The 72,089-nt window shown below is 42.9% G+C and overlaps 1 long non-coding RNA gene across 1 annotated transcript; it reads left to right on the top strand.

The window, feature by feature from the left end:
- The first annotated feature begins 22,069 nt into the window (after window positions 1-22,069).
- Window positions 22,070-69,264, top strand: LOC143682950 (uncharacterized). The gene is made up of 3 exons (XR_013175387.1): window positions 22,070-22,275; window positions 68,840-68,986; window positions 69,073-69,264. It is a non-coding gene; the product is annotated as an uncharacterized LOC143682950 (long non-coding RNA).
- Window positions 69,265-72,089: the final 2,825 nt, after the last annotated feature.

Raw genomic sequence — 72,089 nt, 5'->3', positions numbered from 1 at the left:
TTTTTTTTTTTAAATATTTTTATTGATAAATCTTTACATACAAACATCCCACACAGAGGCTCACAATATCATCACACAGTTGTGCACTCATCACCATAATCATTCCCGAGAATATTTGCATCACTCCAGAAAAAGAAACAAAAAGAAAAAAGAAAAAACTCATACATACCATACCCCTCACCCCTCCCTCCCATTAGCCACCAGTATTTCCATCTACACAATTTATCTTAACCTTTGTGCCCCTATTATTTGTCTATCTTTTATCCTCAATTTCTACTCATCTGTCCACACCCTAGAAGAAAGCATCAGACACAAGGCTTTCACAATCAGACAGTCACCGTCAAAGCTGTATCATTACACAGTTGTCTTCAAGAATCAAGGCTACTGGAACAAAGCGCAACAGTTTCAGGTGCTTCCCTCCAGCTACTCCACTACACCACAGACCAAAAAATGGACATCCACACAATGCATAAGAGTGACCTCCAGGATAACCCCCCTACTCTGCTGGAAATCTCTCAGCCACCAAAACTCCCCTTGTCTCATTTTTCTCCTCCTCCCTTTGCTCAAAGAAGGCTCTCTGAATTCCTTGATGCTGGGTCCCAGCTCATCCCAGGATTTTTGTTCTGTGTTCCCAGAGAAATTAACAGCCCTGGGGGTCATGTCTCACGTGGGATGGTGGTGGTGGTGGAGGACATTGAATCCACCTGCCGCATTGGCTTAGAGAGAGGGGCTGGGCAGGATCTTTTTGATTAAGCTGTTTCCATGGCAAAGTGACCAACCCAATTGTGGGGGAGGGGCACCTTTTGATTATGTGTTTCCATGGAGATGTGTCTCTGTGCATTCAAGGTGGATCTTAATCCACTTACTGGAAAAAGGGAACCGTTTTAGAAAAAGCTCTGAGCTGACACGAATAGAGACATTTGGAGATGCAGAAAGAAAATGCCCCGGGGGAAGCTGTTTGAAACCAGAAGCCAAAGGACCAGCAGAGGCCAGCCACAGGCCTCCCAGTTGACAGAGGCAATCCGGATGCCATTAGCTTATCTTAAGTCAAGGCATCTTTCTCTGGATGCCTCCGTTTGGACATTTTTATGGCCTTAGAACTGTCAACTTGTAACTTAATAGCTCCCCTTTATAGAGGTCAACTCATTATATTGCATTCCAGCAGCAGTAACAAACAAAACACCGCTTTTATATAGAATAAACGGGTGCACTTGTTTTAGTCTTCGAGGTTCAGCATCAGGATTGCAGAATTACATTCTCAAAGGTATCTCATGGTTGACACATTTACCAAATTATTTTGCCTCATGAAGAGTAGCTTCAGCCTTTCTTTGATATTTTGGCATCCATCAATATCCAAGCCATCAGGACTTTATGTACCCTAAATAGGTATTATTTTAGATGTTAATTCACCACCTGAATGGAATTCTTATGAAAGACTGTTTAAACCATAAGTGCTTAGAATTGAAAAGGAACTTAGAAGTCATTAGAATTCATCCTCCCCATCTAATAAGATGCCACTCAGAATGGTTATTTGAATCTGCTTAGAATTTTCCAAAGAAATTGAACTCACAACTTTTAGAGGCAGTCTATTCCCCTGCAGTAACTGGAAAATTCATCCTTATACTGAACCAGAATATAGCGCCCTACAACCTTGACATACTGGTTCTGTCTAGCTGGGTCATGCCACCTCAACTCTGTTCCTCACTGAGTTTTCCAAAGGCTCTGTGCTTCACCAAGGCCTCTGACAATGTTCTCAGGATCAAGCAAAATGAGTTAGGATCTGGTTAGCAGTGACTATAGATAAATCACTATCTCTCTTGGTCAGAACAATATCTTCTTTTCAAATGCAGACTTAGTTTGCTTTTCTTGTTAGGTAGCAGCCGTATCAGACATGTTTGGAAGAGATCAAGTAAAACCGCAAGCCTTTTTGCAGGTGAGCTGCTGTCAACACTCCCTGTCCTACATTCCACGACGGCAGGAGTGTCCATCTGCTTTGCCCGTCCTGTGCCCGAGGCAGTCCCTGGGACATTGGTGCTCAGCGGCTGCTTGTTGAGAGAATGAGGGTACTTGCATGGTGTGGTTTTTAGTGGACCGAAGACTTTTATATTTTACATATGAATTCCATCAGGTTGACTTTTTCAAAGTCTAGAAATGGGCCCTGGAAGCAGGTTCTTTTTCTCTAAAAGTAAATATCTTTATAGAGAAACATAGACTCCAAAATATGGATAAATGTCTAATACCTGCCCTCGACCTCCCAAACCCAGCGGGTAAGACAGGGGAGGGTCCCTGGCTAAAGAAGACAGAAGAACGTTCTCTCCATGCCGAGCAGGGCATGCTGCACACTGATGGTGGAGAGGTTTAGGGAAGAGTCCTACCAAAGCCTGCAGGTCTTAAGGGAACGGGTTCTTCCCTGCAAGGTGAGGGAAGGGTGGCACTTTGGTTAGTAAATGTTAGCAGATGCTCTGGTGGAAGCTCCGTCAGGCATGCGTGTGAGCTCCCTCTTCTGTGAGCCGGCTGGTTGTGTCCTGATTCCCTTGGACACTGGGCATTTGGGGGCCAAGTAGCTCGGGCACAAATGGCCCAGCAGTCCTTTTGCATATACAGTTAAAAGTCAACCAACCCTTTCATTTCAGGCACAGCATTGGCACCTAAACCTAGAGGGGTCTGTGCCTTGTTCTCTTCGTGGCTGCTTTTGTTCAGCTGACATCTCGTAATTATCTTTAGGACTCCTTTGGCACTCAAAGTTCAATAAATGAAATAATTGCTCTACTTGGAGGCAAACTGCTGCATTCTAATCACATTGCATCGGCCAGCTGTTACCTAGAGGCATCTTTAGGAGAGAGTCGGGTGAGAAGAAAGTTTGTCACAAAGAGGCACTTGCACCCAGAGCTCAGGAGTAAGAGAAGGGATGATCCTGTGGCTCCCTATAAAACAGGACCTGTCATTCCAGCTGTTCAAATCTTTTTGAATTCTGAAAGCATCATTCAACAAATTAATTTTTGCCCTTGTAAAAATTAAGGAAAAAAATTTTTAAAGAAGGGATTGTTTCCTTAGAAGCAGAGGTGCAGCACTCCCTCCTCTGAGAAGGCGTGGAAGTCAGGAGGTGCGCCTGGGGCGCGGAGCTGGGCATGAGAAGCAGTGGAGAGTACTCAGCGTGCTTGCTGGCTGCTCCGCCCTTCCCCTCGCTGCCTGGCTGGAGGCTGTACACGCCCCAGCCTCCTCGGGGGTGGGCACTGTTCCCGATGGCCACGCGGGTGGTGCTGAGGACGGAAGCGGCAGCTGTTCATGATGTGGGGGCTCAGCAGACACAACAGGGGGCTGCTCTGGGAAACCAGGGCTGTGCCGACGCCAGGCAGTCTAGCTGCTGGGCTCCCATCCTAAGACGCTGCTCCCAGGGGGTGGCTCGGCCCGCCGTCCTGGGGGTGGGCAGGGACTGGCGACCCCCGCGACCCTTGGCCCTGCTGGCCTGTAAGCCGGGCTGTGTTTGGGTACATTCTAGATGCGACTCGTACCCGAGCTAGCCTGTTGCTCTCCGGCAGCTGTGGAAGGCCTGGGCTCTACAGCCTGTCAGGTCTCCTGCATCTCACCACCCGCACAGCGACACCCGCCTCGCCACCGTGCTGGTTTGAAGGGATGTGTGTCCCCTAGAAAAGCCATGTTTTAATCCTAATTCCATTTTGTAAAGGCAGCCGTTTCTTCTAATCCCTATTCAGTATTGAATATTTGAAACTGCAATTAGATCATCTCCCTGGAGATGTGACTTAATCTAGAGTGGTTGTTAAACTGGATTAGGTGATGACATGTCTCCACCCATTTGGGTGGGTCTTGATTAGTTTCTGGAGTCCTGTAAAAGAGGGAGCATTTTGGAGAATGAGAGATTCGGAGAGAGCAGAGCAGAACGACATAGCCACGAGAAGCAGAGTCCACCAGCCAGTGACCTTTGGAGATGAAGAAGGAAACACCTCCCAGAAAGCTTCATGGAACAGGAAGCCAGGAGAGAAAGCTAGCAGATGACAGTGTGTTCGCCATGTGCCCTTCCAGATGAGAGAGGAACCCTGAACTCCATCGGCCTTCTTGAACCAAGGTATCTTTCCCTGGATGCCTTTGATTGGACATTTCTATAGACTTGTTTTAATTGGGACATTTTCTTAGCCTTGAAACTGTAAACTAGCAACTTATCAAATTCCCCTTTTTAAAAGCCGTTCTGTTTCTGGTATGTTACATTCCGGCAGCGAGCAAACTAGAATACCCGCCTCCGAAAACCCCGTGTTCTCAAACCCGTTCTCGGTTCCCACGGCCTACCCTGGCATAGCTCCTCACCCTCTCCCCACCTGCCGCCACACCGATCCTCACGGAGGACGGCTTGGAGAGTTGGTCTAATTATGAGATTTGACAACTTCAATTTTGGCAAAATGGTTTTGAGCCATGGCGGTCAGCCGTGAGGCTTCCAGAAGGGGACGCCCTGGTCCTGGCCACCGGGCCGGAGGTGCTGCCTGTGCAGCTCGAAGTGGCAGCCAAGGCAATAGAAGGCTTATTTCTTATGCCATGGACATTTCAGTCATTCTTACCTTGCTTTAAATTGTTCAGATCTCAGTTTTAGATCGATTCTCCTTTCCCTCCTCCGTGAGCAAAGGAGTTGTTTGGGGAGCAGGGCAGGATAAGGAGGTGTTATGAGTAGGCTGGGAGAATGGAGAATGAATTTGAAAATCTAGGGCTGCTTGGCCAGGCTTTGTGAGCTCCAAGAACACTGGCCTGGTTATGTTCCTACGGGCAGAAATAATAAGTCTTAGGTAAAAATGTTCGCTTTACTATTAGCGTTTTCCTCTGGATGGTGGTAAACCATGGACTGATTATGGTTGAGCAATTAGAAACCTCAAGTTTATCTGCTGATTTGTTAAAGGGAGGTAAAGCTGAGTTTGCCAGATTTATAACTGTTTTGCACAAGAGGGTAAGAGTGTGTTAAAAAGGAGAGCAACATGGAAAATAAAGCAACTTAGCCTTTTAAAAAATGTGTTAAAATAGAATTGTTTCTCTAGTGAAGCAAACGACACAGCTCTTTTGTGTGTGTGACGCTGGAAAACCACAGGCAGCTTTCTGCCCTGACTTAGACTGGAATCTTTTCAATTCATACTAAGCTATTTCCGAGATGCTTAACAAAGGGAATTTTTTTGAAGCAGTTTTTTTTATCAAGTAGCATTAGTTTTGTTCAGCTTCAACTAGGTCATGGTTTCTCTTCTGTCTCAGCAGAAACATACTTTATCAAAAGCCAAAACAGACCAAGTGTGGGACACACTTTAAAACTGTGTTTGGGGTGTTCACAAATTAATTGTGTAATGCTAAATGGATCAGGCTTAAATACCAAAGTGCTTGAATACTTGGGGTTTTGCTTGGATCACCAGCCCTTCATGATTCATATTTCTTCGGAACACCTGGGCATACGGGGTTTGTCATATAAATTTGACAATTACAATTTTATGCTTTATTTTGGCAGCTTATCATTGCTTTCTGTTGCCATTTATCTTTCCATGTTTTTGTTTGCTTCATCTCCACAACTGAAAGAGAGACCTTTTAGACAGGAACTATAAATTCCGCTTCTTTGTGCTCCCCAGCTCGGGTACCAAGTGGGCACATACTGAATTGAAGCTATGCTAATTGAATGAATATTGATGGTAAATGTAACTTTACTTTGTCATCTGAAAATTACATACTTTACTTCACATATAAACACCCCAGATGTATGTAGTGCAGATATAAATTTTTTTTTCCTGCATGGGCAGGCACCGGAATCGGCATGGCAGGAGAGAGCTCTGCCTGCTGAGCCACGGTGGTGGCCCAAATGATTTTTAAATATTGAGAATTAGCGAGTCTTAAAAGATTTAGCCTTGTCTAGGCTCAATGGGAAGAACCCCCCTTAGGAGTTGCGAACACCTGGAGCAGCTGGCCTGGGGGGCACCGAGGGTGCTGTCTGAAGGCTGAGGTGCCTGCGGGACGCTCCAAGTGCGTCCAGAAGAAGGAAATGCGCACCTGGAGGCCCCTGGAGACAGATGGAGACGTTTCACTTAAATGCCACCGAAGTCGTGAAGCAAGGGTGTGACATGAGGACAACATCTGTTTTAGGAGACCCACGTCTCACGAGGAGTGTAAGGCGTCTCCCGATGACTTTCAAAGCAGTAATTATAGTTGAAGGCAGCTCTAGGTGAGATGAAAGGAGTCCTGGAGTGCGTGCCCATGTGATGCAGGTGACTCCCCGCGTCTGCTTTCCACGCGCCCCCGGGAGCCGGAGGTGCCGTGAGCGGCCCCATGTTCCCGCAGAGCCCCGCGCCGCGCTGGCTCCGGGCAGGCCCAAGACGGCCCCGAGGCCCTGCCGGACTCGGGATGGGGCCGCGGCCCCCCCCTCAGCCTGCTCAGCACCGCCGGGACGCGGGAGGGAGGCCGGGGGACGGCCCGGAGGCGGCGCGCAGTGCTGGGCGCAGCGGCTGGAGGCCCCCAGGAGCGCGGTCCCTGCCGCAGAGCCTGGAAAACCCGAAGCGCAGCCCCGCGGGCCTCCACGGGGAGTGAAAGGAGGGAAATTCAGGTCTGAAGCTGCCGGTGTGTTTTGCCGTCGCTGTTGACTGTATTTGTTAGTTTAGTCTAGCTTTATTATCAGTTATTGTTACTTTCTGTGTCTTCTGAACGCAGCTTTGAGGTGCTGGGTGGAAGCCCATCGGTGCCCCTTCCTGAGCAGCTCATCCCGTCCTCACCCAGCCGCTCCCGGGTTGGCCCGTTTGCGGCCCGGGCCCTGCGCGCCCACCCGCAGCATCCCTGCTCGGCCTGTGCCCCGGACCTCTGAGTGACTTTATGATATGCTCGCCGGCCAAGAACCTACAACCATACCCGATAATCACAGAGCAACCCGGTGCCATCCCTCCTCGGCCTCGGCGCCTGACCCAGCCGGGTTCGGGTGGAGTGGGCACACCCGCGCGGTAAGGCCCGGGCTCAGCTGCTCTGCGCCTTCTCCCCGCAGGCTGGCTCCCCAGGGCCTGTGCCGAGAAAGCCGTCAACTTTGCCCAGCGAATGCGCTTGTCTGTAAGTGGCTGCTGCTCCGGAGCCCTGACTTGGATGAAAGTGGAACTGCTGACCCCTGTGCGTCTGCCTTGCTCCAAGTTCAGTAAAAGGCACCTGGGAGCTGAGCGCGTGGTAGAACTCACTATTTACATCCCAATTCTCCATTTCGGAGATTATTGCCATAAAATGTATGCAGCCTTTAAAATTGATAAACTAATTCTCTGCTGGTAGTTCAGAGCTAATGAGAAATGGCTGTGCCTGCGACCAGAGGGCAGCAGACCAGGTTCACGTGCAGGGCAGGGGGACTTTCTCGGAGGCTCAGCACTGAGTGATGATAAAGAGGCGAGATTTAAACTCTGTGTTGTGTTTTATGTACAGTTTATTGAAATATGTCACAAACAATTTAATTCATCCATCTGAAGTGTAAAATTCAGTGTTATTTTTGTATATTCAGAATTGTGCAACCATCACCACAATCTAATTTTAGAACATTGTTACTTCAAAAAGATACCTCCTGACCCATTAGCAGCCACTCACATCCCCCTCCTCTCACACTCACGGCATGCAGCTGGTAATCTATTCTCTGTCTCTATAAACTTGCTTATTCTGAGCATTTTGTATAAATGGAGTCAAACAATACGTGTTCTTGTGCCTGGCTTCTTTCGCCTAGCAAAATATTTTAGACCCTGTGTATTTTGATGAAATGATCGATCCCATTGATTGACAACACAGGAGAAAAAAAAGGATCCTTTAGAATATAACAGTAAGCATTCTCAGGTGGTTCCTGGACTGTCCTTTCTGTCTGGGTTGATTTTTTTTTTTGCATGGGCAGGCAATGGAACCCAGGTCTCCGGCGTGGCAGGTGAGAACCCTGCCACCGTTGCAATGCCCTGTCTGGGTTGATTTTAATCTGCAAAAAAGGAATTTGTACCACAGAAAAGAACCCCCCCCCCCAAGTGAATCCTCTTCAACAAAGTCAGCAGTTATTCTGGAATATCCCAAGGGTACTTTCCGGGGCATGAAAATATTTTAAATAATAACGGACATGGTGAGTTTTGAACCTTGTTCGGTCTAATGAACAGTAAGACTTCCCTACATTTTTCACAGATATTAGACCTGTCAACATCGTTTCATTATATAAAGAAGACATACAGTTTAGTGGGTAATTAGGAGGGTAGACTTTGGAAATCTGCCAGGCTCTGTCACTTTCACCCATCAGTGTGCACGTGGGTAAGCGACTTACACTTTCCCGAGTCCCACTTTCTTCAGCCGTAAATCGGAATGTTTGCAGAGCCAGCCCATAAAGTTTGTTGTAAGAATTAGTTAACTTAATGAATGTAAGCATGGTACCTAACACATACTAAGCGCTCAAAAATAGTTATCATTTGAAGAGATGGAAATGAGCTACACTATTGGGCAAGCAAGAAGTGTCACATTTCTTGTTTTTCTAACTCCAATGTAAGTCCCCACTTGCCAAGTTAGCAAAAAATGTCCAATATAAATGAAATTTGAAGTTCCTCTCCTTCCCCTGTATTCTAAGAACTAGAGCTTACACTGTCAGGAAAATGTCCATGCGCCTTACTGCTTTGGAAAACAGCGGCTCTGTAGAATCTCCCCTCTCCCCAAAAAGGCTTTAGATACTTGAGTGCCCGATCACCCCCCTGGCACCCTTGCTTTAGCACTCAGAACTGTGTACCTTGGGGACCCCTAGTCCCGAGCCCTCCACAGGGACCCAAGCCCGCGTTGTTCCCACCTGTCGGGAACAGCAGAACCTGCCGTGGAAAAGGTTCTGTGCGCCTTGAAGTCCTGTCCCTGCACCGACCCTCGAAGCCAACCTGTTCAGCACGACTGGGCCACACCCCCCTTCAGTCCGTCCCCCCCTTCTCTGAAAATCCTGCTTGTGTCTCAGAGACCTTGGCTAGGAACACAACAATTCATTAAAGTGCTGCCTTCCTAGCAGCTGCATAATTTCTCAACAGATTTTTCTGCCTCACCGACTTGTCACCCTGTTACACCCCCACCACTTCCGGCGCCATTATCTAAATTGGCCTCACCTGTATATTTCAGTCTAGCTCATTAGCCCAAATCCTTCCTAATCATTTCTGTAAACTTGACTGCTCTTTGATTTCCTAATAAAAACTCTAGTATTGTTTGCTGCAAATGCAGTTTCTTCTGAGATGGCCTCCTGTAAAAGCCCAAGAAGGAAGCAAGAGGGAAATGAAGGGTTTTGATATTCTCCTGAATCGTTCTCTGCTTCCAATATTCTCCTGAGTGTTTCCTTGCCTCTGGCTCTTTCTTCAGTCCATGTGCAGGAATATCAGATTAAGTTGCAGTTGTGAAACATTGCTGTAATTAAGGTTGTGAGTCTGCCTCCCATTTATTTTTTAAGTTTATAGGTTTAAATTTAAATCTTAGCTTGGCAACCAGGGTCTCCGCACACTGGCCTTAACCCTCCATGTACACTTCCTCTCTCATTATTATCACGATGAAACCTGAAGACAGAAGACAAGTCCTCCTCGCCTGGCCGTGCTCGTCCTTATTGCAGTGGCTCTGGACTGGCCTCCTCCTTTCCTGCTTGTGCTAAATTGCCCCAAACCCTGAAAGCCATCACTGATCTCTCTGTCCAAGAGGTAGCTCTCTCCTCTGGAGCTGCTGAGAGGACAAGCAGGGACTCCTGACCTGGAAAATAGATCAGATATGGCGAGGAGATAACATCAGGCAAAGTTAAGCAAGTTGGTATGTGTTGGTTAGAAACTTATTTACCCCAGAAAATTACATGATTTTTTAATCCAGTCTTGTGAGGGCAAACCTATTGTTGGGTGGGGACCCTTTGATTAGGTTATTTCCAAGGAGATGCGACCCCACCCTTTCAATATTGGTCTTAATCTGCTTACTGGAGTCGCATGAGAGTAGGACTTTTTGGACAAAGCAGATATTTGGAGATGGAAAATGCCCTGGGAGATGCTAAGCTAAGAGATGAAATCCAGAATTTGCTCCAGAGAAGCTAAGAAAGGACCCACAGATGCTTGAAGAAAGAAAACACCCCAGCAGAAGCCAGAAGGACCCACAGGAGCTGAGGGAGTCATTTTGAAACAAGCTCAGAAGAGAAGGGCCAGGAGACGTTGCCGTATGCCTTGCCAGTGACAGAGGATCCTGCACACAGTTGGCCTTTCTTCAGTGAAGGTTTCCTTTTGTTAATGCCTTAATTTGGACAGTTCCATGGCCTTAGAACTGTAGCTTTAACTTAATAAATCCCTTGTAAAAGCAAATCCTTTTCTGGTTTATTGCATACTGACAGATTTAGCGAACTGAAACATGATGTAATACTTCTATCTCTTTGAGACTCTCTGTTGATGAAAAGTGTATTACTTGACACTTGAAATAGTCAGAAAAGCCAAAAGTCTTTGGCACTTGAACCTCAGACTAATCAGGGGAAACTTGACGTTGGTCGCATGTTGTAATACTGGTGGATGCTGATTTTGTGGTCCTAGTGTTGCCTCATGAACTTGACACTTGTCATCTTTGGGCTTCCCCAAATCGAACCTCCCTTTCCCAACAGCACACCACCTACCTTTGGGGAGTCCACCATTTGTGTAGTTGTGGTGGCAGTTAGTGACCAGGAGACCTGTGACACAGACTTAGCCAAATGGGTGCTTTCTTGAAGTCCAGTCTGGGCAGAAGGACTGGGGATGGGTGGGATTTGTCTTCCGTGGCAGCAGTGGTCGTGTGTGGACCAGGCAGTGTGGTGGCGACAGCTGCCCAGCCCTCAGGTCCTCTCATGGCCCTTTTTGTGTTTCCCAGGCTGGTCCTCCAGCCTCTTGTCCATTATGGAGACTCAGTATTTTTCCAGTAATTCCTTTTTTTTTTCTTACGATGTTCAGGTTTGATTTCTTTTACCTATGTTAAAAACTTTGACTGCTGCTGCTACTATTACTACTACTACATTCTGATAAAAACACAGCCAACAACTGCTGAGCATATTTAGTATGCAAGCAGTGTTCTGAGTGTTTCACTGGTATTACCCCTCAGTCCTCATAACCACCTGTGTTGGTTTGAAGCAGTATCTACCCAAAAAAGCATGTTCTTAAATCTAATCCACTCCTACGGGTGTAGACCTGTTGTAAGGAAGACCTTTGGATGAGGTTATTTCAGTTAAGGTGGGACCCACCTCATGCAGGATGGGTCTTAATCCTATTACTGGAGCTCTTTGTAAACAGAATGGAGTAGGGGAGGGATTGAGAGAGAGAGAGAGAAGCTGAAATCAACAAAACCCAGAAGAGACCCACAGACGCCATGTGCCGTACCACGCTTCAGAGGAGCCAACGGCTCCTGTCAGCCAGTTGATGATGCCGTGATTTGGACCTTTTCACAGCCTCAAACTGTAAGCTAAGACCTTCCCATTGTTTAATCCAATCCCAAGGTATTTTCTTTCAGCAGCCTAGGAAACTAAAATACTGCCATTGAGGTCTCCAGTATTATCCTGATTACCAAATGAGAGAAATTGAAGTGCTGTGAGGTTGCTTAACTCCACAGAGCTAATGTATAGCACAACCAGGATTTGAATCTAAACTATCTGTTAACCCTATTTAGAAATTTGCATCAGGAAGTGGGCTTTTAGGTAACAGGCCTTCAAGGAAATGTGAGATATTGGAGACTGGTTATCAATCTGAGATAGGGTGGAGGGAATTGAATGTCCTGTTATTGGAGGAGGAGTGGGTTCTAGAGGCCATGATATGGGGTGATGAAAACACTAATTAAATGATTGCCAACAGGCATCTGTCATCAGGGATCCACTGAGAAGAAGGTTCTGGTGGAACATGTCACCACCATAAAAACATCATGAAAGGTAGGAGAAATCAACACGCAGTGGGTGCAAGGGTAGTTCAGTGGTAGAATTCTCACCTGCCATGCGGGAGACCCAGGTTCAATTCCCAGCTCATGCACTTCCCAAACAAACAAGGAAACAAACGAAAACCAACCAAACAAAAAAATTCAACAAATGGTGCTGCAATGAGGGGATACTCACATGGAAAAAGAATGAAATGTGACCCCACCATATAGAATACAAAAAAAGAAAGAAAGAAATCCACACACAGCTGCTTCTGATAACATGGAATGGCTTAAAACCAGAGTGATACTCTCTGATCCCTAAATTGTCCGTTTAAGACATGCAGAGAAATTCTAGATGTTCTATAACCATGATGAGATGATTTATTATCTCTTCTGGCTGCAGTAGCCAAAATTCAAACTCAGATTTGGATCGTAAAGGGTGGCAAATTACAACCTTACCTAGTTCCTCACTATGCATGTCACTTCCATGGAAATGGAGGCTACTTTGAAAAAGAGCAGCCCCTCGGTGGTGGAAGAGCACAGCTGGTCTATGGAACCCGAATTCCTACCCTATGCTGAGTTTCTGTTTCCCAGGGGATCAATCTCCCTTCCCTGGTCTGACAGAGTTGTTCTTTTCTTGCTTGAAGTCTCTTTTGCTCTCTTGTCCAAGAAATTTTTCTTGGAAGATGAAACCTGTTCTCCAAGTTCCTCAGCATCCTTACACTTGGCTTTGCTCAGAGGGACAGAAGAGTTAAATCCCAGCATGACCTGGGGACAAATTACAGAGTTACTCCTTGGATGGGAAGGCTTACCCACCATGAGGATCCCAGGACTTTGTTACTTTTATGGGACATATCTGAAATGTGTGTGGGAATGACCAATAGAGAAGAATGCAATCGTATATCTGGTTCTATTTTTTGTATGGATGCACTTAGCAGGTATTTTGCCTTCAGAGCAAACCTGGGTAGCTATATTTAATTCTAACAATTTGGCTGATTAACACAGACTGCATCTCAAGTCTGGGCCAGAGGAAAACATTTCTTGGCATAGAGTGAAAGAATGTAGTAAATCTTCAAGCATTGGGAAATGTGGAGTGCGTGGATTTGGTGTGAGCAAACACCTCCTAGGCATAACCACCAGGGAATCCCACAAGCCTCTGCCTTCATCAGGGTCTTAAGACATACTTAGTAATGGTACACTGATTCTGGAATGGGCTACTTGATTTCGTTGTGGATGGGAGGATGCAGGGACGGCAGAGGCCAGGGAAAGCCACTTTATCAACGAAGGAAAAAGTGGCATTATTTCCACAATCATCTGTAGGGCCAATGTGATAATATGAGTGGTTTGACCCAGAGGTTGTTCATTGGGATTGATGTTAGGGTTTCTGGGACCAAAATACCCAGACTGCAGAGATCTGAGAACTGAGAGGTCATCCCTGCATACTTGGATGAGCTGGTTCAAAAGCATTAGCCTCCAAAGTAAAAATGCGTCCAAACTGGAGACAATAATGATATTAGCAAATTGGCCGTTTCAACCTCACTATGTTCCTGGGCCATCAGGAAAAAAGAAATCAGTGTGTTGTCGAATTGAGAACAAGATCTCTGCTACTAGAGGAAATGTTGTCAGGAAGGATCAAAGCACCTGGTCCCTGGGGCTCCCATTCCACTGTGCCCTTCGCCAGTGGGTGGTGACTTAAGCCTCGTGTGTGAAGTTCTACTGCAGACTCAGCTGCCTCAGCTGTTACATCTTGGATCGGTCTACAAAGCAAAGAATCCAGACTGAAGCAAAGGGAGCATGGAATGCACAAAGAAAAAAGAAAGTAAAAAACAACAACAATGATGTATTAGTTAGGGTCCTCTAGAGAAACAGAATCAACAGGGAACACTCGCAAATATAAAATTTATAAAGGTGTCTCACGTGACCGCAGGAACACAGGGTCCAAAATCTGCAGGGCAGGCTGTGAAGATGATGATTCCGATGGAGGGTCTGGATGAACTCCACAGGAGAGGCTCGCCAGCCAAAGCAGGAAGAAAGCCTGTCTCTTCTGAATCCTCCTTCTAGTGATCAGATTGAGCATCACTCATTGCAGAAGACACTCCCCTTGGCTGATTACAAATGGAGTCAGCTGTGGATGCAGCTAACATGATCATGATTTAATTCTATGAAAAGTCCTCATTGCAACAGACAGGCCAGCACTTGCCCAACCAGCAAACAGGTACCACCACTTGGCCAAGTTGACACATGAACCTGACTGTGACAGTCCACCCCTTATGAACTTGGCAGCTATGCATATCACCTTAAACCATACCTAATTTCTAAATAAAAAATGTTAAAACACATTTATTTTTCTTTCACCTAACAATACTCAACTGTTCTGCATATAAATAGAAATACATTAACTCTCTCCAGAATAGGGTGCAAGTTTTTGGTTAATATTCATTCATAAACTTGATATCTTACAACTTAAATAGTATAACATGAACAAAACAGCGTTGCAGTCCTTGTTTCTGTAACTGATCACATGGTCGTAGTTCATATTTATCACTACCTTCTTCCACTGTCTATTCCATGTTCCCTTTACCCTCAGCAAGCACTTCGGCTGGCCATGGTTCTTTGCCTGGTGGAGTCTCCCAAACCTTCCTTCCTGAAGTTTCAGACCCATTGGTAGTCCCGCCTGGATTGGGTTGTTGCAGTTTTCCATTGATTTTAATCACAGGGCATGGTGGTACTAAAAGACGCCCTAGGGGATCTCCTATATTCCAAGAAAATACTTCTTTATCTCCATTGTGTAGTTGCAGTTCTATTTTCCCCTGATAGTCAGGGTCAATCACTTGACAATAAAGTAATCCCTTTCTTGGCTTGTTGATCCAGGGGCATGAGAAGCCCAAAGTGACCAGGTGGCAGTCTTAGATTCCTGTTCAATGGAATCATTGTTGTTTCTCCTGATGGAAGCATTCCCCTTTTGGAACTTGTGGTAGTTAGATTCAGTTGTCAACTTGGCCAGGTGAAAGCACCTAGTTCTGTTGCTGTGGACATGAGCCAATGGTAGGTGAATCTCATCTGTTGCTAATTACATCCGCAGTCGGCTAGGAGGCGTGTCTGCTGCAATGAGTGACGTTTAACTTAATTGGCTTGTGCTTAAATGAGAGAACGCAATGTAGCACAGTCTAGCAGCTCAGCATTCCTCATCACAGCACTTGCAGCTCAGCCCAGGCCTTTGGAGAAGTCACCCCGGGGAAAGTTGTTGGAACCCAGGGGCCTGGAGAGAAGACCAGCAGAGACCATCCTGTGCCTTCCACGTAAGAAAAGAGCCTCAGTGGAAAGTTAGCTGCCTTTCCTCTGAAGAACCAACAAAATAAATCCCCTTTTATTAAAAGCCAATCCGTCTCTGATGTGTTGCATCCCAGCAGCTAGCAAACCAGAACAGAACTAAAACCTGTAAACCAGCAGAGCTCAGGATCGCAGGGACAGGAAGCAAAAATTTTCCTAGTGGATCAGTAGGTGTAATAGTGAGTGGTGCCAGTCCCATTTACACCCCTTGGTACCTGGACCCATGGATCCTGGCTATGGGAGAAACAGCACCATGCAGAAGACGCTGACTCAGAGCATACACAGCTTCCTGGAGAACATTACCCCAGCCTTTCAAGGTATTGCCACCTAGTGGCACCGTAATTGAGTTTTCAAAAGGCCATTCCACCATTCTGTCAATCCAGCAGCTTCTGGATGATGGGGAACATGGTAAGACCAGAGAATTCCATGAGCATGTGCCCATTCCCGCACTTCATTTGCTGTGAAGTGTGTTCCTTGATCCGAAGCAATGCTATGTGGAACACCATGACGATGGATAAGGCATTCTGTAAGCCCATGGATGGTAGTTTTGGCAGAAGCATTGCGTGCAGGGAAAGCAAACCCATATCCAGAGTATGTGTCTGTTCCAGTTAGAACAAATCGCTGCCCCTTCCATGAAGGGGGTAGTCCAATGTAATCAACCTGCCACCATGTAGCTGGCTGATCACCTCAGGGAATGGTGCCATATCAGGGGCTGAGTGTGGGTCTCTGTTGCTGGCAGATTGAGCACTCAGCAGTGGCCGTAGCCAGGTCAGCCTTGGTGAGTGGAAGTCCATGTTGCTGAGCCCATGCATAACCTCCATCCCTACCACCATGACCACTTTGTTCATGAGCCCATTGGGCAATAACAGGAGTTGCAGGGGAAAGAGGCTGACTGGCATCCACAGAACGGGTCATCTCATCCACTTGATTATTAAAACATTCCTCTGCTGAAGTCACCCTCTGGTGTGCATTCACATGGTACACAAATATCTTCATGTTTTTAGCCCACTCAGAAAGGTCTACCCACATACTTCTTCCCCAGACCTCTTAGTCACCAATTTTCCAATTATGGTCTTTCCAAGCCCCTGACCATCCAGTCAAACCATTAGCAACAACCCATGAGTCAGTATACAAACGTACCTCTGGCCAGTTTTGGTTCCAAGCAAAATGAACAACCAAGTGCACTATTCGAAGTTCTGCCAACTGGGAGGATTTTCTCTCATCACTCTCTTTCAAGGACATCCCAGAAAGGGGTTGTAGTGCTGTAGCTGTCAACTTTTGGGTAGTACCTGTGTATCATGCTGAACCATCTGTAAATCAGGCCCGAGTTTTCTCTTCCTCAGTCAATTCACTGTAAGGAACTCCCCAAGAGGCCATAGCTCTGGTCTGGAAAGAGAAGGTAATGTGGCAGGAGTGGAGACCATGGGCATTTTGGCCACTTCTTTATGTAACTTAACTGTGCCTTCAGGACCTGCTCTGGCCGTATCTCGTGTATACCATTTCCATTTACAATAGAATGCTGCTGCATACACCCAACTTTATGGCTTGGTGGGTCAGACAACACCCAGCTTATGATATGCAACTCAGGTCTCATGGTAACTTGGTGGTCCATGGTTAACCGTTCAGTCTCTACTAAGGCCCAGGAGCAGGCCAAAAGCTGTTTCTCAAAAGAAGAGTAGTTATCTGCAGCAGATGGTAAGGCTTTGCTCCAAACTCCTAAGGGTTTGCATTGTGATTCTCCCATATAGGCCTACCAGAGGCTCCAGACAGCATCTCTATTTGCTGCTGACACTTCCAGCACCATTGCATCTGCTGGATCATATGCCCCAAGTGGCAGAGCAACTTGTACAGCAGCCTGGACCTGTCACAGAGCCTCCTCTTGTTCAGGTCCCCACTCAAAATTAGCAGCTTTTCTGGTCACTCGATAAATGGGCCGGAGTAGCACACCCAAATGAGGACTATGTTATCGCCCAAATCCAAAGAGATCAACTAGGCATTGTGCCTCTTTTTTGGTTGTAGGAGGGGCCAGATGCAGCAACTTATCCTTCACCTTAGAAGGGATATCTCGACATGCCCCACACCACTGGACACCTAGAAATTTTACTGAGGTGGAAGGCCCCTGTATTTTTGTTGTATTATCTCCCATCCTCTGACATGCAAATGCCTTACTAGTAAGTCTAGAGTAGTTGCTACTTCTTGCTCACTAGGTCCAATCAACATGATATCATCTATATAATGGACCAGTGTGATATCTTTTGGAGGGAGAAACGATGAAGGTCCCTGAGGACAAGATTATGACATAGGGCTGGAGAGTTGATATACCCCTGAGGTAGGACAGTGAAAGTATATTGCTGACCTTGTGAAAGCAAACTGTTTCTGGTGGTCCTTACTAACAACTACTGAGAAAAAAGCATTTGCCAGAGCAGTAGCTGTATACCAGGTACCATGGGATGTGTTGATTTGCTCAAGCAATGATACCACCTTTGGAACAGCAGCTGCAATTGGAGGTACCACCTGGTTGAGCTTACAATATTCCACTGTCATCCTCTAAGACCCATCTGTTTCCTTTACATGCCGAATAGGAGAGTTATCCTTCAAGTCCTTAAGAGTGGCAGTAATCTCTGCAGTTCCTCCAGGAATGCAGTATTGCTTCTGATTTACTAGTTTGCTAGGTAGGGGCAGTTCTAGTGGCTTCCATTTGGCCTTTTTCACCATAATAGCCCTCACTGCACGAGTTAGAGAGCCAACGTGGGGATTCTGCCAGTTGCTCAGTATGTCTATACCAATTCTACATTCTGGAACTGGGGAAATAACTACAGGATGGGTCCGGGGGCCCACTGGACCCACTGTGAGATGGACCTGAGCTAAAACTCCATTGATCACCTGGTCTCCATAAGCCCCCACTCTGACTGGTGGACCAGAGTGACGTGTTGGGTCCCCTGGAATTAATGTCACTTCTGAACCAGTGTCTAATAATCCCCAAAATATCTGATCATTTCCTTTTCCCCAATGCACAATTACCCTGGTAAAAGGCTGTTTTTGGGCAGGAAAATAATCATGGACAGAAGGTTTAGATTGTAGTGGACATGTCATTTTTTTCACTGTCCAATATAGAATATTCCTCCCTATTTGTATACCAATCTCCATTTTTAAGACTTCCCAACTGTGTGTAGACTGGTTAATTACTAAAAAGTTATTTTAGTTCTTAAGCTTATAAAACTATATATATTGTATTAGAAAGGAATACTTTGTCAAAGTTGAAAAGTTTATTTTCTGCTAAGAGGTCTTAAAATACCACAAAGAATAGAATTATCAGAACTCAGTTGAATACTGATTTATAATCTCTGATATTTTGTGTATTTTTCCTAATTTCACTTTTTCTCTTTCTTGGTACAGTATTTCACTCATCAGAAAATCAGAAGGGCATAATATCAGCATTTCTAAATTATTATGCTCTTGACAAAATTCTTTCCCGGAAGTATTCAAAAGTTAAGACAAGTATTATTTACTTTGAGTTTTGGGACCAGTATGTATGAGTGGATTGATCATTTGGGATTTATAACCACAAATCTAATAATCATTAGTTCACAAATTCAGAGTGCTAAGATCATGAAATTGAAGAGGTTCAGAGATTGTATTCTTATCCCAAACATGTCCCTTGCAATTAATTTTTTGAAATTTTAAAGAATCTAAAGGTTTGCTTGTGAATTTAATCAATATTTCTCTACCCAAATGAATTGTATTAATTAGACCAAAGAGATTGGGCTTGAATTGGTGCTTTCATGAGTCTTTTCAGGCATCTTTACAGTAGTGAAATGTTTCTCTTCTTTCCTCCCTGCTTAAGGATAAATGACAAAGAATTTATTTTCCTAGTCTTACACTCAGTCATTTCTGAGAAGAAAATAATAGGAAGTTCTGTAGCATTGAGAAGTATGATATTCAATGTTTTTCTAAATAATTGACTTTCTGGGTTCAGTCAGAAATCTATGGACAAAAAGTGATAGTTTTGTGTGTTTGTTTATTCTTTCTTCTTTTTCCCAGCATCCCCTTCTCCTTTTTTAATCGTAAACTCTGTACTAGCTTGAACCAGAAGATGACTGGTTTTGCTGAGTATAGCACTATGAAATCCACTTGAAAGTGAGCAGTATGACATTTTTTGGGGCTAGTCACAGCATCAGATAGAGATCATGGTTTGGATGCAGTGATGTGCTGACTTAGTAAGTACCTGGCAGAATCTTCTCACTTTCACTGTTGCAACCCCTGGGGGCAACCGTGGCCCCAAGATTTATCTCAATGAGTAGTCTTCGGTGGGCAGGCGGGGACAAGGCTGAGCCTGTAAGGACTGTGCCCTGATGTGCGGAAGCCAGGACGGCGTGAAGGCAAGCGCGCGTGTGTGCTAACCAGCCCTTCGAAGAAGCCTGGGAGGTGTCTGTCTGGCAGGATGGAGTCAAGACCCAGCGACAAAAAGAAGGAGGCGAAGGCTAGGGGAGGCCATGAAAAGAAAGAAGATCAGGAATCCTCATCAGCATGGGCAGGCAGGGTAGAGGGGACAAAGCAGGGTGGGGGCTGGGGGAGAAGTGCCAGTGGCTCCATCTGGTGCAGTATTAGAGCAGGGAAGGTGCTGTCAGCAATCCTGTGGCCGAAACCCCCAAGCTGGGAAGATGGAGAGGTCGAGGGCAGACATGGTTGTGTCGACTGGTCTCTCTTTTCTCTTCCAGGTGTGTTGCTTTCAGCTTCTTGCTTCCATGGCTTTCTCTCTCTCTGTATTCATTCTGTTTACAAAGGGCTCCTGTAATAGGATTAACGCCCATCCTGAAGGAGGTGGGTCCCACCTTAATTGGAATAGCTTCATCAAAAGCTCCTACTTGCAGTGGGTTCCCACCCACAGGAATGGATTAACTTTAAGAACCTGTTTTTTCTGGGGTAGACATAGCTTCATACCAACACGCATATCCTGGCAAGTTTTTCTACTTCTCCATCTTGAGAAGATCTTGCTACATAAGATGCAGTTCAAATGCTGTCTGTGCGATGACGCTTCTCTTTGACCTCACTAGTCAGAACTGAGGCTCCTTCCCTGATTAACGGAATGCATTCTGCATTCTGGTTGGGAGAAGCCACGTTCCCCCGCCGTGCCTCTCTCCTCTCCCCCTTGTTGCTATGACTTGTCCCCTACTCCTACAATCTCAACTTTGTCCTGCTCTCCGGGACTGATTCTGACCAGAATTGTGGTTGATAATTACGTTCAGATGTCAATTTGCCCAGGTGATGGTGCCCAGTTATTCTGTTGCTGTATACTTAGTTGTCAGTATGTGAAATTCATCTATGTTTAATCACACTTGCAGCTGGCTAAGGGGAGTCCCTTCCACAATAAGTGAGGTTTAATTTAATTAGCGGGAGACTTAAAAGAGAGAGGTCAGAAGAGAGCTCAGCAGTTCAGCATGCCTCATCTCAGCACTTGCAGCTCAGCTCAGATGTTTGGCGATGCAGAAAGGGATCCTCCGGGGAAAGCTGATGGAACCTGGAAGCCGAAAGGGAAGGTCAGCAGGCATGGGTCCTGTGCCTTCCCGTGTGAAGAACCTCAAACGAAAGCCGGCTTGCCTCTCCTCTGAAGAACTACAATTTTTTAACTAAATAAATCCCCTTATGAAAAGCCGATCCATCTCTAGTGTGTTGCATTCTGGCAGCTTTCACAGATTGAAACAAGGTGTTAAATAACGCTAGTTCTCTGTCCAGCTTTGAATGTCCGTGACTTGTGCCGACTCTGGCCACTGATTCTGTTAACTGGCTTTATCCCGCAGTTCCTAATCGCATTCTCAGACGTGTAGCCCAGTTTTGGTGTCAGATGCATCCTTGTTCTCCGTGCCTCGTGAGCTGCCTTGCTAACCTGACCAGTTTTGGTGTCAGGTGCATCCTTGTTCTCCGTGCCTCGTGAGCTGCCTTGCTAACCTGACCAGTTTTGGTGTCAGGTGCATCCTTGTTCTCCGTGCCTCGTGAGCTGCCTTGCTAACCTGACCAGTTTTGGTGTCAGGTGCATCCTTGTTCTCCGTGCCTCGCGAGCTGCCTTGCTAACCTGACCAGTTTTGGTGTCAGGTGCATCCTTGTTCTCCGTGCCTCGCGAGCTGCCTTGCTAACCTGACCAGTTTTGGTGTCAGGTGCATCCTTGTTCTCCGTGCCTCGCGAGCTGCCTTGCTAACCTGACCAGTTTTGGTGTCAGGTGCATCCTTGTTCTCCGTGCCTCGTGAGCTGCCTTGCTAACCTGACCAGTTTTGGTGTCAGGTGCATCCTTGTTCTCCGTGCCTCGCGAGCTGCCTTGCTAACCTGACCAGTTTTGGTGTCAGGTGCATCCTTGTTCTCCGTGCCTCGCGAGCTGCCTTGCTAACCTGACCAGTTTTGGTGTCAGGTGCATCCTTGTTCTCCGTGCCTCGCGAGCTGCCTTGCTAACCTGACCAGTTTTGGTGTCAGGTGCATCCTTGTTCTCCGTGCCTCGCGAGCTGCCTTGCTAACCTGACCAGTTTTGGTGTCAGGTGCATCCTTGTTCTCCGTGCCTCGTGAGCTGCCTTGCTAACCTGACCAGTTTTGGTGTCAGGTGCATCCTTGTTCTCCGTGCCTCGCGAGCTGCCTTGCTAACCTGACCAGTTTTGGTGTCAGGTGCATCCTTGTTCTCCGTGCCTCGCGAGCTGCCTTGCTCACCTGACCAGTTTTGGTGTCAGGTGCATCCTTGTTCTCCGTGCCTCGTGAGCTGCCTTGCTAACCTGACCAGTTTTGGTGTCAGGTGCATCCTTGTTCTCCGTGCCTCGTGAGCTGCCTTGCTAACCTGACCAGTTTTGGTGTCAGATGCATCCTTGTTCTCACTGCCTCGTGAGCTGCCTTGCTAACCTGACCAGTCTAGGCTCTTTGAGGTCTCACGTTACTGTCATCTGTTGCCCTCTTCCCGTATGGGGTCCTGGGCCTGGACCTAAGCCTGTTGGAAGGACACTTCTGGGTGCTGACGGCAGGTGCTGGTGCTGACCATGGCCTGCTGCTTTGCCTGTACCCCAGTTTCTGGATTTCCCTGCCTCTTTTCTGGATGAGGTAGGGACACAGTGTGACTGGGTGTTGGATCCCCTGACCCTGATGTGAGATGTTTTATCTACTTTCTTCCCGTAGTTGGTGATGTACTTTCTGGATTCTGCGTTCTGCCTGCCAACATGGGCTTCCTCCTGCCCCCGAGGCTGAGCCTGCGCTCTCAGTACTGCTTTGTCCCTGAGGACATCTCTATTTTGAAGTTCTAGCTGCTTCTAGCCCACCCTACTTGATTGCAGTTGGCCGGGCTTGCTGGGCCATGTCCTGAAAGGTGGAAAGCTTCTCTATGGCATCTGTTTCGTTCTCGTTCACATTTTGCCAATTTGGTTGCACTGAGCCTCACGCTTTTGATAATCAGGTGCCGCTCATTTTCCACTACCGCACTGAGATGTTGGGTGTGTGGCGTTAGCTGGCGTGGGAGTCCCTTGGCAGGGTCTGATTAGGAATTACCAGTGGATTCTGCTCCAGTGTCATCCTCGTTTAGTAGCTGGTATGCTGTGCTCCTTCAGCGCGCAGGATTTAAAGAAAATTTTTATTGTGATAACGTATCTATCACAAAATTTCCCATTTCAACCATTTTTCAGTGTACAGTTTGGTGGTATTGATAACACTGATGATGTACATCCATCAGCAAGACCCATTACCCAGACATTTTCACCCCCCAAGCAGAAGCTCTGTTCCCACGGGGCAGTAACTCCCCGTTTTCTCGTCCCCCAGAACCTAGCAGCTTCTGATCTATTTTTGTGTCTCTGAGTTTGTGAGCAGGATGTTTCTATAGTGATGATTATAGCCTCTCTTGCCTCTAGCCCATCTGTCTGACTCATCTCTCCCGAGAATATAGTTTGGTCGTGACGAACCCTATGGAAAATGGCCTTCTAGATCCTACAGAATGAAGTCCCAAGGCCGTGGGGGATCTCTGCATCCCTTCATCGTATGCCCAGCTTACCTGTGTGAGTTTATTTCTGACAGCTCCCCCGCTGGTCCCGTGGTGGAGACACTGAGTGGCTGTCCCTCCTGCCCACGCCAGCGTGTCCCACTTTGGTGCCTCTGCGAGAATTATTTCAGCCGCACATCGTCCGCTGAGAAAATCCTAATCATCCTTCGCCATCCCTCTCAGATGCCATAGAGGTTTTCTTAGTCTCTGCAACTAGAGGTGATTTATTCTCTTCTAAGATTGATAATTTTCGCTTTTTATGATTCTGTCTTAAATGTTAGTTACTTTGTGTTTTGCCTCATTTCCCTTATTATAGAAGGAGATTTTCTTGAAGTCTAAACAGTTTATCATCTCTGCACTTAGCTCTATCCCTGGTAGCTATGACTGACATTCATTAACTGTTTGCTAGTTTCATTATTACAAAACCACAAAAATTGCCAGTTTTTCAGAGTAGTTTCTCCACAGAAAGTTGTGGTCTCTAATCCAATTGTGCATACTTCTTTTTAAAATGGTCAATGTTAAATTTGTCCTGCATTATAAGACTGGAAATGGGGAAAAGTACAATTATAATCAAATTTGAAAGCTTGGGGTATTTTTTCCTAAACCTTTCAGACAGATACTTCATTCTGATTTATTCTGAATCTTTTCTAAATAAGTAAGAGAGAGAATGACTTGGAAAACCTTGACTAACTTAGAGAAAAAAATATTTTTCTGTTGAAAATATTTATGTCCTCACAATTTTATTATGTTTTCAAGTGAGTTGTGTGGTTTTTAAACTTTCACATAATGTTTCTTAAGTAGTTTTAATGGAAATACTGTTAAATTGAAGTAGTAGCTAATTGTGGAGAAATAATTTGGGGGGTTATTATGGTATGCATCCTTAACTTTTCACAGTCTAATTGAATTAATATTGTGTCACTTAATGTGTAATGCAACAGTTTCACAATAATACAATCCCAGTAACACCTCCTACTTTTTTGTACTCATATATTTTATATAATAACCCACACAATACATTTTCAGTTTTTGCTTTAAACAGTCATTTGACATTTAACAAATGTAAGAAGAGGAAGAAAAATGGCTTACTTAGATATATGCCACTTCCAGTGTTCTATTTCCCTAACTGTGGGTTCAAATTGTCTCTAATATGACTTCTTTTCAGACAGAAGAACTTCCTTTATTATTTCTGGTAGTCATGCCTTCTAACAACATATCCTATCAGCTTTTGTTTATTTATAAATAACTTTATTTCACCTACATTTTTTGAAAGGTATTTTTGCTAGATACTATATCTAGCAATGCTAGAGTGACAGGGTCTGTTTTTGTTCTTTCAGTGTTTTATAGATGTTGTTTTGTTGCCTTCTGGCTTTTATTATTTCTGATTTTTATTGTATTTCCTTTATGGGATGAATCTTTTTATACTCAGGATGCTTTCGAGATTTTTCTCTTTCTGTTTTCTTTTTCTGTACTTAAGCTCAGATGATTCCCTAGACCTGTCTTCAAATCATTAATTCTTTTCTTTTCTGTTATAGCCAGTCTCCTTTTAATCCATCCAATGAATTTTTTATTTCAACTATTATAATTTTTAGTCCTAGTATTTCCGTTTATTTTTTTTTCCTTTTTACAAAATCCACATCTTCTAAAATTCTCCTCTTCCTCACCCGACCCACCACCTTTCCCTATAGATTTGTTAAATAGTTCAGTTATTTCAAAGTCCTTTGCTGCTGATTCCATCATCTGTGGGTCTGTTTCTATCAACTTTTCTCTTGACTATGGGTCACATTTTTTAATTTCTTCACATGTGCAGTATATTTATTATATACTTGGCATATTAAGTACACATTATATATCATTGGATTCTGTTAGCTTACTTTGAAGAATGTGGACTTTGTCCTGGTAGGGAGCTGAATTACTGAAATGCCACTTTGAGCCTGAGGAATCTCGGATTTAGACTTTCTTTAAGTGAGTCTATTTTAGTTTTTTCCTTAGTCCTAGGGAAAATCTATTAGTCTGTGGATAAGATCTTTTCTTTCCAGTCTTTTAAAAATAGCTCAATTGAAGTGTAATTTACATACCATAACATTTACGCATTATAAGTGGACAATTCAGCAATTTTTTTTGGTAAATTTATAGATTTGCGCAAACATCACCACCATCCATTTCCAGAACATTTCCATCACCCTTAAAGGTCCCTGTGACTGCTCACCCTGAGTCACCGCCCCTGCCCCAGCCCTGGGTAACCACAGGTCTGCTTCCCATCTCTATAAACCCACCTTCTCGGAACGTCCATATAAATAGATCCTTACTATGTGTCGTCTTATACACCTGACTTCTTTCACTTGGCTGATATTTTAGAAGTTGGACAGGAGGTCTTACTCCTAAGGTATGGTCTTTCTAGAGTTTAGGGGAAGACTAAGACCTTCACCAAACTCTTCCAATTTGGCGGGTTTTGAGCTCCACCTCTTCTTCCCTGTGGCGGGCGGCTGCTGAGCGCTATCCCAGCTGTCAGTGTCTCTCAGGGTTCTTTTGAAGTTGACCCTGCACAATAGAGTTTAAAAGACAGCTAAGAATTTCTGGGTATCTATGCACAGATTTGGGGCCTCCATTACCAGGACCTGTCCTTTCTGAGACCACTCCTTCCGATGTGGAGGCAGTCTAACGGTGCGCTGGTCCCCGGGCTGGGAGGACTCAGCCTCCCACCGGTTACTACCCTCCAGGCCGGGCACTGCAGGCGCCTCGGCGAGAAGCTGAATCACGTGGGCTTTTCCTCTGCAGCTCCTTCTAAGTGTTCATGCTTTCCCATCTGTGCCTCCTTTTGGTCACGCTCCATGGACTTTAAATTGTTGTTTTAATGGTTTTCTAGAATACATGATTGCAGCTGGTGGGAAGGTTAGCTGAAACAAGACCCTCCACACTGCCAGAACAAGAAGAATTCAGGACACGGTGTTTTTCTATTACTGTGAAAATCAAGAATTAAGGCAGACGTTCAGGCTCAGTAACCAGGTGATCTTACTTCATAAGCTGGGATAATTCAGAAAGAACTTTAGCCATAGTTTCTCTAAGGAAGTGAATGTATAAACAAGATTACAAGAAAAGTTTTTAAACTACCAAGGGGGTGGATATCCCATATCCTTTGAGTCATTTTATATATTTTTAAGTTTTAAAACATTTAATTATTTACAATAGATACTTCTGAGCACTTAGCTATCATACTGACAGTTGCTGGGTAAATAAATGATTATGAGCACAGCTAAAATCGACTTGAGCACTTATTTTGTGGTCAAGGACCATTACTAAAGCTTTCATGTACTGACTCTGAATTTACAATACTGAGAGTTTATCCAGGGAGTGGCAGCTGCGGGGATTTGAATCGGGGACCCAGCTCTCGAGCTTGTCCTTTTAACCATTTTGCTACCAGGTGATCCATCATGAGGATGCCGTGCGTGGGGAAGGTGTCTGCTCTCCGTGTGGGCAGTGGGCCTGGCCTGAGTCGGGTGCAGCCGCTCCTGCCCTCGGTACCTTGGAGCCCGAGGAGGGTCCAGGCAAACTGGCCTCACAAATCCACTCACTCCAAAGTGGGAGGGAAACGCTTGTGATACAGTGAGTGGTGGTGTTCCCAGGTAGATATGGACAAGATTGGGGAACTTTAACTTTGACGAGAGATCTAATGGGTCAGTTTCTGATGGAATTAATTTGCAAGCAGATGAACTGGTCAGTTGATTTTGTTTGTGTGCGGGGATTGGAACCTGGAGGTCTTGCTAAACCTCAAACGTAGATGTTCCCGGTTTCTGCTGCCTCCTCTGGCCTATTTGGATGGACAGTTTCTCTCCAGGAGTCACCAGTCCATGCTTCCGTGCTCTAGCAGCAGCTGGTGGCGGCTTTTCTAATTGTCTCCTGCAGCCAACCGACCACCACTGTTGCCAGATGGGCAGAACTTTTGTCCCTAATGAGAAGGCACAACTGAATGCTGCTCTGGTCATCCTGTTGAAGCGTCTTTGTTATACCCTAAACAGCTATAATTCATTTGTGACTCAAAAAGGAAAAAAAAGAATAGCATGTCTTCATGGGTCAAAAGAATCCCAGCATACAGACCCATGAATCTGCTCACCAAATGCGGTCTTGCTGGGAGCAGACCTAACCACACATTCACGAAGTTTGCTTCCTGGCGGTGGTTCTTCAGACAGCTTTTATTTTCTTACTTGTGGTTTTCTGTATCCTAAAAAAAATAGCACCCATCACTTTTTAAAGAATTTTTATTATTTATTTATTTATTTTTCATGGGCAGGCACTGAGAATTGAACCTGGGTCTCTCTCTGCCTCTGTTGCACCACCCAATACCCACCATTTTGGGCTTACTTTTTAAAAATGAAGTATAGGGTGTGTATGGCTCTCAGTTCCTACTTTCAACATAGGGCTGAGGCCGAGTCCTGCCTCATTCTCAGACATCTCTACAATGTAAGACCATGAAAAAAGAAAAACTCAGGCAGACCCCAAATTGCAATTTTCCTCTAAAACCTCTTCAGATTCTCTCAGTTTTTTTGGAATAAATATCAAGAACAGGACATATCATTATCCATTTAAACCTGTCACATGGTAGACATTTAATAAACATGAGTCTAATAGATGCATGAAAAAATGAGTAAATGAATGAAGAAGGCATAACCTATTTGGTCAGGAGGTTTTCAATTGCAAATGATTGAAAACTGACTTCTAAATGGGAAATCAGTGACCACTGCTCCTGGAAGGACAAGGGTCAAGCTGGATTCAGGTCCTTTTTTCCTTTCCTTGGCTGCCCATGATTTGGCTTCGGATTCTCTCTGTTCCTTCAGATGCATGCCCCACGATGGGACACTTGACAGCTTTGGAGTTGTATTTAGGAGCTTTTAAGTCAGAAGAATAAAAGAAGCCCCTTCTCCTCCAATCTGGGAACTCCAGGGAAGTCTCTGACTGGACCACCCAGGGTGGTAAGGCCACCCTGCCATGGGGGGAGGTGGGCATCATGACTGACAGCTCCTCCGTTGTCCAGGAAACCAGGGTGGGGCCCCAGAGGAAGGAAGCAGGAGGGGCAGTTACCAGAAGTGGGGAGGGAGGCAGACTGTCGATAAAACCAATCCATCTTCCACAGAGAGGCCATATTGGTAATGAAAATGGTATTTGTAATAACTGGAACTTGTTATTTTGTGCATGCAGGTACTATATAAGCCTTTCACATCCAGTATCTAAGGCCACTGTCCTACCTTGCAGGTCCTAGGGGTCAGAGATACTAAATGATGGACCAAGGCCAAAGTAAGTGATGGACAATAGAATTGTTAATGCATAATGGAATTTATGCATTGAAATTCTTAAATTTATACATGCCGACTAATAATATACTTGCCTTTAAAAAGAAGTCAGAAACTCATCCACAAACAAAAAATAAGGATTATTTTGTTGACACAAATCTTAAATTAAGAATTTATGTGACTCTGGCAATGAGATATTCTGAATGTTCATGTGACTTGATTCTTTTCCAGTTAACATGATTCATTAATCATATAACTGAATAACTTAGTCTTTGTCATTTAAAAATAAATAAACTAATTTTTATTTAAGAAAATCTAGAAATCAAGAAACATCATTTCAAGTCTTTTGCCCACTTTTTAAATGGGTTGCCTTTTTATTGTTGAATTGTAGAATTTATATATTTTAGATATTAAACCCTTATTGATATGTGGTTTCCAAATATTTTCTCCCATTGAGTAGGTTGTCTTTTCACTTTCATGATAAAGTTCTTAAATGTACAAAAGATTTAAATTTTGATGAGATCCCATTTATCTATTTTTTTCTTTTGTTGCTTGTGCTTTGGGTGTAAAGTCTGAGAAACCACTGCCTAATATAAATACAATGTCCTGAAGATGCTTCCCTATGTTTTCTTCTAGAAGTTTTATAGTTCTGGTTCTTACATTTAGGTCTTTTATCCATTTTGAGGTGTTTTTTGGTATGTAGTGTGAGGTAGGGGTCCACCTTCATTCTATTGCATATGGACATCCAGTTTTCCTGGCACCATTTGTTGAAGAGACTATTCATTCTTCATTGCACAGACCTGGCACTTTTGTCAAAAATCAGTTGACCAAAAACATGAGGGTTCATTTTTTAAATCTCAATTTGATACCATTTGTCTATGTGTTTATTTGCCTGTCCTTGTGTCAGTACTGTGCTGTTTTGATTACTGTGTGTGTTTTGTTTTTCTGCATAGGCAGGCACCAGAAAATGAACCCAGGTCTCCAGCATGGCAGGCAAGAATTCTGCCACTCACTGAGCCACTGTTGCACTGCCCAATTACTGTGGTTTTGTAATAAGTTTTAAGATCAGGAAGTGTGATTCCTCAAACTTCATTCTTCCTTTTCAAGAAAGCTTTGGCTATTTGGGGCTCCTTACCCTGTCATATACATTTGATGATTGGATTTTCTGTTATTGCATAGGAGGCTATTGGAATTTTTATTGTGATTACCTAGAATCTGATCATCACTTTGGATAGAATTGACATCGTAACGATATTTAGTCTTCCAATCCATGAACATGAAATGTCCTTCCATTCATTTAAGTCTTCTTAGATTTCTCTTAGCAATGTCTTGTAGTTTTCTGCCTGTGAGTCCTTTATATCCATTGTCAGATGAAGCACATGAAAAGATGCTCAGCAACATTAGCTGTTAGGGAAATGCAAGTCCAAACTACAATGAGATATCATTTCACACAACTGGAATGGCTAATATTTAAAAAATGGAGAATTACAAGTGTTGGAGAGGAGGTGGAGAAATATTCCTTCCTTGGTGGAGAATAAAATGGTGCAGCCAGTGTGAAAAACAGTTTAGTGGTTAAGTGTAAAATTATAATCTGACCTGGCAATCCTATTTCTTTCAATTTCAAAAGAATTGAAAACAGGGACTTAAACAGATATTTCCACACTGTAGTTCATTATTCCCAACTGCCAAGAGATGGAAACAACTCAAATGTCTCTCAACCAATGAACAAATAATAAAATGTGGTTCCTTCAAAAAATGGAATATTATTCAACCATAAAAATAGAATGAGATTCTGAAACATACAACATGGATGAATCCTGAAGACATCATGTTGAATGCAATAAGCCAGACACAAAATGACAGATATGTATGGTATCACTGATATGAAATAATTAGAATAAACAAATTCATATAGTCAGAAACTAGAACTTAGGTTACCAGGGGCTGGATTAGGGGTAGGGAATGGGAAATTGATGCTTAAGTTGTACAGAATTTCTGTTTGGATTGATGTTAGAACAAATTGTGAATGTAATTAGCAGAACTGAATCATATTTGAACGTGGTTAATAGAGAAAATTTTAGGTTGTATATATATATTGCTAGAATAAAGATTAAACAAACCATCAAACATCAAACTGTACAACACTGTGAATTCTATTGTAAACTATGGACAATGGTCTAATTATAAAAATATTCTTTCATGAATTGTAACAAATGTAACCATGCTAATGCAAGGTGTTAATAATAGGAGGTATATAGAAACTCTGTATTTTATGCATGATTTTTCTGTAAACCTACAACTTCTTTAATTAAAAAAAAAAAAGGAGAAGAAAGAAAAATCACTCAACTAGGCGTATGTCCTGATTTTGAGTTTGGAAACTGTGTTAGTTTGCAAGCTGCCAGAATGTGAGATACCAGAATAGGAACGGCTTTTATAAAAGGAAATTTAATAAGTTACAAGTTTACAGTTCTAAGGAAGTGAAAGTGTCCAAATCAAGCCACCAACAAGAGGTTACCTTCACTCAAGAAAGGCTGATGGGTCCGAACCCTCTGTCACCAGGGAAGTCACATGGCTGCATCTGCTGGTCCCCTGCTCCTGGGCTCCGTTGCTTTCAGCCTCTGTTCCTGTGGGGTCCCTCACTTTGCTTCTCCAGGGCTGGCGTTCCTCTCTGGGCTTCCCTTGGCTCTCTCCAGGTTCTCGCTTGCTTAGCATCTCATGGTGACGTCTACTGGGCTCCAAGCATCTGTAAACACCCGTGTCTCTCACTTCTGTGTCAGCTCGGGGCTCTGTTGGCTCTGAGGCTTCTGTCTTTTCTGACTTTCTCCAAAATGTTTCCTTTTTTAAAGGACTCCAGTAAACTGATCAAGACCCACTTGGAATGTGGGTCCTCTAATGAAGTTTACATACACAATTAGGTGTGTCGCATCTCCATGGAGATAACTAACCAAAAGATTCCAACCTGTATTATTAAATCAGGATTAAAGAAATGGCTGTCCCCCGAAGACGGAGTCAGGAATAAAGCATGGCTTTTCTGGGGTACATAATCCTTTCAAACCAGCACAGAAAATACTGATACTATATAACTTAGGTTTGTAAGAGCGTGTGTTTGTATCGCGGCAGTGCCAGCCGGGGGTGTAGCACTGTTGTCTCGGGCACGAGCTGTAATTGGAAGCCCACCCGTCAGCCTTGTCCTGCGCGTGGCCCTGGATGCTCCCCACACCCTGGCTGTGGCTTCAGGAGGCGCGCGGTGGGGCCGGGTGGGTCGTCTCTCCGGCTGTTGGAGGGCTTGGAGCACGGCCGGCTTCATAAATGGCAGCTGTTGATTCCATCATTGCTCAGTTTGAATTGCGGGGCCTCCAGCAGCCGCCTCAGACGGCTGCTTTGTTTCCGTGTGTGTTCTAACCACGGGCCCCCAGCGGAGGGGAAAGGAGGCTGCTGTCCGCATTTCTCCCCGTCACTGCTGCTGCATGACACGGGGAGATAATTAGAGATGATTCCCCAGCCCTGGGTGCCCACTGAAGGGGAGCGTCCAGGTGGCCGCGGGCGACGCGCGTGCACTGCAGCGCCTCACTCCTCTGGGGACCCCTGAGGCTCTGGAGACCAGGTGAGAAGGCGCCTCACCACGAGGGCACTGACAGCCTCAGGAGTTGGAGGAAGGGGAGGGGGGTCTTCCCCCAGGTCCGGATGCTGATCGAACAGTGAGGCAGCGATGGGAGAACCAGCTCTACAAAACCAAGACGCTAGAACACCGAAGTCAAGAAGTAAAATACAGACAAAGCCATCCTTAGGCCTGCCACGAATCTCAAAGCTGGCAGATTTGAATTTAAACTTTGCCTGTGTCAGTACTTCCTGTGTCAAGTTACACCTGTGAGTACTGCTGTCTCAGTGAAAAGTTAGGCAATTGCTTCTCTGCTTGCTTTTTGGTTACTAAAAAGAAGACAAACGCCAACACTTTCTACTGCCTTGCCTCTGTGTTAGCTGCACGACCGCTGACGTCAGGGATCCAGAAGACGTCTGAGCAGATGTAATAACCTATGCGTGTCGCCTGCTGTGTGTGAGCAGCTCTGCCCCGTTGTCGATTTGGAATAATGCAGACAATTAACTACAGAAGATGTGCCTAGGACCCAGCATGATGCAGGAGAAAACATTCTCGCCAGAGCCAGTCCTTGTTACAACATGGATTAAGGCATGGAAGGAAAGCTTCCCCTGGTCTTAGGTTTAATGGGTTGATTTCCTTATGATCCAAAAGTTTTGAAATGGAAATATGGCTTTCCTTTACTACTTACTTTTATCAGGCTAGGAAACTGTACTTCATTGGCTTTAAAAAAAGATTTTCCTACTAAGATGCAACGACCACCCAAGGACTAGTAATAGGTAGGAAAAAAGATGATTTTGCATTTTGAAAAAGAAAATCTAAAATGTCCTTTGCTTTCATTTTTTCCCCTTTGAGATGAATATCCATGCCTGATAAATATTCACTCAAGGTCTTGATGACATTTGGCCTGTGGGAAGCTCCCAAAGTACGTCCTGGAAGTGTTGAATGTCTTCAGTGAATGAAAAGCTTCCTTGTTATTTCTGGAAGCAGATACACTCTGAAGTAAACGGTTCATTTTTGTTTTATTTTCCTTTCACTTCCTGGCCTCTGCTTCTGCCCTGTGCCTGAGAAATGAAGTTTGTTCAGCATTCCAGATGCTCCCGGGGCTGACTGGGCCTGGATAGGGGTGAAATGGAGAAAATGAGATTTCTAGTGTTTGGGGAGTTTGCATTCTAACATTAGAAGCCTAATTTTTAAATAAACTATATACCACTCAAGATATTTGTAAGAGAATTATGGAAGGTTTTTGGACAGGGTGAGTATAGTAGCATTTGTCTTATAATAATACAACAAAACGTAAAAATATTCTAATGATAAAATTTTGTGTGAAAAAAGCTGCAAAAGTCATTGTTGGACAATGTTAGATTTTTTTTTAAATTAATTTTTCCCCTGGTACCATTTTTCCCCAACACATTAGCAATCATTGGGCTTCAGATGGGTTAGAATATTCTGACTACTACCCCGCCCTGAATTCCACCACAGGTACTTATGGAAGCATGGAAAATTTGCAATTCCTCAAAGGATTGTAAATGAGCCCATTGTAAAGCTGCCAAAGTAAATTAACAAGATTTAAATTTTGCCACAATGTCTATCAGAAATTCAAATGACTGGTAATTAACACAGTCCTTACTCTCTTGTGACACAGCAGCATGGCGAAACTATTCATAGTCACCTCCCTGCTTCTGCCTGTTCTGTTATATCTGCTTGGGCTCCAGGGGTTGCTCTGTAGACTGAATAGTGTTCTATTGAATTCTAAGCGTGAAAGAGAAGTAAAAGACAATAAATATTTATGGTGAGGGTAAATGTATTTTCCTAAAAGCCATTCTGTTCCCTTGAGTTTAGAAGAATACATTTTTCTCTAATAAATTAATCATTACAGAATTTTTAAAAAAATACACAAGAGGGGGAATATCCATATTCCATCACCCAGAGATAATCACTATTAACATTTTAAATGTATTTACCTCCAGACAGTCTGCTTTAGATTTTAAATTGTGATTGTGACATATAAAATTGCATTAACTTATCTTTTTTGGTTTTATTGAGATACACTCACACACCACACAAACAATTCAAAGTGTACAATCATTGGTTCATAGTATCATCATATAGTTTTGCATGTATCCCTGAGATCAATTTTAGAAAAGTTTCATTACTCCAGAACAGAAATAAGAATAAAAAAAATAAAACTCAATCTTCCCCTACTCTTATCCTCACTCTTTTGTTGACCCGTAGTATTGGTGTAGGACATTTGTTACTGCTGATGAAAGAATACTAAAATATTACCATTTCCTTTGTCCATAGTTTGTAATAGCTATGTTTTTCCCTATATACCATTCTATTTCTTTTTTTTTTACATTTGTAGTGATTCATAGAAGAACTTATTTACATACATAACTTTAGTTTAGTTTTAGTTTTTTTTTTGCATGGGCAGGCACCAGGAATCGAACCCGGGTCTCCAGCATGGCAGGTGAGAACTCTGCCACTGAACCACCATCGCATCGCCCTTACATACATAACTTTAAAGAATCACTTTCACCTCAATATGTTATTATTTCTCATAATTCCAAGAATGAGCTACCGTCTCCTCTGTCCATTCCCAAACATTTAAGTTCAGCCCCGTTAACAATTCTGTACCTAATAGGTAACCACTCCCTCTTCTCTAGCTTCTGTCTCTCTACGTACCCTAGATCTACATTTTTCCTAGTGCATATCTTTATTATATTACTCATCTAATCATAGACTGGATAAAGGGGTGTCAGTCACAAGATTTTTATAATCAAACAGCCACAAAATAAAAGCCATATAGCTATACAAACATTCTACTTCACTAGAAACTAAACAGAGATATCTTCATAACAATTCAGTAGTGATAATCATTGTTAAATCCTAACTTCCCTGTTAGAGCTCTTCCCTCTCTTTTGATCAGTCTCTCAGTCTTTAGAGATATTTGGGCAATGACCATTCTAACTCCTTCATGCTGAAAATGGGTGTCAACATTATGAGGTAGAAGAATGGTTCTTGGAGAGACTTACATGGTATATTAATTTCCAGAAATGGAATGGCTTTTAAAAAAGGAATTTATTAAGTTGCACGTTTACAATTCCAAGGCCATAAAAATGTCCAAACTAAGGCATCCAGATAAAGAAACCTCGGCTCACGGAAGGGTGATGTGGGAAGGCATGTAGCTGGCATCTGCTGATCCTTATTCCCAGTTTTGTTGCTTCCAGCTTCTCATGCTAGTGGCTTCCTCTCTAAGTGTCTTGGGCCTTCACTTAGCTGCTCTGGGACAAAACTTTGGGCTTCATCTCTTAGCTTAGCATCTGCCAGGGTGGGAGATTTCTTCTTATCAAGTTCTGGCTATTTCCATGAGTCCTTGCTTACCACCTGGCTATTTCTGTCTCAATCTCCAAACGTCTACATCAGCTTTGTTCTCCAAATGCTGGGGTGAGAGGCAACACTGGGATGCGTTGGGGGAGGCTCCACCCTCTCCAAGCTTTGGGGCAGCACCCAAGCTCTCGGCCATCTCTGGGGTATGTGCTTAACCCCTCCAGAACAATGGGTGGCAGCCAGGCTCCCCTAGTCCCTAGTTTACACTCGTCACTCTCTCCAAGGCCTCAGGTGGCACAACTCTTCCTGAGCAACAAAGAGAAGGTCCACCCTCTGCTTCTGGGACAAACTCACCCTCTCCACGTGTGTGGGTTGGTCTGCTCTCCTGGCCTGAGATTTCCTGGCTCCAGACCTTAGCCTCTATGGTTCTGCTTCTGAAGCCATTTTTTCTTCATTCTGTCCCTTTTCTGTCCTTTTTTTTTGTCCAAACTTGCAGTGGGTCTATTCATACAGATCTCACAAAAATTGTGTTGATTTTCCATGTAGTACATAAGGATCAAAACCATCAGATGATAGGACTTTCCACAGATCCTTTCTGGATAACTTCAACTCCAGTCCTCACTCATCATGAAATGGCTGGCTGCTTCCATGTTTGGTTAAATCCTTCCCTGGGACCAGATTCACTGAGGTCTCACTTTCTGAAAGTGCAGAATTTTCCAGACCATTAATTTCTGTTTTCTTTGTACCCAAGAATTCAGTTCTCAGCTTATCTGAGGCCAGGCTGCATTTTCCACACGTAGTTTGGAAATTTCTTCTGCTAGACATGCAAGTTCATCACTTTCAAATTCTGTCTTCCATCCACAAAGATCACCTTCCTTCCAGTTTGCAATGACATGGTCCTCATTTCTGTCCAAGACCTCGTCAGAGATATCTTTAGAGTCCACATTTCTACCAACAGTCTCTTCAAAGCCTTCTAGACCTTTCCTATTAAACTGTTCACAATTCTTCCAGAATTTTCCCCTTATCCATTTAAAAAGCCATTCCAACATGTTTGGTATTTGCAGACCACAGCACCTCACTTTTATGGTATCAAAATCTGTATTGGTTTGCTAATGGTGCTAGGAAGCAATGCACAAGAAATGGAATGCTTTTAAAAAAGGAATTTAGTAAGTTAAGAGTTTACAGTTTTAAGCCCATAAATACCTCCTAACTAAGGCACCCAGAGAAGGTACCTTGGCTCAAGGAAGGGTGATCAGGGAAGGCATGAGGTTGACATCTGTTGGTCCTTGTTCCTGGTTTCATTGCTTCCAGCTTCTGATGCCAGTGGTTTCCCATCTAAGTGTCTGTGGGCCTTCGCTTACCTGCTCCAGGACAAAACTTTGGGTTTCATCTCTTAGTGTAGCATCTGCTGGGGCAGGAGATTTCTTTTCTTCGGGTTCTGACTATTTCTGTGAGTCCTTACTTAGTGTCCAGCCTTGATTCCCAATGTCTGCAGTGGCTGTGAGCTCTCTCCAAAGTGTTTCCTCTTTTAAAGGCCTCCATTAAACTAATCAAGACCCACCTTGAGTGGCTGGAGTCACATGTCACCCTGCCCAGAGGCCACACCCACATCTGAGCACACCACATCTTCTTGGAGATAATCTTGTCAAAAGGGTCACACCCACAACTGGGAGTGTCGCAACTCTGTGGGGACAATCTAATAAAAAATGCATCTACCCTACAGCACTGAATCAGGGTTAAAAGAAATGGCTGCCCCCACAATATTGGATGAGGGTGAAAACATGGCTTTTCTGGGATACATAATACCTTCAAACCAGCCCATCTGGGATAGGATCAATCTGGAGATTTTAAGTTTCTGAAAGTAAACTTAAGTAAAACTTTTGTAAATTCTTACCTAGACCCCAGGGTATTCTTTAAAGGAATATTGTTGGAGCTTGGCATACTGTAGCATACCATGGCAATTTGCAATATCTGGCTGAAGCTTGTATAAAAGTAACCTCTAGAAGGACCTCTTCTCTTGCTCAGATATGGCCTGTCTCTCTAAGTCCAACACTGCAAGTGAGATCATTGCCCTCCGCACTACGTGAGACATGACATCCAGAGGTGAAAGTTCCCTTGGTGATGTGGGAGATGACTTCCAGGTGTGAATCCAGACCTGGCACCATGGGGTCAACAATTCCATCCTGACCAAAAGAGGGAAAAGAAGTATAATTAATAAAGTATCAGTGACTGAGGAGACATAACTACTGACCTCACAGAAATAAAGGAGGTAATAACAGGATACTATGAACAACTTTACGCTAATAAATACAACAATTTAGAGGAAATGGACGGGTTCCTGGAAAGACATGAACAACCAACTTTGACTCAAGAAGACATAGATGACCTCAACAAACCAATCACAAGTAAAGAAATTGAATCAGTCATTCAAAAGCTTCCTAAAAAGAAAAGTCCAGGACCAGATGGCTTCACATGTGAATTCTACCAAACGTTCCAGAAAGAATTAATACCAATTCTCTTCAAACTCTTCAAAAAAATCGAAGTGGAGGGAAAACTACCTAATTCATTCTATGAAGCCAACATCACCCTCATACCAAAACCAGGCAAAGATATTACAAAAAAAGAAAACTACAGACCAATCTCTCTAATGAATACAGATGCAAAAATCCTCAATAAAATTCTAGCAAATCGTATCCAACAACACATTAAAAGAATTATACATCATGACCAAGTAGGATTCATCCCAGGTATGCAAGGATGGTTCAACATAAGAAAATCAATTAATGTAATACACCATATCAACAAATCAAAGCAGAAAAATCACATGATCATCTCAATTGATGCAGAGAAGGCATTCGACAAGATTCAACATCCTTTCCTGTTGAAAACACTTCAAAGGATAGGAATACAAGGGAACTTCCTTAAAATGATAGAGGGAATATATGAAAAACCCACAGCTAATATCATCCTTAATGGGGAAAAATTGAAAACTTTCCCCCTAAGATCAGGAACAAGACAAGGATGTCCACTATCACCACTATTATTCAACATTGTGTTGGAGGTTCTAGCCAGAGCAATTAGACAAGAAAAAGAAATACAAGGCATCAGAATTGGAAAGGAAGAAGTAAAACTATCACTGTTTGCAGACGATATGATACTATACGTTGAAAACCCGGAAAAATCCACAACAAAACTACTAGAGCTAATAAATGAGTACAGCAAAGTAGCAGGTTACAAGATCAACATTCAAAAATCTGTAGCATTTCTATACACTAGCAATGAACAAGCGGAGGGGGAAATCAAGAAACGAATCCCATTTACAATTGCAACTAAAAGAATAAAATACCTAGGAATAAATTTAACTAAAGAGACAAAAAACCTATATAAAGAAAACTACAAAAAACTGCTAAAAGAAATCACAGAAGACCTAAACAGATGGAAGGGCATACCGTGTTCATGGATTGGAAGACTAAATATAGTTAAGATGTCAATCCTACCTAAATTGATTTACAGATTCAATGCAATACCAATCAAAATCCCAACAAATTATTTTTCAGAAATAGAAAAACCAATAAGCAAATTTATCTGGAAGGGCAGGGTGCCCCGAATTGCTAAAAACATCTTGAGGAAAAAAAACGAAGCTGGAGGTCTTGCACTGCCTGACTTTAAGGCATATTATGAAGCCACAGTGGTCAAAACAGCATGGTATTGGCATAAAGATAGATATATCGACCAATGGAATCGAATAGAGTGCTCAGATATAGGCCCTCTCATCTATGGACATTTGATCTTTGATAAGGCAGTCAAGCCAACTCACCTGGGACAGAACAGTCTCTTCAATAAATGGTGCCTAGAGAACTGGATATCCATATGCAAAAGAATGAAAGAAGACCCATCTCTCACACCCTATACAAAAGTTAACTCAAAATGGATCAAAGATCTAAACATTAGGTCTAAGACCATAGAACAGTTAGAGGAAAATGTAGGGAGATATCTTATGAATCTTACAATTAGAGGCGGTTTTATGGTCCTTAAACCTAAAGCAAGAGCACTGAAGAAGGAAATAAATAAATGGGAGCTCCTCAAAATTAAACACTTTTGTGCCTCAAGAACTTCATCAAGAAAGTAGAAAGACAGCCTACACAATGGAAATCAATATTTGGAAACGACATATCAGATAAAGGTCTAGTATCCAGAATTTATAATGAGATTGTTCAACTCAACAACAAAAAGACAGCCAACCCAATTACAAAATGGGAAAAAGACTTGAATAGACACCTCTCAGAGGAGGAAATACAAATGGCCAAAAGACACATGAAGAGATGCTCAATGTCCCTGGCCATTAGAGAAATGCAAATCAAAACCACAATGAGATATCATCTCACGCCCACCAGAATGGCCATTATCAACAAAACAGAAAATGACAAGTGCTGGAGAGGATGCAGTGAAAGAGGCACACTTATCCACTGTTGGTGGGAATGTCAAATGGTGCAACCACTGTGGAATGCAGTTTGGCGGTTCCTCAAAAAGCTGAATATAGAATTGCCATATGACCCAGCAATACCATTGCTGGGAATCTACTCAAAGGACTTAAGGGCAAAGACACAAACGGACATTTGCACACCAATGTTTATAGCAGCGTTATTTACAATTGCAAAGAGATGGAAACAGCCAAAATGTCCATCAACAGACGAGTGGCTAAACAAACTGTGGTATATACATACGATGGAATATTATGCAGCTTTAAGGCAGGATAAACTTATGAAGCATGTAATAACATGGATGGACCTAGAGAACATTATGCTGAGTGAGTCTAGCCAAAAACTAAAAGACAAATACTGTACGGTCCCACTGATGTGAACCGACATTCGAGAATAAACTTGGAATATGTCATTGGTAACAGAGTCCAGCAGGAGTTAGAAACAGGGTAAGATAATGGGCAATTGGAGTTGAAGGGATACAGACTGTGCAACAGGACTAGATACAAAAACTCAAAAATGGACAGCACAATAATACCTAATTGTAATGTAATTATGTTAAAACACTGAATGAAGCTGCATCCGAGCTATAGGTTTTGTTTTGTTTTGTTTTGTTTTGTTCTTATTATTATTACTTTTATTTTTTTTCTCTATATTAACATTCTATATCTTTTTCTGTTATACTGCTAGTTCTTCTAAACCGATGCAAATGTACTAAGAAACGATGATCATGCATCTATGTGATGATGTTAAGAATTAATGATTGCATATGTAGAATGGTATGATTTCTAAAAAAAAAAAAGAAAAAAAAATGGTCAGCACAATACTGCCTAATTGTAATGTAATTATGTTGGAACGCTGAATGAAGCTGCATCTGAGCTATAGTTTTTTTTTTTTTTCTCTTATATATTTTTGTACTTTTTATTTTTATTTTTGTTTTCTCTCTGTGTTATCACTTTATTTCTTTTTCTGTTGTCTTGCTATTTCTTTCTCTAAATCGATGCATATGTACTGAGAAATGCTGACCATACACCTATGTGATGATATTAAGAATTACTGATTACATATGTAGAATGGAATGATTTCTAAATGTTGTGTTAGTTAATTTTTTTAATTAATAAAAAAAATTAAAAAAAATAAAGTATCAGTGACTGAGAGTTCAAATAGAGTCACAAGACTACTCTGGAAGTTGCTCTTATGCAAGCTTCAGTTAGACCTTGCTACCTATCATAACCTGCCAGCCCCCAGCCAGGACCATTCCAGCCAATCCTAAAGAACACCTAGGGCAATATATTAGATACTGCAGGGGTTCCATGCACTAGAGTAACTTTCCAGAAACTTACAGCCACCAGATGGGCCCCTGGTCCAGATAAGTCCTGAAACCTAGCCCAGCCTCTCCAAAACATCAGATAGTTCCATCTCCCTAACCCATATTAGTGACAGACCCTTCCAATATCAAAAATTTAGAATTGCTATAGCCCAAACACCCCTAAAGGGAGGGATAGAAAAATCAAAGGTGATGGTGGAGTTATACAGAGAAGATAGGATTTAACAAATGAATATGAATGCTGAATCATTAAATTGATAGCTCCTTTAGTCTCCAGTATTTTAGAGCAGCTAGAAGTAGAAACCTAAAATTGTGAAATTGCAACCCATATCAAACTCTGAAATAAGTTCTACAGCTAATGGTGGTGCTGTGCTTTGAAATTTATAGCTTTTTTGTATATATGTTGTTGTTCACAAAAAAGGAAGGAAAAAAAAGTCAATTGTGATGATAAAAAATTTTTAAGTCCTCTAGCCTCCCATATTCTGGAGCAGCTAGAAGGAAAAAAATATGAGAGGATGGTATGGTAGCCCATGACAAACTCTGGGATCTATCCTGTAACTTCTTGTTGAAAAGTGCTTTGAAAACTATTGTTTTTTATTTCCTTGTTTTGTACGTATATTATGCTATACAACAAAAAAGTTAAAAAACAAACAAACAAACAAAACTCCTCCAGAATGGCCTCTAGACTCTATTTGAAATCTCTTAGACACTGAAACCTTATTTTGTTTCATTTCTTTTCCCCCTTTGGTCAAGAAGACATTGTCAATCCTGTGGTGCCAGGGTCAGACTCATCCCTGGGAGTCATGTCCCACATAGGACGGAGGGCAGTGAGATCACCTGCCAAGTTGGGTTAGAGAGAGATGCCACATCTGGGCAACAAAAGAGGTTCTCTGGGGGTGACTCTTAGGCATAAATATAGGAAGGCTTAACTTCGTCATTACAGAAATAATTTTCATTTGGGCACGCCTCAAGATCTCATTAGAACTTATGAACAAGAGACCATCTTTCCCCGTGGCTGCTGTCTGGAAAAATGGAAGTCAGTGCTCCACAAAAGGAGCAGAGAATGCAAGGGACAGCTCATAAGGGCTTAGGAGAAAGGCATTCCATAGGGTGTGAGAACAATTTCAGTAGGGTCTTGTGACATAGGGGTCTGGAAGTTTGTTATCAACAATGATCAAGGGAAGTGAGTTTTAATGCTTTGTTTACAATACCATCTGTACATTCTCCCCCCTACTCCAGTATATACATCAGATGTAATACCACATTATGTTTTATCACTCATCTGTTGTTGGGCACTTGGATTGTTTCCATTTTTTGGCAATTGTGAATAATACTGCTGTGAACACAGGTGTGCAAATGTCTGTTTGTGTCGCTGCTTTCAGATCTTCTGGGTATGTATATACCAAGGAGTAGAATTGCCAGGTCATAGGGAAATTCAATAGTTTTATGAAGAACTGCCAAACTGTCTTCCATAGTGGCTGTACCATTTTACATTCATGCCAGTGGTGAATAAGTCTTCTAATTTCTCCACATCCTCTTCAACTTTTGAAGTTTCCTGTTTGTTTTACAGCAGACATTCTTATAGGTGTGAGATGATAGCTCATTATGGTTTTGATTTGCATTTCTCTAATAGCTGATGGGGATGAACATCTTTTCATGTGACTTTTAGCCATTTGCATTTCTTCTTTGGAAAAATGCCTATTCATATCATTTGCCCATTTCATAATTGGGTTATTTTTGTTGTTGTTGAATTGTAGGATTTCTTTGTATATACTGGATGTCAAGCCCTTATCAGATATATGGTTTCCAAATATTCTGTCCTATTGAGTTGGCTGTCTATTCACCTTTTTAACAAAGTCCTTTGAAGCACACAAGTATTCCATGAGGAGTTCCCATTTATCTATTTTTTTCTTTCATTCCTTGTGCTTTGGGTGTAAGCTCTGAGAATCTACCTCTTATCACTAGGTCTTGAAGATGTTTCCCTATATTTTTTTCTAGGAGTTTTATGGCACTGGTTCTTATTTTTAGGTCTTTGATCCACTTTGAGTTAATTTTTGTATAGGGTGTGAGGTAGGGGTCCTCTTTCATTCCTTTGGATATGGATATCCAATTCTCCCACACATTTATTGAAGATATTATTCTGTTGCAGTTCAGTGGATTTTGGGGGGGCTTTGTAAAAATCAACTGACCATAGAACTGAGGGTCTATTTCTGAACTCTCAATTAGATTCCATTGGTCAATATGTCTATCCTTTGTGTCAATACCATGCTGTTTTGACCACTGTGGCTTTATAATAAGCTTTAAAGTTGGGAAGTGTAAGTCCTCCTACTTCATTCTTTTTTTTTAAGAATATTTTTGCCTATTTAAGTTTGCTTTTCCTTCCAGATAAATTCGATAACTAGTTTTTCAATTCTGCAAAGTGTGATGTTTGAATTTTGTTCGTATTGCATTGAATCTGTAGATCAGTTCGGGTAGAAATGGCATCTTGATGACATTTAGCCTTCCCATCTGTTTCAGTTTGCTAAAGCCGCCAGAATGCAATAGACCAAAAATGGATTTGCTTTTACAAACGGGATTTATTAGGTTACAAATGTACAGTTCTAAGGCTATGGAAATGTCCAAATTAAGGCATCACTTAAGAAAGGCCAATGGCATCCAGGGTTCCTCTGTCACATGGGAATGCATGTGGTGACATCTGCTGATTTTAATGGCTCTCCTGGCTTCTGATTTTAATGGCTGTCTTCAAAATGTCTCTGGGTATTTTTTTTTATCTCCTTTAGCTTCTCCTGTTGTATTTTCTTTCTCTATTTCTAAATATCTTTGGCTCTCTCTCATGAAGGGCTCCAGGAAAGGATTAAGACCCACCTTTAATGGGCAAGGGCATATCTTCATGGAAACAACCTAATCAAAAGACCCTTCCCAAGAGTAGGTCTGTCCCCACATGATTGGATTAAAAGAACATGGCTCTTCTGGGCTCTATAACAGATTCAAACTGGTACACTATCCGTGAAGACCTATTTGGGTCTTCTTTGATTTCTTTTTTGCAATGTTTTGCAGTTTTCAGTGCAGAAGTCTTTTACATTCTTGGTTGAAGTTATTCCTAGATACTTGATTCTTTTAGTTGCTATTGTGAATGGAATTTTTTTCTTAATTGCCTCCTTGGTTAGGTCATTACTTGTGTCTAAAAACACTACTGAGTTTTGCACGTATAATCTTGTATCCTGCCACTTTACTGAATTTGTTTATTAGTATTTGTTGTAGATTTCTTGGGACTTTCCAAATATAGGATCATGTCATCTGCAAATAATGAGAGTTTTACGTCTTTCTTTCCAACTTGGATACCTTTTATTTCTTTTTCTTGCCTACTTGCTCTAGCTAGAACTTCTAGCACAGTGTTGAATAGTAGTGGTGACAGTGGGCATCTTTGTCTTGTTCCTGAACTTAGGGGAATGGCTCTCAGTCTCTCACCATTGAGTAGGATGCCGGCTATAGGTTTTTCTTATAGGCCCTTCATCATATTGAGGTTTCCTTCAATTACTACCCTTTGAAGTGTTTTTATCAGAAAAGGATGCTGGAATTTGTTGAATGCCTTTTCAACATTATTCAAAATAACCATGCAGTTTTTCCCATTTAATTTGTTTATGTGTTGTATTATATTGGTTGACTATTGAACTACTCTTGCATGCCTGAAATACACCCCACTTGGTCATGGTGTTTAATCCTTTAAATGTGCAGTTGGATTCGATTTGCAAATACTTTGTTGAGAATTTTTGTATCTAAATTCATTAGGTAGATTTGCCTGTAGTTTTCCTTTCTTGTGGTATATTTATCAGGTTTTTCTTCTATTTGCTTTAGGGTTTGTTTGCTGTTTTTTCTCTAGTTTCTTCAGTTGTTAGGTTGGATCTTTAGTTTTAGCTCTTTCTTCCTTTTTAATGTAGGCATTTAGAGCTATAAATTAACCTCTCGGCCCTGCCTTTGTCACATCCCATAGGTTTTGACATGTTGCATTCTCATTTTCATTTGCCTTCATATATTTACTTATTTCTCATACAGTTTCTTCTTTGAGCCACTGATTGTTTGGGTCTGTTATTTAGCTGCCATATATTTGTAAAAGTTATGGTTCTTTCGTGATTATTGATTTGCAGCTTCACTCCATTTTTGTCCGAGAAAGTGTTTTAAATAGTTTCAGTCTGAAAATTTATTCAGACCTGTTTTAGGCCCCAGTATATGACCTATTCTGGAGAATGTTCTATGAACACTTGAATGGATTGTGTATCCTGGTGTTCTGGGATCCAGTGATATATATATGTCTGTTGAGTCTAATTCATTGATCACATTGTTTAGGTTCCCTATTTCTTATTGATCCTCAATCTTGGTAGTTCTATCAATAGAAGAGAGTGGTGCATTACTCGCTTTTCCTGTAGTGATGTCTGTTGCACCCCTCAGCTTTGCCAGTGTTTGCCTCACATACTTTGGAGTTCCTTGATTAGATGCATAAACAATTCTGATTTTTATTTCTTCTTGGTGAATCGTCCCTATTATTAATATATAGTGTCCTCCCTTATCTCCCGTGATATCTTTGCATTTAAATTCTATTTTGTCTGATATTAATATAGCTATACCTACTGTCTTTTGGTTACAACTTTTGTGGAATATCTTTTTCCATCCTTTACTTTCAATTCTATTTTTATCCTTGGATCTGAGATGAGTCTCTTGTAAACAGCATATAGATGGATCATGTTTTTAAATCCATTCTGCCAATCTGCAACATTTAATTGGGGAGTTTAATCCATTAACATTCAAAGTTATTACTGTAAAAGCAGTTCTTGATTCAACCATCTTATCCTTTGGTTTTTATTTCCCAGATCTATTTTTTCCTCTCTCTCTCTTTATAGCCTTTAAATAATTTATTTTACTTAATATTACCTTGCTAATATTATTCAATTCCATGCCCTCCTCCAGACCTCTCTCTCCCATCTTTTTTTTTTTTTCAGCTGACAGAACTCCTTTTAGTATTTCTTGCAGGGCAGGTCTCTTGTTAACAAATTCTTTCAGCATTTGTTTGTCTGTGAAAATTTTAATCTGTCCCTCACTTTTGAAGGACAACTTTGCTGGATAAAGAATTCTTGGCTGTACATTTTTATCTTTCAGATTCTTAAATATATCATACCACTGCCTTCTCACTTCCCTGGTGTCCGTTAATTATTCTGAACTTAGTCTGATGTGGCTTCCTTTATATGTGGTAAATCGCTATTCTCTTGCTGCTTTCAAGAGTTTCTGCTTCTCTTCAGCATTTGACAGTCTGATTTGTGTATGTCTTGGAGTGGGTCTCTTTGGATTTATTCTGTTTGGAGTTCACTGGACTTCTCTGATTTATATATCTCTGTCTTTTATAAGGGTTGGGAAGTTTTTCCCCAATTATCTTTTCAACTACTCTTCCTAGCCCTTTATTTTTCTCTTCTGCTTCTGGGACACCAGTGATTCTTATATTTGAGTGCTTTGTGTTTTCCAGCATTTCCCTGAGACCCAAATCACATTTTTCCATGGTTTTCATTATTTGTTCTTTTGTGTATTTGAATTCAGTTGCCCTGTTCTCTAGTTTGCTTATTCTTCCTTCTGCTTCTTTAAATCTGTTGTTGTATATCTCTAGTATATTTTTGATTTTTAACTTTTTTTTGTTGTGTAGTATAACATATATACAAAGCAAAGAAATAAAAATCAATAGTTTTCAAAGCACTCTTCAACAAGTAGTTTCAGGACAGATCCCAGAGTTTGTTTGGGCTATGATACCATCCTTTTGCTGCTTCAGAATATAGGAGGCTAGAGGACTTAAATACTTTTTATCATCACAATCGACATTTTTTTCCTTCTCTTTTTTTTGTGAAAAATAACATATATACAAAAAAGCTATAAATTTCAAAGCACAGCACCACAATTAGTTGTAGAACATATTTCAGAGTTTGAGATGGGTTGTAATTTCACAATTTTAGGTTTCTACTTCTAAAATACTGGAGACTAAAAGAGGTATCAATTTAATGATTCAGCATTCATATTCATTTGTTAAATCCTATCTTTACTGTATAACTCCACCATCACCTTTGATCTTTCTATCCTTCTCTTTAGGGGTGTTTGGGCTATAGCAACTCTAAATTTTTGATATTGGAAGGGTCTGTCACTAATATGGGGTAGGGAGATGGAACTATCTGATGTTTTGGGGAGGCTGGGCTAGGTTTCAGAACTTATCTGGACCAGGGACCCATCTGGAGGTTGTAGGTTTCTGGAAAGTTACTCTAGTGCCTGGAACCCTTGTGGAATCTTATATATTGCCCTAGGTATTCTTTAGGATTGGCTGGAATGGTCCCGGGTGGGGGTTGGCAGGTTATGATAGGTAGCAAGGTCTACCTGAAGCTTGCATAAGAGCAACTTCCAGAGTAGCCTTGTGACTCTATTTGAACTCTCAGTCACTGATACTTTATTTGTTATAATCTTTTCCCCCTTTTGGTCAGGATGGAATTGTTGCTCCCACAGTGCCAGGTCTGGATTCATCCCTGGAAGTCATCTCCCACGTCACCAAAGGAGACATTCACCCCTGGATGTCATGTCCCATGTAGGGGGGAAGGCAATGGTTTCACTTGCAGAGTTGGGCTTAGAGAGACTGAGGCCACATCTGAGCAACAGCAGAAGTCCTCCAGGGGTAACTCTTAGGCATGCCCATAGGTAGTCTAAGCTTCTCCACCCCCTACATAAGCTTCACAAGAGCAAGTCTCATGATCGAGGGCATGGCCTATTGATTTGGGTGTCCCTAAACTTTGACACAGTATTAGGGGATTCCCTGATGGTAAGGTTTAATAGTTCCATAGTCTTTCTCGCATCCCGTAGGGGACTTTGCCAATACTTTTTGATTATGTGTTTAATATACTCTAGGATGTATCCAGGCATTACAATAATCCATACAGGATTAAAGGACCTCTTTCTTAATCTGTGCTCTCTGTATTTCAGTTGTTCAAATGAGCTATACAGGTAGATTGAATTAGATTATGCACGACAGAAAATTTCAGTTCTACACCAAATAAACCTTTCTTCCATTGGTCTCAAAGAGTATGTGTGGTTCTAAGATGTAGACACTGTCTTCCTCACCCCTCTGTTCTGAACTACTTTAACCACAACCTGTTTGGCTTCATTCTTATCTCTAAATATCAGGCTATATATAAAAAACAGCCTCTCAAAATCCAGAAATAATAGTCACCACTCCTGACTTAATGTGTCTGCTCTAAACGCTTACAATCTAGGCCCCTGTATTCTTACAAGAATTTTCTAAAGGTGACCACACCATTCTTGTTCTTTTGTTCCTGGCTTGTTTTGTCTCACCAGATGTCCCACATTTTCATTCACATCGTTGCATACCTCACGACCTTGTTCCTTTTTGTAGCAGCACAACCTTCATTCATAAGTATACACCATTGTTTGCCAATCTACTTCTCCATCAGTGCATCCTTCAGCCACCTGCATTCATCAGGCATCATGTAGAGGGCCCCAAGTCCACAGTCCATCAACATTCTCAATTTTAGATAATTTCATTGTTCCCAAGAGACAGAAATCAGTAAAAACACTCTCACCAAATAGGAAATCCAAACTTCCTCTTAACTCTTGTCCCTCCCCCCATTATTTTTCTCTGCTGTGGCTCTGGTAGTGCTGATGGTTTCCTTTCAAACATAGCTCTTAGCATGCAATAGCAGTTTTCCCCCTGTACCCTGGACTTAAACGCCCTTTGTGCAAGAAGCGTATCTTTGAAGTAATTCTTGCGAGAGCTAATTCGTATTTCTAGTGTTAATCAGTGGGACACATAGGTGTATACAACCCCTTTCAATCTTGCTCATCTTCAATACGGTAATATTACTTCTAGACCCACTAGAGAATCACCTTCGCTCCTATCTATTCCTTACCTCGGAGGTCAACCTCATTAGCTAATGGTTCCCCATCTCTAGCTTCTGTGTATCTCTAAATCCCCTGTATTCTTTATTATAAGCCTCTGTTTATACCTTTATGTGGTCATAAAAGTGGAATCATACAGTATCTGTCCTTTTGTATATGGCTAACTTCACTCAGCATTATGTCCTCAAGGCTCATCATCTTCTCATGTGCTTCAGGATGTCATTTTGTCTTACTGCTGCAGGATGCTCTACATATGTGCATACCACATTTTGTTTATCCACTCATCTGTTGATGGGTATTTGGTTTGTTTCATCTTTTGATGATTGTGAATACTGCTGCTATGAACATTCGTGTGCAAATGTCTGTTTGTGTTGTTGCTTTCAGCTCTTCTGGGTTTATACCAAGCAGTGCTATTGCTGGGTCATTGGGCAACTCAATATTTAGTTTCCTAAGGAGCCGCCAAACAGTCTTCCGTAGTGGCTGCACCATTATACATTCCCACCAGCAGTGCATAAGTGTCCCAGTTTCTCCACATCCTCTCCAACATTTATAATTTTGTGTTTATTTAATAGCAGCTATTCTTATAGGTGTGAGGTGGTATCTCACTGCAGTCTTGATGTGCATTTCCTTTATAGTCAGTGAAAATGAACATTTCTTCATGTGCTTTTGAGCCATCTGTATTTGCTCTTCATAAAAATTTCTATTCGTACCTTTAGCCTACTTTAAAATTGGGTTGTTTGTTCTTTTGTTTTTCAGTTGTATGATTTATTTGTATATACAGGAAATCAAACCTTTGTTCAACATGTGATTTCCAAATATTTTCTTCCATTGAGTTGGCTGACTCTTCACCTTTTTGACAAAGTATTTTGAAGTGCAGAAGCATTTGATTTTGAGGAGTTCCCATTTATCTATTTTTTCTTTAGTTGCTTGTGCTATGGGTGCAAAGTTTAGGAAGCTACATAGTATTACTAGGTCTTGAAAATGTTTCTGTACATTTTCTTCTGGGAGCTTTATGGTGCTAGTTCTTATATTTAGGTGTTTGATCCACTTTGAGTTAATTTTTGTGTAGGATGTAAGATAGGGGTCCTCTTTCATTCTCTTGGCTATTGATATCCAGTTCTTCCATGCCCAATTATTGAAAAGATCGCTTTCAGGATTTTCTGCTTCTCTTCAACATTTGACAGACTGATTAGTATGTGCCTTGGGGAAGGCCTATTTGGATTTATTCTGTTTGGAGTTTGTTGGGCTTCTTTGACTTGTATATTTATGTCCTTTATGAGGACTGGGAGGTTTTCCCCCATTATATCCTCAACTACTCTTCTTAGCCCTTTACTCCCATCTTCTCCTTCTGGGACACCAATGATTTTTATATTTGTGCACTTTGTTTTGTCTGTCATTTCCCTGAGATCCAATTCAATTTTTTCCATCATTTTTTGTCATTTGCTGTTTTGAATCTTCAAAGTTGTTTATCCTATTCTCTATGTCACTTATTCTTTCTTCTGTCTCTTCAAATCTGGTGCTGTTTTCCTCTCATATGTTTTTTATTTGGTCAGCAGATTCTTTAATATCTGTGATATCCACTATTTTTCTATTTATTCTTTCAAGTTTGCCTTTATGCTCTTCTACTGGGTTATTGATATCCCTTAGTCATTTTCTATCCCATTTATTTTATTAAGTAGAGTTGTGTGAACGTCTTTGATTAGTTCCAATGTCTGTGTCTCCTCTGGTATTTTAATCTGGTCATTAGGCAGGACTATATCTGTCTGCGTTGTGATGTGCTTAGGGATCTTCTGTTGTTTTCATTGCATCTAAATATCTTGATTGATTTACTTTGGAAGTTGATTTCTTTCAGTAGTCTAAGGCCTTGTGTTGTGGGATGGTTGTACAGCAGAGAGCAAGGCACAGGGTGGGGCACTCATTGTAGTGATTTGTTTCAGGGCAGGTGTGGGCGCAGGTTGGGGATGTTACACTGATGCTTGTGAACACGGGCGCCCAGCGGCCAGGGAGGATGTAGCTGTGCGGGTGCGCCGGTCTGGGGTATGTAACCCTGGTGTGTGCTGGTCTAAGGCACAGGGCCCTTTGTGCACATGTATAGAGCTGTGGCAGCAGGTCACTGTTATGCCTTCATGGACTGGGGGCAGATGTGACCCGGCTATGCAGGTCAGCACTTTCTCAGAGCTGGGAAGTGAGGCTGAGGGCTGTGCACATGCACGGTTCTAGGTCTGCTGTAAAGTGCAGTTCCCAGAGCTGAATGACATGATTGGGGGCCCGTGCACATGCGTGAGCCTGGGAGTGCGATAAATGGATGCACTGAGCTTGGCGGGGTGGGGGTTAGGGGGAGGCGAGGTGAGGCTGTGTGACAGTATGGGGGCGGGCAGGGGTAGCCTGGGAATGGAGGTTAGTGCCTGCAGCCTTCATGTGCTGCCAACAGCCTGCAGGGAACAGGCAGGGGAGGTGGTGCTTGGGAGGGGTGCAGGAGAGGTGGGTTGGGCTGCACTTGGGGTGGGGGTGGGGTAGATACATGCACTGGGGGCTGGTGGGGTGGAGGCACCTGGAGTGCAGGGAATGGGAGTGGGTGACGGGGTTCAGGTGCGTGGGGTGTGGGGTGAGTCGCGGGTCTCGGCACTGCCCTGTAAGGGTAGCGCGCCTAAAGAATGTGGCCTGCTTACTTCCTAGTCCCGCATCCCCATGCGTGCACTCCCACGGGCTCTGCACCTCCGTGCCAGGCTCCAGCTTCTGCCTCTCAGGGTGCGCTTCCCTGTCTTCCAGCAGACGATGCTTTTGAGTCGCCTCTGGCCCTCCAGCCCACCTGTCCCCAGGTGCACGGCAGTCTGCTGCACAGCTTTCAGAGCAGGTGAATGTCTGCTCAGTGCAGTGCGTTTCCTAAGTGCTGCAAGCTGCCGGCCAGGGGCTGGGATGGGCGCTGTGCTCCTCGGTGGTGAGCGCGCCTGTGGGCACCGTGGGTCTTAGGACCCCCAGGCCCCTGAGTGCCCTGATCTCGGGCTGTGGGACTGAAAGTCGCTCCTTGCCCAGCCTGCAGCCAGCCCGGGGGTGCCGTCCTTTACGGAGACCCCCTAGGTCCAGGGCAGCACGCAGCTGCAGGCCTGTGGGTGGGCATGGTGCTGCCAGCACGGCTGTGGGGCCCTCTTGTCCCCGCCTCTCGTCTGTGCAGGCTGTGAGTGCCCTGGGCCCCCGTGGAGAAAAGAGAGAGGCCGCAGGAGCCAGAGACTCTGTGCACCCTCGGCTCCCAAGGGGAGACCCCAGTCTCCCCAGAAAACAGGTCCCCGCAGTGGCCTGTCTCAGGGTGGGGCTCTGGGCACCTCCTGTGGGGCTGAGAAGTGACTGCCCAGCTGGCCGTGAAGTGGGCGTGAGGGTATGCCAGCGGCCCCAGTGTGGGCACACCCGAACAAGCCCCTCCTCTCAGCTGTATTTCACCTCTCTGGTCCCTCTGCTCCGGAACCACTGTCCTGGTCATTTTCTGACTTTTCTCTAGTTATCTCAATGATTTTTTAAACAGTTTTAAAAACAGTGATGTAGTGACATTATTGGAAATCTGGAAAATAAAAAAGATAAAAATAATTTAGAACCCCACCCAGAAATACCACTATTAGCATTTTGATTATTTTAAATCATAACGTTTTATGCATATTTTTACATACTAGAAAGTACATAATACATACTCATTTGGAAGATGTTACAGAGAGGAGTTAGTGACAGGGAGTATCTGATTACTTATGTTTCACAGAAAAACTCAGTGATTCAAAAATGAATTTTAAAGAAACAGAAAATATGTTTTTAGGTTACTTGGTGATGAAAACGAACCACCCTCGTCTGAGAAATTCTCATTGTGTGTGTAAAGGAGAAAGGAGACAGAGAGAGGAGATACCTGCCGCTTTGTTGCTCCCCAGCTCAGTGTCCTAACAGCACGAATCGTTTAGCCATTGTTACGAAAAGGTGCAGCCCAGCATCATGGGGCGGGTTTTAAATGATCATTAAATACAGCAGGGATTCCTGCTGAATCGCGATGTGGGACGGGGCTCAGTAAACACATTTTCTGGAAATGTGGGGAAAACAAAAACAGAAGCAGGAGAGAAACCATTTAGCAAGTCTAATTTTGTGAAGATTTGCCCCTAGGCTATCAAATGCTCCAGACAAAACATATCCCACATTCCATTCTAGTTCTAAGTTCGGAATTCATATTAAATAAGTTAAGTTCAGGCACTGCCCGCCCCCACCTTTTTTTTTTTTAAACCACAGTTGAACTATTGCAGAGTTTTAAAATTTTGATTTGTCTTGTTGGCATACCCGTTGAAGTAATTTCTCCTCTCCAAATGTTCATGTATAGATTTCTTTGGGTATTTTCATATTTGAGAATGTCTTTTGGGATGGCTGCAAGATTCTTGAGTAATAATCCTTTTCTTGTAAATTCTGTTTTCTGACAATTGATGTTACTGGGGAGACATCCTGTATCACTCTTTTTTTAGTATATTTGTAAGCAATGGCTGATTTCTTCTTGATCTTTTATACACTTTTCTCCTTTTATTTTTCAATCTTGCTCTATTAATTGGATTCTGATCCTGAAAGTAAAGAACTGACTTGCTTTTAAATCCATATATATATATATGTTTTTTAGGATATATATTAGGATATATTTGTATATATGTAATATATATGTAAATGCAAAAAGAATATGGCGCCTGAGGCAAGGATACTCATGTTCAGATAGGATGTCTTGCCAGCCCTCAGCTGGACAGCTGTGATATATTCTGTGTCAAAGAGAAGCATTGCTTATGCCAGTGGCTTTTGGCCTACAAGGGTTTTCTGAGCCACGGTGGGACTGAAGTTGAATTATTTTTCTAGAAAATGATCATAAACCTAGATTGGTTTTTTGAGTGCTGTGTTCCACTTGTTGATTGATATAATTTATGTCAAGATTGAGAAGATACTTTGCAGTGAAGTCCTGGCCAATCAGGGAGGGAAGAGGATTCTGTCATTGTCCAAAACGAATATTTGAATGTTAAAGTGAAGCAGCAGCTGAAGGTACCTGGTGGCTGTTGAGGATTGTGAACAGTTTGTTCTGATCACGTGGTGGTAATTGACATTTTCACTCAGGATGTAGCTCTGAATTTTATTGACTTAGTTTGGATCTCAGCAAACCCCTTTAATCTTCATATCCAGGTCTTTTACCAATTAAAAAAAAATTATTCATCATTCATGTCTTTCTACTTTTGATAGTTATTCTCTTATTTCTTTCAAAGGAATGCAAATATAATCCTTAGAAATCTTGCTTCTGTGTCTCAACAACTGTTATTTTAATTAAAACTGTTATTGTTAATTAAAAAATCTTCTCCCTTTCTTTTGATGTCTAGGAGAATTTCTCAAGTTTGTTCTCCATGTAGCAGACCCACTTTTCTTCTGTCTGAGTTCTGCTATTTATTGCTAAAAATGCGCATTTTAGTTCTCGTATTTATTTTTGTTTCCTTGCCATTCTTTACCATCCTGGCCATCTCCTTTTTCAGCTACTTCTGATTTTCTTTTAATCTTAGCTAGCTCCTTTTCCATAGAGGCAGTATATTTTTGCACTCTACTGGGGATATCAAACAATTCTGAAGATATTTGGTTCATGCATTATATCTTTACAGACATTTCTTTTCATGCTGAATCTTGAGAATGAAAGCTCCATGCAGATTTTTAAATTCATCCTTGACAAAGAGAGAACTCTCTAAATTCAGAGGCTGCCTGCGAACAGGGACTGTGGGTTCCTTCTGCTCCACTTGTGCTGTCCATGGACAGTGGCGGAGCTTCAGTGGGAGCCTCGACAGGGGCTACGCTGACCTGTGCCCCTTTTAGCCTGATGTCCCAGCCTCAGCATGTTCACCAATTCGAGGGTGACTCTGTGGGGTTCAGAGAAGAATTTTTTTTCCTGGCCCTACTTCTTTTTAATTTGTGTTTTGGCTTCCGAGGATGCATAAGCAATGAAATGAATTGGGTTAAACAATGGAAGTTTATTACTTACAGTTTTGAGGCTAAAAGAAAGTCCAAATCAAGGTGTTGTCAAGGTGATGCTTTCTTCCCGAAGACAGGTGTCCTGGGGCTGGCTGCTGTGATCCTTGTCTCCTCTGTTACTGGGCCATGCACAAGGCAGCATCTCTTGGCCTTTTCCCTCTCGTCTGGGTCCTGCCAGTGCCCACTTCTTGCTCCCTGTAGCTTTCTCGCTCATGTCCGAATTCATCCTGCTTATGAAGCCTCCAGTAATCAGATCAGGGCCATCAAAGTCTCCGGAGTAGCCTCAACAAAGGTCCTGCTGACAGTGGGTCACACCCACAGGCATGGGTTAGATTTAAGAGCATGTTTGACTGGGGTACACTCAGCTCCAAACCACTATGCTCCACCCTCTAGTCCCCCAAAAGACATGCTCTTTCTCTGTGCAGGATACACTCACTCCATCACAACATCCCACAAACCGCGAGTCATATCAGAAGCAAGGCTCAGTGTAAAGTCTCATTCATGTTGGTTATGGGGGTGGCCTTTCCTGGGCACAGTGATTCAGCCCCTTCTTGGACCTGTGAAGCCCAAAGAACATGTTATCTGCTTCCAATACACAGTGGAGGTGCAGGCACAGGGGAGCCTTCCCATTCCCACAGGGTGGGCTTGGAGGGAAAACAGGGGTCACGCATCCCAAACAGTTCTGCAACTCGGCAGGTCATGCTCTATCAGATTTCAAATCTGAGAGTCCTCTGTGGAGCACTGCTTTGTCCCCTGGACCTGAAGCAGCAGCAGCCCTGCCTTTCCACACTCTTGTCCAGTGGCCGTGGTCTCTCTGGTCACTGAGGTGAAGGCCCCACCCTCTCTGAGCATTGGGGTGGCAGCACTCTTCCTCGGCAATGGAGCAGAGGGCTTGCCTCCTGCCGGGTCACACTCATCCTCCCTGCGCACGGGGGTGAACCCACTCTCTAGGCGAGAAGGTGTCTTCGGTCCAGAACTCAGCTTCCATCGTTTTCCCTTGAAGTGATTTTTCCTTCAATTTGTCCCCTCTCTGTCTTTTAGTCAATGCTGGCAGTGACTTTATTCATACACGTTATGCAAAAAACGTGTTGGCCTTGCATGTAGCTCACAGGGGTACAAAGCACCAGGCAGCAGATCCCTCCTGGATAGCTGCATTTCCAGTCCTGTCTTCCCCAGAACTGCGCACTGGTTCCATGCTCAGCAAATCTTCACATGGACCCCTGTTCCCTGGGGACTCACTGCCGGTTTGAAACCGTCATGTACCCAGAAAAGCCATCTCTTCTAATCAGTTCCTGTGGGTGCAGACTGATTGGGGGTGGAACTTTTGATTAGGTTGTTTCCGTGGAGATGTGACCCCTGCCCATTCATGGTAGGTCTTAATTAGTTTACTGGAGTCCTTAAAAGAGCTCATGGAGAGAGAGCTCAGAGCTGACACAGGGAGCAGCGAGAAGAAACCAGACACAGATATTTGGAGATGCTAAGCTAAGAGATGACGCATAGAGTCTGCCCTGGAGAGGCTAAGGGGGACCCACAGATGCTCAGAGAGAAAGCCTCTGGACACAGGGGCTGAGCCAGCCGTTTGAAACCAGGATGGCAGATGTCACCGTGCACCTTCCCTTGGGCCAGAGGAACCCAGGATGCCATCGGCCTTTCTTCAGGGCCAAGGAATCTTTCTCTGGATGCCTTAATTTGGATGTTCTCTTGGCCTTTGGATTGTAAATTTGAAACCTAAAAAGCCAATCCATTTCTGATATATTGCCTTCTGACAGCATTAGCAACTAAAACACTCACTTTTCAGGTCCTCAGAATTTTCCACATCATCAGTTTCTGTTTTTATTTTGTGCCCAGGAGGTCGGTTCTCAGCTTATCCCTTTCTGGTCTATTTCACTATAAACTGCAAGGAGAAACCAGTCTGAACTTCCAACATTTAGCCTGGAAATCTCCTAAACTAAATATCTAAACTCATCAATCCCAAATTCTGCCTTCCATCCGACATCAGAACTCAATTTCTAGTTCTTTGCCACTTTAAAGCAAGGATTGTTTTTCTTCCATTTTCCAATGACACATTCATCATTTCCTGCCGGGGCCTCATTGGAAGGGCCTTTAGCATCCATACCTTACCAGCAGTCTCTTCAGAGTCATCTAGGCTTTTCTATCAGGCACCTCATAATTCTTCCAGCCTCTACCCATTACCCATTTCCAAAGCTGGTTCCATAATTTTGGTATGTGCCATAGAATCACCCTGCTCTCTGGGAACTGAAACCTGTTTTAGTTTCTTAGGCTGCTGAGGCAAACCCCACAGAGTGGGGCAGGTTGAACACCGGGAATAGAGTAGTTTATGGTTTTGAGGCTGAAGGACAGTCCACATCAAGGCGTCATCGGGACGCGGCTCTCTCCCTGAAGACAGGCTGCCAGTAACCTTGGCTCCTCGGCCTCACGGCAAAGCACGTGGCGGCGTCTCCTGGCCTTTCCCATCTCCTCCAGCTTTGTCGACGGCCAGCCTCTTGCTTCCTGAGACTTTTACTCTCCGATGTCTGAAATCATTCTGCTCATAGAGGACTCCAGCCACGGGAACGAGACCCGTCCTGAGAGGGGTGGGCCACACCTTCACTGCAGCCCCCTCATCAAAAGGCCCTTCCTACAGTGGCCTCACCCCCACAGGGTGGGTTAGGGTTAGGAACATGTTTTTCTGGGGTACAGACAGCTTCAAACCACCACAACTTGATACTCTAAGCAACGTGTAAGACAAAGCAAAATGATACTGAACTCTGTGCTTCTACTCAAACCTTCTAGAAGTGTGGGCGCTCTCCAGGTGCCTGCCCTGTCCGCCCCCCATCCCCTGATGCCCTGGGCGGCTGGGCAGGGTGGGGGCAGCTCCTCCTCAGCACCACCGGCCAGCAGAACTGGCGTTGCTCATTCATCTTACAACTTAAAAAAGCACCGAATCTCTTTCCCTTTCTTTCAGTTGTCAGTCCTAATAGATCTTCTAATACAAAAAGACTGAACGTTTACAACCTTCAAAGAAATAAATACCATCAAATGAAATCCAATTTACACTTGGCTCTTTGGTTGCTGAGTCTCTAGGAGGCCTCATTTCTCAGGGCTGTGTCTTTTGGATGATGATACTGTGTGAAGGGAATTTGTATCATTTACTCAGTGAATTGAAATAAGGTTCATTACTAATATGTTTGCATTGCATTTCTAGACATTACAAAATGGCATAATTTTTCATTTGCTAAGGCCGGGCTTTGATGCTAAATTTCACAGTCTGAAATATTTTATCACCGTGGAAATTACAGTTTGTAAACAATATGAGCAAGAACAAACCTCGTGTTTTGCACACGATTATAAACACTGCTGGCAGTTGTTATGACGTCCCAGTCTCAGTATTTCACTCCAGCACTGCAGGGGAGCTCAGAAGGTTGAAGACAAAAATGACACATTGTGTGTTTTTTTTTCTGCTTCTGTTGATACTCTTATTACCTGTGATGTGCTTTCACTTTAATCATAGCAACTGTGACAGTAACTATTACAGTTAATAAGCAGATAGACTGTTCAAATCAGTTTTCAGTTCTCTTAACTTCCTGAAAAATCCAACTTTCAGTTTCAAGTTTCTTCATTGAATCTTAGTTTCAAAAAAGCATTTCTCTGCAGCTATTTCAAAGATATTAAAAAATACCTTTTTGACATCAAAGCAGACTTAAATCCATCCTAAGCTCAGAAAAGGCCACGTCCTTAAACTAGTAAAGAAAAATTGATCTCATTAACCCTGGCACCACTCAGTACTTCAATGGAATCAAGAACTGTTGCGTGCCCTTTTGTGACTTTTCAGACACGAGTGGATGGTTTTATTGTTTACTTACAGCCCTGTCCTGCATGCATATTCCACCTGCTTTGCTTGTGCTGATTAATGAAAGCATGGGGCAAGACAAGTTAGATGACCGTCTGCCACGCCCCTCTCGAGGTTCCGGCTTCCCTGCTGCCCTGCCCTTCTCTGTGGAGTGGGAGACGAGCGGGGCAGGCTTCGAGGACATTGCTGAGAAGCCGGCCGTGGTTACGCTGTAACTGCACGCGTGCGGGCTGATGACCGCACACCTTTGCCCCCTGAAGCCTGTTTAGTATTTTCTAAGTTTAGCCTTTTTTACCCCTGACCCTTGAGCCTGCACAACTCCACAGAGCTCCTAATTACAGGTTGCTTGGCATTGTTATTTAACTGTTTGGTATATTATTATTTCACATTTTCCACTAAATTTTAAGTTCCTTGAGATTGAGGCAGCTTCGTGTTAATTTGTTTCTTATCTCTCATATTCAACAGACATTTGTGGAGTTAAACAGACCTGAATGTAATTGATGACATATAAAAGTGCTGAGGGAATCAGAGTATTCAGATTCTTTTTATTTTCTGCCTAAATTAGTATAAGTCAAGAAATGATTTTCGTTTAAAGCCTCATTAAGTTTCTTGATTTAGTAACATACCTTTGAAGAGTTTTTAATGCAGGGAGGAAACATATGCTGTACTGCTAGGGTACAAAATCATATTTGCTGCATCATTTCAACTAGTGTAGGAAAAAAGCTAGAAGCTGCTACTTTAGGTGAATATATGAGTTTTCCTCTCATTCAGCTTTTCTGATTTTTTAAAGATCTTGGCCCTTAGAACATTTGCTTTTGTGATCAGAAGAAAGTATAAGGGGGAAGAAAACTTTGTTGTCCTTGTACGTGCTTATGTGTATGCGTGTAAGAGGCAGAGATTTTCTCTCTAAAGTAGAATAAGGCAACAGCAGTAGAAGTCTCTGCTAATTTACTTGGGTTGTACTGTAGCAGGTATAGTAACATGGTATAATAGTCATTTTCTCTACATTTTATTAACTGGTAATCTAGCTTTATCCAAGGAAATCTCCCTTCTGTAGTTGCAGCGTATTTCCCCAATCTCTGTGTCAATATCCAGCAACCTCCGCCGTGAAAAATGGGGAACCTGTGTTCCCATGAATTCAGTTAAGAGACAGTCGGAGATTGCTAAACAATACATTTTTATTCATATCAATCAAGAAAATATTTTTTTCTGACAATCACTCAGAAAAATGAAACATCTGTATATAAGTACATCTTACTATTCACCTGCTGTCTCCCATCTTCAGTACATCCTAGGACACTGAGGAATGAAGTGTAATGCTGGGAACAAACGGGCATCAAAAGCATTTTAGAGACGCAGGAGGACTTCCGGAGAAGATGGCGGCTTAGTAAGACGCGCAGGTCTTAGTTCCTCCTCCAGAACAGCTACTAGGGGAGTAGAAACGATACAGAACAGCTCCCAGAGCCACGACAGAGATCAAGAAGACAGTGTACCCCATTCTGGAACGGCTGACTGGCTGGGAGAACCCGTTCCGGTGAGATCGCCGAGGGGCGCGGGCTTTCCCAGGCCGGGGCGGCAAGCGGCCAGAGTCCCTCCCCTCCTCCTTCCCAGGCCAGCTGGGAGAATTGGACAGGTGGTCCCTTCAAGCCGCGGCAGCTGGCGCCCCCCCCACGTGCGGCCCCCCGGACCAACTGGGAGAATTGGATCGGAGATCCCCAGGCCGCGGAGAACGGTGACCGGGGTCCCTTCCAAACACGTGACTCCCCGGTCCAGCTGGGAACAGTGCACTCTCCCGGGCTGCGGCGGCTGGCGCCCTCCCGCCACACTTGGCGCCCTGGGCCGGCTAGGAGATTCGGACTGGCGCTCTCCTGGGCTGCGGCGGCTGGCGACCCTCCCCACATTCGATCCCCGGGCTGGCTGGCACTCTTCCAAGCCGCTTCGGCTGGTGAACCTCCCCCACGGTGAGAGTTTTCCAAAGTTAAAGGACCCACAGCACCTTTTACTGGTGGGACCCGCAGACAAATGAGTGCCACGAGCGCCACCGAATGGGCAGGATAAGAAAAACAGAACCCAGAGATTTCACAGAAAAATCTTTCAACCTGTTCGGTCCAACACCCAGGGAAATCTGACTAAATGCCCAGATGCCAGCAGAAGATAACGGATCACGCTCAGAATATTGAAAATATGGCCCAGTCAAAGGAACAAACCAATAGTTCAAATGAGATAAAGGAGCTGAGACAACTAATGCTGAATATATGAACAGAAATGGAAAACCTCTTCAAAAACAAAATCGATAAATTGAGGGAGGACATGAAGAAGACATGGGCTGAACAAAAAGAAGAAATAGAAAAACTGAAAAAACAAATCACAGAACTTATGGAAGTGAAGGATAAAGTAGAAAAGATGGAAAAAACAATGGATACCTACAATGATAGATTTAAAGAGACAGAAGATAGAATTAGTGATTTGGAGGATGGAACATCTGAATTCCAAAAAGAAACAGAAACTATCGGGAAAAGAATGGAAAAATTTGAACAGGGGATCAGGGAACTCAAGGACAATATGAACCGCACAAATATACGTGTTGTGGGTGTCCCAGAAGGAGAAGAGAAGGGAAAAGGAGGAGAAAAACTAATGGAAGAAATTATCACTGAAAATTTCCCAACTCTTATGAAAGACCTAAAATTACAGATCCAAGAAGTGCAGCGCACCCCAAAGAGATTAGACCCAAATAGGTGTTCTCCAAGACACTTACTAGTTCGAATGTCAGAGGTCAAAGAGAAAGAGAGGATCTTGAAAGCAGCAAGAGAAAAACAATCCATCACATACAAGGGAAACCCAATAAGACTATGTGTAGATTTCTCAGCAGAAACCATGGAAGCTAGAAGACAGTGGGATGATATATTTAAATTACTAAAAGAGAAAAACTGCCAACCAAGACTTCTATATCCAGCAAAATTGTCCTTCAAAAATGAGGGAGAAATTAAACCATTCTCAGACAAAAAGTCACTGAGAGAATTTGTGACCAAGAGACCAGCTCTGCAAGAAATACTAAAGGGAGCACTAGAGTCAGATATGAAAAGACAGAAGAGAGAGGTATGGAGAAGAGTGTAGAAAGAAGGAAAATCAGATATGATATACATAATACAAAAGGCAAAATGGTAGAGGAAAATGTTATCCAAACAGTAATAACACTAAATGTTAATGGACTGAATTCCCCAATCAAAAGACATAGACTGGCAGAATGGATTAAAAAACAGGGTCCTTCTATATGCTGTCTACAGGAAACACATCTTAGATCCAAAGATAAACATAGGTTGAAAGTGAAAGGTTGGGAAAAGATATTTCATGCAAATAACAACCAGAAAAGAGCAGGAGTAGCTATACTAATATCCAACAAATTAGACTTCAAATGTAAAACAGTTAAAAGAGACAAAGAAGGACACTATCTACTAATAAAAGGAACAATTAAACAAGAAGACATAACAATCATAAATATTTATGCACTGAACCGGAATGCCCCTAAATACGTGAGGAATACACTGCAAACACTGAAAAGGGAAATAGACACATATACCATAATAGTTGGAGACTTCAATTCACCACTCTCATCAATGGACAGAACATCTATACAGAGGATCAATAAAGAAATAGAGAATCTGAATATTACTATAAATGAGCTAGACTTAACAGACATTTATAGGACATTACATCCCACAACAGCAGGATACACCTTTTTCTCAAGTGCTCATGGATCATTCTCAAAGATAGACCATATGCTGGGTCACAAAGCAAGTCTTAACAAATTTAAAAAGATTGAAATCATACACAACACTTTCTCGGATCATAAAGGAATGAAGCTGGAAATCAATAATAGGCGCAGTGCCAGAAAATTCACAAATACATGGAGGCTCAACAACACACTCTTAAACAACGAGTGGGTCAAAGAAGAAATTGCAAGAGAAATTAGTAAATACCTCAAGGCGAATGAAAACGAAAACACAACATATCAAAACTTATGGGATGCAGCAAAGGCAGTGCTAAGAGGGAAATTTATTGCCCTAAATGCCTATATCAGAAAAGAAGAAAAGGCAAAAATGCAGGAATTAACTGTCCACTTGGAAGAACTGGAGAAAGAACAGTAAACTAATCCCAAAGCAAGCAAAAGGAAAGAAATAACAAAGATCAGAGCAGAAATAAATGAAATTGAAAACATGAAAACAATAGAGAAAATCAATAAGACCAGAAGTTGGTTCTATGAGAAAATCAATAAGATGGATGGGCCCTTAGCAAGATTGACAAAAAGAAGAAGAGAGAGGATGCAAATAAATAAGATCAGAAATGGAAGAGGAGACATAACTACTGACCTCACAGAAATAAAGGAGGTAATAACAGGATACTATGAACAACTTTACGCTAATAAATACAACAATTTAGATGAAATGGATGGGTTCCTGGAAAGACATGAACAACCAACTTTGACTGAAGAAGAAATAGATGACCTCAACAAACCAATCACAAGTAAAGAAATTGAATTAGTCATTCAAAAGCTTCCTAAAAAGAAAGTCCAGGACCAGATGGCTTCACATGTGAATTCTATCAAACATTCCAGAAAGAATTAGTACCAATTCTCCTCAAACTCTTCAAAAAAATTGAAGTGGAGGGAAAACTACCTAATTCATTCTATGAAGCCAACATCACCCTCATACCAAAACCAGGCAAAGATATTACAAAAAAAGAAAACTACAGGCCAATCTCTCTAATGAATATAGATGCAAAAATCCTCAATAAAATTCTAGCAAATCGTATCCAACAACACATTAAAAGAATTATACATCATGACCAAGTAGGATTCATCCCAGGTATGCAAGGATGGTTCAACATAAGAAAATCAATTAATGTAATACACCATATCAACAAATCAAAGCAGAAAAATCACATGATCATCTCAATTGATGCAGAGAAGGCATTCGACAAGATTCAACATCCTTTCCTGTTGAAAACACTTCAAAAGATAGGAATACAAGGGAACTTCCTTAAAATGATAGAGGGAATATATGAAAAACCCACAGCTAATATCATCCTCAATGGGGAAAAATTGAAAACCTTCCCCCTAAGATCAGGAAGAAGACAAGGATGTCCACTATCACCACTATTATTCAACATTGTGTTGGAGGTTCTAGCCAGAGCAATTAGACAAGAAAAAGAAATACAAGGCATCAAAATTGGAAAGGAAGAAGTAAAACTATCACTGTTTGCAGATGATATGATACTATACGTCGAAAACCCGGAAAAATCCACAACAAAACTACTAGAGCTAATAAATGAGTACAGCAAAGTAGCAGGTTACAAGATCAATATTCAAAAATCTGTAGCATTTCTATACACTAGCAATGAACAAGCTGAGGGGGAAATCAAGAAACGAATCCCATTTACAATTGCAACTAAAAGAATAAAATACCTAGGAATAAATTTAACTAAAGAGACAAAAAACCTGTATAAAGAAAACTACAAAAAACTGTTAAAAGAAATCACAGAAGACCTAAATAGATGGAAGGGCATACCGTGTTCATGGATTGGAAGACTAAATATAGTTAAAATGTCAATCCTACCTAAATTGATTTACAGATTCAATGCAATACCAATCAAAATCCCAACAACTTATTTTTCAGAAATAGAAAAACCAATAAGCAAATTTATCTGGAAGGGCAGGTTGCCCCGAATTGCTAAAAACATCTTGAGGAAAAAAAACGAGGCTGGAGGTCTCGCGCTGCCTGACTTTAAGGCATATTATGAAGCCACAGTGGTCAAAACAGCATGGTATTGGCATAAAGATAGATATATCAACCAATGGAATCGAATAGAGTGCTCAGATATAGACCCTCTCATCTATGGACATTTGATCTTTGATAAGGCAGTCAAGCCAACTCACCTGGGACAGAACAGTCTCTTCAATAAATGGTGCCTCGAGAACTGGATGTCCATATGCAAAAGAATGAAAGAAGACCCGTATCTCACACCCTATACAAAAGTTAACTCAAAATGGATCAAAGATCTAAACATTAGGTCTAAGACCATAAAACAGTTAGAGGAAAATGTTGGGAGATATCTTATGAAACTTACAATTGGAGGCGGTTTTATGGACCTTAAACCTAAAGCAAGAGCACTGAAGAAGGAAATAAATAAATGGGAGCTCCTCAAAATTAAACACTTTTGTGCATCAAAGAACTTCATCAAGAAAGTAGAAAGACAGCCTACACAATGGGAGACAATATTTGGAAATGACATATCAGATAAAGTTCTAGTATCCAGAATTTATAAAAAGATTGTTCAACTCAACAACAACAAAAAGACAGCCAACCCAATTACAAAATGGGAAAAAGACTTGAACAGACACCTCTCAGAAGAGGAAATACAAATGGCCAAAAGGCACATGAAGAGATGCTCAATGTCCCTGGCCATTAGAGAAATGCAAATCAAAACCACAATGAGATATCATCTCACACCCACCAGAATGGCCATTATCAACAAAACAGAAAATGACAAGTGCTGGAGAGGATGCGGAGAAAGAGGCACACTTATCCACTGTTGGTGGGAATGTCAAATGGTGCAACCACTGTGGAAGGCAGTTTGGCGGTTCCTCAAAAAGCTGAATATAGAATTGCCATACGACCCAGCAATACCATTGCTGGGAATCTACTCAAAGGACTTAAGGGCAAAGACACAAACGGACATTTGCACACCAATGTTTATAGCAGCGTTATTTACAATTGCAAAGAGATGGAAACAGCCAAAATGTCCATCAACAGACGAGTGGCTAAACAAACTGTGGTATATACATACGATGGAATATTATGCAGCTTTAAGACAGAATAAACTTATGAAGCATGTAATAACATGGATGGACCTAGAGAACATTATGCTGAGTGAGTCTAGCCAAAAACTAAAGGACAAATGCTGTATGGTCCCAGTGATGTGAACCGACATTCGAGAATAAACTTGGAATATGTCATTGGTAACAGAGTCCAGCAGGAGTTAGAAACAGGGTAAGATAATGGGTAATTGGAGCTGAAGGGATACAGACTGTGCAACAGGACTAGATACAAAAACTCAAAAATGGACAGCACAGTAATACCTAATTGTAAAGTAATCATGTTAAAACACTGAATGAAGCTGCATCTGAGCTATAGGTTTTTTTTTTTTTACTGTTATTATTACTTTTATTTCTTTTCTCTATATTAACATTCTATATCTTTTTCAGTTGTGTTGCTAGTTCTTCTAAACTGATGCAAGTGTACTAAGAAACGATGATCATGCATCTATGTGATGATGTTAAGAATTACTGATTGCATATGTAGAATGGTATGATTTCTAAATGTTGGGTTAATTTCTTTTTTTCCGTTAATTAATAAAAAGAAAAAAAAAAACCACAATGCGATATCATCTCACACCCACCAGAATGGCCATTATCAACAAAACAGAAAATGACAAGTGCTGGAGAGGATGCGGAGAAAGAGGCACACTTATCCACTGTTGGTGGAAATGTCAAATGGTGCAACCACTGTGGAAGGCAGTTTGGTGGTTCCTCAAATAGCTGAATATAGAATTGCCATATGACCCAGCAATACCATTGCTGGGAATCTACTCAAAGGACTTAAGGGCAAAGACACAAACGGACATTTGCACACCAATGTTTATAGCAGCGTTATTTACAATTGCAAAGAGATGGAAACAGCCAAAATGTCCATCAACAGATGAGTGGCTAAACAAACTGTGGTATATACATACGATGGAATATTATGCAGCTTTAAGACAGAATAAACTTATGAAGCATGTAATAACATGGATGGACCTAGAGAACATTATGCTGAGTGAGTCTAGCCAAAAACTAAAGGACAAATGCTGTATGGTCCCAGTGATGTGAACCGACATTCGAGAATAAACTTGGAATATGTCATTGGTAACAGAGTCCAGCAGGAGTTAGAAACAGGGTAAGATAATGGGTAATTGGAGCTGAAGGGATACAGACTGTGCAACAGGACTAGATACAAAAACTCAAAAATGGACAGCACAATAATACCTAAGTGTAAAGTAATCATGTTAAAACACTGAATGAAGCTGTATCTGAGCTATAGGTTTTTTTTTTGTCTGTCTGTTTGTTTGTCTTTTTTATTTCTTTTTCCTTTTTTTTACTATTATTATTATTTTTATTTTTTTCTCTATATTAACATTCTATATCTTTTTCTGTTGTTTTGCTAGTTCTTTTCCTAAATCGATGCAAATGTACTAAGAAATGATGATCATGCATCTATGTGATGATGTTAAGAATTACTGATTGCATATGTAGAATGGAATGATATGTAAATGTTGGGTTAATTTCTTTTTTTTTCTTTAATTAATAAAAAAAAGCGTTTAAGCAGCAGTGAAGCTGGGCATGGACGGGAGGGACAGATGGGTTCTACCTGTGCCCTCAGGGAGGCCGACTGGACAGGCTTTGCCGAGGTGCTCGCTGCACACACCCGTCCCCCCCTCCCCCGGCCATATCTAGCTGAGAAGCATCATCTAGTCTCCCTCTATTTTATGCAAAGTGTTTTTTATTTGATGTCTCCTTCAGCCTTCTGAAGTTCTCTGCATGGGTGGCCCACGTCTAATACGCATTTGTTAAGCCCTGTTCTCCGTCTGGTTCTGTGAAGTGGTCCAGTCTTCCGAGGGAACGCCAAGTTGGGCCCCGGTTCTGCTCTTCCCTGCTGCAGCGAGGGTCACCTGAGAGGGCACAGTGAACTTCCAGGCCCCAGACCCGGCCCGAGCCCTTACTCTAGGAGGTTCAGTGTCCGGGTCACAGCCTCTGGTGGCTTGGAGCTGCGCATCCCAGGAAAAATGCTCTTGAACTTAATCCATTCCTGTGGGCATGGCCCACCGTGAGGAGGCCTTTGCCATGAGGCAACCTTGATTAAGATATGTCTCTCCTTGATCAGGTTGGTTCTTAACCCTCTTACTGCAGTTCCTATAAGTGGGATGAAATTCAGACAGGAAGGGAAGGAGCAGCCAGAACCTGAAATCAATGGATCCAAGGAAAGAAGGGAGAGTCCAGAAGAGGCTGCCATGCTTATCACCCTGTGGGAGAAAGGCCAAGCTGAGAGCCACCGGCCACCGGCCCCAGAGTGCCCCAGTCTTTGGGGAGAAAGCATTGCACTTTCTCTTAGTGTCAAAACCATCAGCAAACACATTCCCATTTTTTTAAGCTAAACCACTGCGTGGTATCTGCTTGAGCAGCCTAGGAAGCTAAACCTCAATCACAAACCCAAGTGTGCAGGAGATGTCACTTCTTTACTTCCTATAAATCAGTTTTCACAACTCCAGGCCTGAGTGTCACTGAGCCAACCCCAGGTTGTGCTGAACTTTCTGTATTTTCACACAGTCAAGGGGTGGGGACGGGGGTGAGGCGGGAGTGGCCATTGGGAGAGTGGTGCTCCCACGTTCACACGTTACTGCCCTGGTCTGCTCAGTCCTGTTGGGTCTGAGGCCCTCTCAGCCTCCTCTGCCATACCAGGACCCCAGGGGTACCCACGTCCCACTTTGCAGGTACACCCCACAGCCTGACCCTTCTCTGCCGTCTCACGGTCCACCAAGTGGGCTGGAAGCTTGGGCCAGGCTCCAACCTCCCTTAGACCCCTGACCCTTTTCTTTTTCCCCTCCTGTGTTCTCACCCAAATATGTGCTTGTACCCAAAGACAGCCCTCCTCTTTTCAGTTTCAATGGAAACTTTGTTATTCTAAGCCACTAGGCTTTTGCTTTGCAACAACCTGCAGACCTGCAGGCCTGTTCTCCTCCCCCCTCAGCCACACAACTCCCCGGAGGCAATGAAGGGCTGACCAGCTACCTGCTGAAGAGTGGAAAGGAAAAGGGAGAACACCGAGGTCTTCAAAACAAGTTAAGATCTTAAAGTATAATCTAGCCACAGAAGATTGGACAAAAGCTTCAAAATGGTAGTAATAGCTTATGCTTTGTATATCTCTGCTCTGTTGGCTTTATAAAAAATGTGCACAAATTCTTGGACGTTTCTCTTTTCCAGGTGCGGAGCTGAATTCCCGTCCCCTTGGGCATGGGCAGGACTCAAGGCCTCGCGTCTAATGAACTGTCCATTGCAGGTCAGGCTCTAAGAAGGCCAGCCTGCTTTCTCCTGGACAGCTGTCCTGAGGGCTGCGTCTGGCCAGGAGCCCATGTGGATCGGAAGCCGCCCACGACCGCACCAGCGAGCTGGGAGCAGGCCCTCAACCCCCGCTGAGCGCCGAGTGGACTCAGCCCCGGGCCAGGTGCGGAGGCAGCTGCACGAGAGGGGCTGAGCCGGGGCCACCAGCCACACGCGCGCACTCCGGGCGCTGCACAATCGCGGTGGGTGAGGCGGCGTGGATAGTGGAAGTCAATTATTTCCATCTCCGTCGCATAGAAGGGTCCATTTTCGTGACAACATACTGAAAAATCAAAGTCTGAAAATAAGTTTAAATGGAAAGAAAGGTCAGCGTGAATGGTTTCATCCTCCTCCAAACCGGCCTAGCGAGCCGGGCGCCGCCCGCGCAGGGAGCGCGTGCGCTGGGGGTGCTGCGAAGGTGCGCCCACCCCGAGGCCGGCGCTCTCGGCTGCCCCGCATAACCCTGCCGCAGAGTCCTGCAATGGGCTGTTCTCGGTATTCTGATGTTAATAATCAAAAACATAATTGCTGTAGCTTTGGGGCAATTTAAACAATGCTTGGTTAGAAAAAGTACCCTGAAAGGTGTGACTTGCAGGGGAGCACAGGGGCATAAGCTGCCACAGTGATTCCTGTTGTCATAGGAACTTGCGGTTTTCAGCTAACCCGTGTATTAAAGTACTGGGGTGCCACGGGAACCCCGGCGATTCTGAACACGGGAAATTTTAAATAGCAAAAGACACTTTATTTTGTTTTGAAAATGCATTGTAAGTTGAACCAAAAGTTATTGAGAATTTAGAAGTAGTCCTGGATGTATCATATGACTAAGAAAATTTGGTTTCTGCTTCTTCTAGGAGAATTTAGGAAAGAGATAACTTCCAAAAGTTGTGCTATGTACTCACAATGATAATTTTCTCTTTCTGTGCCAGGAATATCTTTAAATAAATAAATTTAGAATTATGGTTCTATTAATGATCATGATAAAAGAAGAAATGAGATCATTACTTTGATAGCTAGAATAAAATTAGTAAATACTCTTCACTCTGCTTCCCGGCATTTCAGTACAGTTTCTCGCATGTGCCTGTATGGTTGTATGGTTATTTCTGCACACAGCCAAGAGACTGGGAACCCAGTAGAATCTGTCAAAAGATTGTATGGCCATTCTCTATTTTAGGTTTTAAGAGTACAGGTGCCCTTTAGAAGCTCCATCTAAAGTTATACTCCCAGAAACCTTAAAATAATCACTCAACAGCAAAAAATATTCTTGCTGTGACAATCTTACTGCCCTTTTCACAGGAGATAAGGAGTTAAACCAGGGTGAGCCTGGACTGGGCAGTTACGTTTTAATGCTCAGTCATTTACATTTATATGTCCTCATAACTGAAAACCCATGCCGAAAATGTTCCCCAGAGAGGGGCATCCCATAGAAAGGTTTAGGATAAGTCAGTTTTGAATAAAAAAAAGTCTGGGGTTATGGAGAGGGGAGAGTTTCTGGGTGAAACAGGGAAATGGAAAAGGTGGGAAAAGGGAGGAAGCCTGGTTAAAACAGAGGTGCAGTCAGTTTTGCCACCCACTCCCCGCTGTCTGGTATTTTGGGCATAGCTCTGGGGAAGTGGGGAAGAGTCAGGTATTGACTTAGGGAAAGATCTGTCCTGTGTTTCTTCTCCCAGACTTTTCAATCCCTGAAATACAGGAAGAAATAGGTAATCCTGAGGAGTTTGAACAGGCCTCGCTCTTCTCGTCCGTGTCCCTGACTCAGTCCCCGAGTCCTGGCTGGGTGCTCTTGCCTAGGGCAGATCGAAAAGAGCATTCCACTTGGGGAAGTCAGGGTAGATATCTCTGGGCTTTCTCTCCCCACACTCTCTTTTCCAGAGGGACCATAGGACGCATCTCTGTTCATTCCCATTTATTTAGAATTCAGATACCAGCTTGTGCTCTGTTTGTGGTCTCTTAATTAACACCAGAGCATCAGGAGAACATCAGCAGCACGGCTGGTGGCGGCCTTGGTGCTCCTGCCGTCTGGTGAATGTCGAGGAAGTGCCGCCTTGACCTGTTTTGGGTTGCTGCAACTGCTGGGATGCCATATATCAGAAAAGGGTTGGCTTTTACAATAGGGATTTATTAGTTTATGCATTTGCAGTTCTAAGGCCATGGACATGTCCCAGTTAAGGCACTGATAGGATGATTCCTTCTCTGAAGACAAGCTGCTGGCATCTGGGGCTCCTCTGTCACTGGGAGGGCATGTGGTGAAGCCCGCTGGCCGTTTCGCCCGGGTTTCGTTGCCCTCCACTCCTGGCTCCAGTGGCTCCTCTCTTAGCATCTCCAGGCTTTTCTCTCTCAGCTCCTCAGTTTTGTGTTTCTTTTCTCTAAGCTCTCTCTGAACTTCTCAGAGTTTCCTCTCTGAGCTCTTTTTCTGTCCTTTACCCTCTCACAAAGGACTCCAGTAAAGGATTGAGACCCACCTTGGATGAGGTAGGTCACATCTCCATTGAAATAACCTGGTCTGTGGGCACCGCCCACAGGAATGGATCAGGAATGCAGCCTTTTCAGGGGTGCAGGACAGCTTCCAACCAGCCCGCCCCCCTAGGCATTTGATACGCATTGATCGGCACACGTCTCACGGCGCTCCAGGGAGCAGGTGTTGTCACCCTCGTGGGCTGGATGAGACAGCCAGGCCACATCCAATTGAACAAGTCTTCCCTGTTCTGGAGCTTATCCTGTAAGTGGGTTCTTTTAGGGTCCTGGTGGGATTGGAAGCCCCAGTGGGCTTATGGAGTCCTGAACCCTTTCCTGGGACTTAGCCCAGTGCTTTGTTCACAGACACTCGATAGCTGTTGACTGATTGACGGCTATCGTTTGTACGTGGACTTAGTTTAGCAAGCCTTATTATTTCTGTACTTCAC

Source organism: Tamandua tetradactyla, chromosome 5 (assembly GCF_023851605.1).
Source record: "Tamandua tetradactyla isolate mTamTet1 chromosome 5, mTamTet1.pri, whole genome shotgun sequence".
Taxonomy (NCBI): Eukaryota; Metazoa; Chordata; class Mammalia; order Pilosa; family Myrmecophagidae; genus Tamandua; species Tamandua tetradactyla.
This window is presented reverse-complemented; position numbering and strand designations above follow the sequence as displayed.